Below are 72,089 nucleotides of genomic sequence, written 5' to 3' on the forward strand. Positions count from 1 at the left end.
GGCTCTAACACTACTTGTTGGTACTATTCCTTCAAAATGCTTTTGATGTTAGCCTCAACAACAGCAACCAGAAAGCTATAGCAAAAAATGGATGGGCTGAGAGACTGGTAAGGATGAGAGAGAAAGATTACAATCTAGTCAGTCCAATAACATCCTGACTCCAACTCTGCAAACAAAGGAATGTCTTTATCAAAAAGCAAAAACTACATCCTCATGAAATTTTCACACAAAAACCTTGCATTTCCTTTAGTTTTTAATGTCTCGGATTTGAAAATTCATACAGATAAGTGAACGTTATGCAAAGGAGAAATGCTGATGTCTTTGAAGTAGACTTGATGACAAATGTATAAACCTGCAAACTCAGAACACATGCACACAATGGAAAAGAAACCTGTCCCTGGGAGATTTTAGTTTTACAAATCTTTAGTTGCAGTCATTCTTTGAATCTTAACTGGAAAACGAGCTGCCTGTCTCTAAAATATTTTTAATGTTAAGGCAACCTGCCAAAATTTCACAAGTGCTGATTTGACTTTAAAGGAGAGGATATTTTGAATGAATCTTTGGACAGCTGTCCTCCTTTTTTTTTTTTTTTTAATATTTTATCTTTGCTTTGTCACCTGAAATGTCTCTACTTTGCGTTGATGATTTTCACTGCCTCTGTTTTAACACATTTCTTTCAAAATAGGTCTTGCATCTTGAGCTATAGACAAGAATATGACATAGCAAAGATGCACCAGCAATAAATACTAGAGGCTGATGCCACTCTTGAATAGCAAGATTTAAAAAATGTATTTAAATTATAGTGCATAGACCTAAAAGTATTTTATGTCTTACAATGCTCTGGCTCTGTATACATATGCAATGAAAATCCTTCCTTGGGTATTAAACAGAAAAGCCCAGCTGGGTCATAGGTCCAGCACTTGCAATAATTCAGTGCAAAGAAAGTGGGTTATTTTTTTGCTGGTTTATTTTTCTTAGTTTGTTTGTTTGTTTGTTCATTGTCTGGTTGTTTGTTTTAAGGGCAATTAGCTGTGATTTAAAACAAGTAGTCACATGATTTCTACCCTCTGTGGCAGTGAGTTTTGTCTGGACCATGCTACATTCAGCAAAATTCTCAGTGAATGCACTGACAAGATGTCTGCTAATTTCTCTCTTGTGAAAATGACAGGTGGCCTTCAAGGCAATTATGCAGCTTCTTTCTTGACAGATATTTATTTAGGCTTTCAATCTTTTTTCTCAAGTATTTTGGGTTTTTTTGCTTCTATTTCTTGTCTTTTTTATGCTTTTTTTCTGTTGAAGGTTTTTCATGCTCGATGTTCATCATTAGATTTCATTATTATTTAATATTGTTGCATTCAAAGTGGGTTTTAAAAAGCATAGGACAGTTCAGACTACAGATATTTGATATGTGTATGTGTGACATGAAAATAGGCCACCACAGGTGCCTAAAGTTTATGTTAAAATATTCATATATCTGCATGTTTGTGAATACAAAAACATGTTTTTCACAATTCATAATAAAGTGAATTAGTTCATTCTGTACATCACATTAAATTAACTCCTAGTCCACTATAGACAAAATAAAGCAGGTGGGGTTTTTTCTGGTTTAGTTTGAATTATTCAAATCCTCACATAATTTCTTGGGTTTCTACTCACAGTCAGTAAGCAGTGTTAGTGGAATCATTTACACTAAAGACAACCTGTTGATTGAAATGAGAATCCTTCCAAGGTTTTTTTCCTCTGACTGACTGCGGGTGAAAAATATTGAAAATCCTATGTTCCAGTACAGGCTGTAGTTAAGTATGAGTCTGAAATTTTTCTGTCTCTAAGAGAGACTAGATTTCTTTTAAAGGCATTGAACACTGGGTAGAACTGTCCAGAAATGTAAGTCTCTGATGTCCCCTCTTTAAATCAGTGCAATGTCCACTCAAGCTCAATCTCAAACTCAATCTTTAAAGTAAAATTACTTAAAATGCCTCGAAAAAGCAGAAAAATAATAAACAGACAGTAATTCAGCACTCTATTATACCACTCTATTTTCTTTTTCATTCTTTCAAGTATCTATCCAATTATTGAAAAGGAAGCAAAATAGTCTTATGTGATGTGGAAAAGACTGTTTAATTAAGATGTGGTATTGAGATAGATATGAGAGCCCTTCACTTAAATCAGCTTTATTGCTTCCACCTTGTTAACCTTTATCCTCGGTCACTGACCATTTTGTTACACAGTGGGACACAGATTTCACATTTATGGCTTTTCTAAAGTGTAATTGTCAGCTTCCACTATAAAATCTGACATTCATATCAACTTGGAAGTTTGATAATGAAGTGCTGCAAGTACCCAACATGAGGTCACAAATATAAAAATATATTCCACAACACTGAAGGGCCACCATGAGTGTTCCTTGCTGATTATCAGGAGAACAAATGGCCTTAGATTAATATGACAAAAAGCAAACATTGCAAACTTCCTAGACTGGAAAAATAAAAACTGTTTTAAAAAGCTAGTTATCTGGTACTCTATAATGGGAGTACCTCTTACAGCATTATTTTTGATTAAAACAAAAGAATGGAAATAAAAGGCTGGTTCTACCATTGTTCACAGAGAAGCATAAAGAGTAAGTGGGTTTTTCATGAAACTTTATAATAAAAGGGCTTTGCTCCTCAGTGAAAATGATCCAGCCAGAATCCATCATTTTTTAAATGTGAAACTAGGATTTTTTTTCCCATGTGCATCACTTTACAATTCTCTGCATTAAACTTCATATGCTATTTTCATTACTCAAGCAGTCTCCTATAGCAGTTTTGCAGTTCTTCACTATCTACCCTTATCCTTTCTATCTGGAATAATGTTGCATCAGATGCATGCTTTGTTGTCTCACCCACTTTTCCACAACATTTAGGAACGCATTGAGCAGCACAAACATGGAGTCAATAACACACCAAACTCCGCTGGTGATCTCCCTTTATTCAAACAGTTGCCTCCCTTCTAGCTCCTATCTTTGGAACAGTTATTCTCACATTACAGAGTTTTCTCTCTTACCCCATCATTGTCTATTTTCTTTCCAAGCACTTAAAAGCCACTGTAAAAAGCCATCTGAAATAGAGGTGTCAAGGAATGAAACAACTAAGGAATGAAAGTAGGACACAAGCACCTATCTCAGGTTTCAGGAAGGGAATCCACACACAAATTCCCCACACCCCTCACCCACCCACCACCCCTGTTATCCTCACCAAACATTTCACTGTTTGCCTTTTCAAAAAAAATTACCAAAGAAAAGATGATTTAACCACAGGGCACTCAGAAATGGAAGAAGTGACAAAATACATACAGTTGAAAAATTAGGAGAGCACATAATGTTTGCTCTCTGTTATTGTTTTGTCAATGATCTGTGTCATCTGGGAGTTCTGCATTCTTGGCTGTCTTACAATGCTTCTCCTTTAGTTAGGAAGTAATAAATTTCCTAACGCACAGGTTTCAAGTCCTCTGCAAAAGCTTCTGCTCTAATTTTTTCTCACAGACTCATTTTTACCTATTCCCATTATTTGACAAGCCAATATGCAGCTTATTTTTTGATATTATCTCCACTAGACCACCAGGGGTTAACCAAGTAATTGGACAAAAGAAGTGCAACGACAAGAATTCTATACTTATCAGATTCAACGGCACCAATCAAATGCCATGACAGAAGAGACAACGAGGTGTTTTGCTTTTTTTTTACTCTGAAATGTACACACTTCATTTCCCTCAAGCTATACAATTGCAAATTTGTCAATTTTGTCCTATCAAAAGGAAATATTTTTAGCTTTCAAGAAAACATTTTTATTTCCTAAGTCATCTTCTCACTCTCATTAAGCAATGAAATTGCAGTACAGGTAACATGAGGATAGAGTTAATAGGCCAACATTTAAACATCACAGTAGTAAGAGCTGTCCCCATATCTGAACTGAATGAGTTCAGGAGAAATTAAACTCTTTAAGTTCACCCTCAAAACTCTCATAGTTGGGTGCAGTATAGCCCTTCAGGACAGTAAGTTTGCAAACACGGTCACCACACTGAAACTGCTCCCCACCCATGTAAAAAGAGGCTGATGAATCCCCATTAAATACAAATGCCTAACTGAAATGCAGAGGTTAGTCATCAAGAGAAGTTAACCTATTTAAGTTTTTATAGCTAACCACTGTGACCTTCAAAGAGATATGGATCTGAAGTGAATTTTAATTTAATAATGAAGTAATAAATTCACAAGGTAGAGAATGGTGGTTTTGGTGGTTGGGGGTTTTTTCTTCTTTTTTTTTTTTCCCTCAGAGCAGCCAGGATTTTATCTTATTTTTAATTTCTAGATGGTATTATACAATTTTAGGGGTAGCATTGTTAAATATACTACCCTCCTGTTATTTGAGTCTTCAGGTGGGCTTTATTCCAGATATTCTGTTAAAAAAATAATTAAACAAACAAACAAACAAACAAAACCCCAAACAAACAAAACCAAAAACAAAGCACTTAAAACATTATTATCAGTTTTTCTTACTTTTAAATAAAAGTGTAATTTCCAGAGAAAGTAATAGTTTTTACACAATTTCAGTTACATTACAATAATGTAAGAAAAAAGCAAGAAAAAATGAAACAATAAAAATATTCTCACTAAACGATAACCAGGCATGTGCTTATTTTATAACTTTATGTTATGCTTGGCACTAATAAGCATTATTGTGGAGACTCCTGTTGTTCATCTGTCTACTCAGATACCCAAAATGCTTTTCCCATCTTTAGCACTGAAATTGGAGTAAAATGTCATCCTATCCAGACTAGCTCTCAGAAAATGTAGTATGCTGTAAGCCCCAAGACGGAATGACGAAAAAGATGTCTTTGACACAGTTTTGCTTCAAAAGTATGAAAGTGTGCCATTCTAGGGATAGTTTACTGTCCCATTCAGCTGTAACTTGACATGATTTATTAACAGTTTCCTTCTCTGATTTGCTGTCCATCAAGGATACCTTTGCAGGTTAGTTTATGCTTAACTAACACTTATAAAGTCTAAAATCAGAAGCCAAGTAATTCAAAGAGAATGTGAAAGCCAAGCAAAGGAACTTCAATTGCTCATAACTTTCTTGGCACATGAAGCTCTTCAGAATGAGAACTATTTCTGTAGGAAGAGCATTCCCTCACACAGACCTGCTCTCATGCAAACAAAAGCATTAGGCTTGCTTTGAAATTAAATAACGTTCTCAGGCTATACTTCCTTCCAGAGGCTTTTCTTGAAAAAAAAAAAGAAAAAATTGTGCTGCTTATCTTTCTTGTCTATCCTCTGTATCTCTGTATGGGAATCCATGCTGTGTTTAAAATTAGTTTGCAATTGATTCTTATATAGCCACAGGTGTCAACAAGAAACACTGAGATAATATAAGCTTTCATTTTATATATGCAAGAAAAGAATATAAGAAACACAGAAGAATAAACAATTTCATTCTGGACAAAAAAATCAGTGTGAACCAAGAGATATTATTGTACAAATATTATTGAAAAATTAAATAACTAAATTTTAGAATTAGGCTAATTAATAGTCAGAACCTATTCTTTTGACTAACATATGCATCTTTTAACACAGACTCACATATGTCTTTTAATAACCACAGAGATTTAAGTACACAATTTTTTCAAGTTCTTACACCTTTTATCTAAGAAGAAGTAAAAACACCAATATTCTCTTGTCTGATTTTTAACCACCAAGGGAAGAAAGGATATTTTGAACCATCACTGTAAAAACTTTACATTTTCAGTTCCAGAAGTGTAAGGAGAAGCCTCTTGGGGGTTGTTACTGAAGTGAAAAGAAAGGGGGACATTTTGGGCTGGTTCTTTTGGGGAAGAACAGAGGCATGTCACTGGTAGGAGGTCCCTTGGGACAACCAAGAACTGAGGAACCTAAGCTCTGCTCTCTCATTTGCCCCTACAGTGATCAGACAAAACTTCATTTTCAGTCTACCTCAACCTCATTTCCGCACAAAAGTCTGTGGAAAACATCTCTGTAAAAAACTTTTAAGCAGTGCACTCACGTCTGAGCCACATGACAGAGCAAAATGCCAGTAAGGACTGGTCAAGATTTATGTCCTTCTATGGCATCAGCACTGGTTTCCTGGTGATGTCATGGAACCACTGACTTGACAAGTTCATCACATAAACCTAAATAAAATGACCTTTTCTTTTGAAAGTGTAATTCCTGTATTCCTGCAATCATCAAAATTTCCACGTGAAAAGATTGAGTAGGCTGCTGCTCCCAATGAGCTTCTGAAACGAGCGTAGAGTTAACCAGTGGTGTAAAATGAGTAATACTTGTGCAACCAATATTCATTTAAAGGCATCAGATTAAATTTCCCTGGATCATAAAGCAAAGGATAAAAACAATCATAAATTTTTATCACATTATAAACATTTTGCAATAATTTCTAGTTTCTCGTATGTAAAATTATTTTAAAAAAAAATCAAGTGTGTGAAAAAATTGATGGTTTCTACCAAAATATCTAAGTCCTTAAAAATGTTTTTCTAAACCTGGAAGCTAGTTAGTCTAAAAATTTTTCTTGAAGTTTTTATATTTTGGACAACAAGTCTTGAAAGACTTTTTATGTGGAAAGACATGTTTTTTAAAATTTTTATTTTTATTTCAAATGCTTGAAATGGGCAGAGGAGGTAATAAGAGTTCAATAATATTTCAGTGCTTCTGATAAAATTGGAGAAAACTCTTTATTTTCTCACAAAATAAAGTTGCCATTCAATAAAAATGGGAAAATTTAGAAATATTTCAAGGACTTAAAGATTATAGTCTGCTTACTTATAGTTCGTTGATTGTGTTTCACTCATTCATATGAGTTGTTTTTATTATCAGAAGCTCAAATTAGGTGCATATTTGAGTGCAACTTGGGATATTATTACAGTACCAAATAAAATTCATAATCACCAATTTAACCTTCTATGTATCCTGTAAATATTCAGGATATGTTAACATTAAGATACATTTAAAAACTGCTAGCTACTGAAGATTACCTTTTCAATTGAATGCTGAGTGATTGGGTTGACTTCTCATTAGCTGAAAGAACTTTCCATGATCCCTAATCAACTTGTAGATTAAGCTAATGTGTACCACTATGACAGAGTAAATAAATGTGTTTGCTTGATATAATAGGTCTCTGATCTGTTCTGCATCATCTGAAGAAATGCAGCTTTGCCGAAAGGCTTTAAAAATGAGGATGTGTAACACACAAATCAAAAAGATAAAATTCATTTTAAAGAACAGCAAGAAAATAAAAAAAGAAAAAAAGAGAACTCCCTCACAGAGTGTATTCCCAGATCACCCAAAAGATTAGCCATAACTCAGGAGATATTCAAAACCGTTTCAAATTCCTCAGAGCAAATCTTGTTTACATTTAGAGGAACTGTCAACAAAGTATACAGATAACTACTTTCATTGCGTTTTCCTTGTTTAATTTGTTTTAAAACATTTGCATAGTACAACAAATTTACAGGGCACATCAGAAACATAAAGATAAAACTTGTTTCCCTCCCAGTCCTAATTACACTGTATGATTAGTGATCAAATATTTCACTATTTGCCACTGTTTGCTCACTTCTATGTAACTGGAGGCACCTTATAAGTTGGTGTCCTAATTTTCAGGATTCCAACAGACCAAGCAAGGGGTTGATCACATGAATAGAAGGATTTACTCCCATGAACTGTCCTCAGAGTGCCACCTATCATCTCTTTAATACTGTAACTGATGTTGAAAAGAAAATGATCCATTCAAGATCCAGCACATGGAACTTTCTTCTGTTTTCTGAGAATCCTCACCAAGGAGCAAATTTTTTTTAATATTACTATTTTTTTTTTTTCTCAGAAAGAACATCTGGCACATAAGGAAGCTCCTATTTTAAGCCAGAGTTTTCTGATTATATACAACTTGTTTATGCTATTTGTTAGGTTTTTTTATTGAAGTGTGGTACAGGGAAACTTCTCAACAGTCCAACTTAAAACAAAAGCTAGCTTGTTTTTGCATAATCTTTTTGATCCTTTAAGAGTGTATGGATCAATATATATTTGTCACTAGGCTGCACATCGTGGAGCTCCAGAATGTAGGTGTTCTAGAAAAAATGACAAAATTTTTTTAAGATACTCTTTTAGGTAAGCAGATAAATGAATTTTATCATCATTGTTTCAAGTAGAATAGCTCCAAATATTTAGCAGAGTTTAAACAGAATATCTCAACTAAAACCTGGAGTGCCCTTCATAAACTTCATCTTGACCTCTATTTAACACTGAACATTTTCATGTTAATTTAAAATATTTATTAATAGCTATTGTCTCATTCAGCTTGCTTCCTAGTAATTCTAAAAATCCACTGACAAGCAGCCAAATGATTCTAGGGTATTGAGGAGAAAAGTAAACAGGAGATTTGATTACCTTTTCAACAAAGACCTATCGAATGAAGCACACAAATAAAACAAAGAAGCATTGCAAAGTCAGTTTTATTTAACAGGCAATAATTATTAAGGGTTGGAATCTTTTTTGAACCCCAAGTTACAAAAAAATAAAATAAAATTTTTTTAATGGTGCAAATAACTAACCACACAGCCAAATAACAACATGGATTCTGCAACTATTGACACACACAGACAGGATTGCTTTCTGAAAGATAAACTTCAGCCAGACAAGCGTCATATCTTAGCCAAAACCAATTTTTTGAGTTGATTAGAAGAACACATGGGTCAAACAGAAATACTCTGGTAATATAACAGATTTCCAAATAAAAACTTCGTGGATAAAAAAAATGAATGTACCTTTAAAAATTTTTAGGTTCTCTTCAAGTTTGTGTCTGTTCGTTGTTTGTTGTTTTTTTTTTTTTCATTACAGTTACATCCTTAACCTTTTACAAAAAAACCCAAATGCCATTAGAGTAAATCTTGAAAACAGATATAAATTTTGTTCATGTCGTTGAAGATAAAGCTGTTTACCCCAGCACTTTTTTTTTTAGGCTTTTCTCTGTGTTCCTATTACACACTTGTAACTTCAGTGGACAAGTGACACTGCTGCATTACTTGGTACAGCTATTCAAATGATTTATACTCTTGTATTAATAAAACAGCTTTTTAGACTTCCTTACAGTATTTGTCAGATTCATCTACCATGCCTGCTATCAAGGTCTCATTCCATATTTACAATTCTTTGTAAAATTGCCTAATTTGTCAGTGTCATATTATTACTGCTGTAATTCTTCTAAGTTGAAATTCATCTTATTTCAAAAGTTTTTTCAAGGCTTGTGTACCACAGAAATACCACCTGAACTTTCAAAGTAATGCTTTGTGTTGATCATAGATGAAGGATTCCAACCTCTTAGGTTGTTTTTCAGTTCTTTGTAATTATTTATGTGTAGCCAATTGAGAAAACTTAGGGGGAAAAAAAATCTCTGCATCTTGTTTATTAAAATATTTCTCCACTATCTGAAATTATCTTTTTACTACTGTTAAATATATATTTCAAACCTGAATGTATTTATACAACTGGTTGCATAAAACTCACATTAATGGAAATGCCTGGAGACCTGATTTGCTAAAATAAACACCCTTTGAATTTGGAAGAGCCAAGCCAGCACTGAATCCATGATGAAAACATTTTCAGTAGAAGTTAAAAAGGGATTCTGAATAAATGACTAAATGCCCTCTTTTTCTACTGTTACAGAGTATTTGATGCTTGGTTAGGGTTTGGGGAGATTTTATTATTTTTAAATATACCTAAGTATTAAATGAAGCTTTCAGACCATGTAAGTGCAATGTTTTCATCCCATTTGTAAGAACTATAATGGACATAGCTTCGAAAATTTGTGTAAATATTTCTCCAGAGCTGGGATTAAATGTCTGTTTTGACAGTCTCTTGCTGTCTGGATTTTAGTTACAATGTTGTTTGGAGTGATACTGTAGCTGAGATTTCCACTGATTTACTGTGGGGTTCAGAAATTTAGTATTCAGGTATTCTGAGATAACTCAGAAAACATACACAGAGATTTCATTGTCAATTAACTGTCTTATGTTAATATGAGATAAATCATTCATGTCTATACTGATAGATTTGGTCTTCAGAGCCTAATCATCAGACTATTGAGAAGAGGGATATAAAGAATCCATTAGATGGACAAGAGGAAAGCAAATTGTTATTTAAAAAGAATATACTGCATTTCATTGTAGCATAATTGCTCTTATTCCAAAGTCCATCTCCCTCCCACTTTCTCTCCCCATTTGTGGAAGAATCTCTGTAAATGAGTGGAGAATGGAGTACTTTAGCTGCCCCAGGGAATAGATTTTGTCTGGGCAGAGAACTAGTGCTTCATTTTAAATGACATGTTGAGTTAAAAAGTGGACACCTGTGTTTCAGTTCTTATTTTAAAATTGGTAAGCTTTAGAAATGTCCCGTGTATTTTCCTGCATAATGTTATACAAAGCATTTTACCTTTTTACAAAGGCAACCTTAGAGGTAATGTGTTATGTATGCAGATGTGTTAAAGTGTTTAATATATTAGACAACATAAGGACATTCACTGTGCACTTACCTATTAGAATAAGTGTCTGATACATTATTAAAGAGAAATAAATACTTATATACATTAAGGAATTATCATCAGTAACTTTGAGAGGAATGTTCAGCTGCTCGGAACATACCCTGAATATACTGTAATATTCACTCATCCTTCTTGACTTAGATTGCTATATAATCCTTTTAGGAAAAAAATAAGTTAAAGAGAGGCAACTAAATAAGTAGCAGTTCAGATGACTATTACTTCACTTAGCATAAAACATACAATAACTAGTTCTCACTATCAAGCTAAACTACCATGAAACCCTTTAGAAGAAGGTGAAATTAATTACTTCACACTCAGTGGCAGAGCCAAAACCAGACTACTAACAAAAAAAACATAATTCTGTTGTGTTGCCTATTAAATATTACTTCAGGCACAACATACTTTTATCTATATTGCAATGATAAAAGAGATGGAAACGTTCATAGAATTGTTATATAGCGATCGACTCTCACACTTAACAAAATGAATAAGCTCTGGCAGCGCTGCAGAAGACAGTTCTACTCTACAGCATGCTGAAAAGGTAAAAGAAGAGAATAATTTCTGTCTTACATGCACACAATATAGACACACATGTATTGTCTCAGTGCCAAAAGGGAGATAGGACTTATCACTTCTTAGAAGCAAATGCTTAGTATATTGAAGTGTTGGACATGCTGTCAGGTCCAAAACCTCAAAGACAAAAATATCTCAGGGTTTCAGAGTTTCAGCTAATTGCCAGCACTTAAATTTTGTCAGCTGGAGGTATCAATGAATGCAATTTCTGTAAAAATAAGGAAGTAGGAAAAGTATGTTTTTCCCTAATTACCTCTAATATAAATCAGCTAAAACTTACATGACCCAAAGTAATTATTCTAAAACACTGTAGGATCTGTCAAGATGAATTTTTCTTTAATGAATGACTTTTTTTCTTATTATCCATATTAAAATATGAATTCTTGAAAATGGAAAAACATCATGTGTCTAGACAGGTGAATACTAGGAAATAGGTGCAGAGTGATACAAGTGATTTTTTAAAGCACTGAAGACACAAAAGAGACACTTAAGCAATGACAGAACATATAATTAGATATGGTCTTCCTAAAAAGTGTTACTGAAGAGATTCAATTATTATTTCTTAACAATATGTTTATTTTCTTATGAAATTTTAGAATCTATGGAATCTGGAAATTTTTCTAAAACTACATGATTCCTACATGCAAAGTATGTTACAGGAAATCAAGGTTTAAATACAACCTCAGCAGTGCAGTAAAAGAGATATGATATTGGAAAAGCAAAGCAAATTCTCAGGAGAGTTTATAACACTCATTATCAAGGAATAATGACGGAAAACATAAGCTTTTATAGGATGCAGCAGTCAAGAAGCATATTGTGAAACTATTTCTGTAGGATGGACTATTTAATACAGGCACTTTGACATTTATAACATGTTAAGAAAGCCATGGTTTTCTGAATTACTGTTTCTTTCATAGAATCATAGAAAAGTTGGGGTGGAAAGAATCTTTAAAGGTCATCTAGTCAATCCACGTCATCCAATCTGAACTTGAATGCTTCCAGGGATGGGACATCTACCACCTCTCTGGGCAAACTGTTTTAATGTGTTACCACCCTTAATCCAAAAAATTTCTTCATTGTTTCTAAACTAAATTGGACTCTCTTTTAGTTTAAAACCATTACCAATTGTTCTATCACAACTGGCCCTGCTAAAAAGTCTGTCCCGGTCTTTCTTATAGGCCCCTTTTAGGTACTGAAAGGCTGCTACAAGGTCTCCATGGAGTCTCCACTTCTCCAGGCTGAACAATTGTAACTGTCTCAGCCTCTCTTCACAGCAAAGGTGCCTCAGCCCCCTGATCATCTTTGTGGCCCTTCTCTGGACTTGCTTCAATAGGTTCATGTCCTTCTTGTGTTGGGGGACCCAAAACTGAATGCAGTACTCCAGGTGGGGTTTCATGAGAGTGGAGTGAAGCAGAGACAATTGCCTCCCTTGACCTGCTGGTTGTGCTTCTTTTGATGCAGTCCAGAATGCTTTTGGCTCTCTGGGAATCAAGAAGGTACTATTGGCTCATGTCCAGCCTCTCATCCAGCAGTACCCATTAGTCCATCTTGCAGGGCTGCTCTTGATCCTTTCGTACCCCTGGCTGTACTGAAGCCAGAGTTGCCCTGAGCCAGGTGCAGCACCTTGCACTTGGCTTTGTTGAACTTCATGGGGTTCACATGGGCCTGTTACTTGAGCTTGTCCAGGTCCCCCTGAGTGGCATCCTGTCCCTCAGGCTTGTCAACTGCACCCCTCAGCTTGGTGTTGTCCGAAAACTTGCTGAAGATGCCCTCAATCCCTTCTTCCATGTCATTAATGAAGATATGAAACAGTAAGTGATCCCAGTAGAAACCCCTAAGAGACACTACTTGTTACTGATGTCCATCAGGACATTGAGCAGTTGACAACTACCTTTAGGATTTGACCATCCAACCAATCCCTTATCCATTGAATAGTCCACCCAATATATCCATATCTTCATAACTTTTTTGGGGATTCTGAAGGGTACTATGAAGTCAGGATATGAAATATCACAGTACATAATTGACCCAGCTTGTATTCTGGATCTAATATTCAGCCATGATCTTAATAAATTCTTTAGTGTGCTTCATTGTCCAATTGCAAAGACAAGTAAGAAGTGCATAAGCACATAGACAGTTTATTTTGCCCAAAAGCTGCAGTTAAATTCCCAAACTTTCAAATTCTCTGTGAACCAAGTCCAAACTCAGAATCTTTCAGTGTTTGTTCTAGTTCTACAAGAAATAATTGCTTTACTTACACAGTATGAGTTTCACATTTCTTGAAGAGCCAACTTTTGGTAGTCAAAATGATTTTGGAGAAAAGGATAAAGGAACTTTATTTCATTTATGTCTGTATGTAATTTTGCTCTCTCCTTTCCAGAGTTCTCAAGGCTATTGTATACATCCCTGAGGGGGCTGGTCTTGAGGAAAAGTGACCCCTTTGTTGTATCTGTTTTTTCCAAACTATGTTTTACAACCTGTGGTGTCATCAACCAGTATATCAGGAGCATTACTGCACTTGACTTTCCTTATTTTCTACTGACAATATCCTCAGGGTTGATAAATGGTCCTGCTTTCATATAGAAGGCAATGTGTTTATTTAGATCCTATATATAAGTTTATGAAATCATGACATTCTGTGGCAGTGACTGGAGCAACAAGCAAAGGGAATTACATCAGTTAACCCTTAGGGCATGATTGCTGTTATCTGTCCTCTTGTCATTAACTCCTTGTGGACTGAAAATGTGCATTACTAATAATAACAAGATGCAGTTCAACAGTTTCCCACACAAAATTTACTGCCCTGTAAGTAAAAAAAAAAAAAATATTATTTGTATTTGGCCTGTATTTTTAATCAGTCTGAAATGGTGTCATGTTTCTGGAAGCAAGTGCAGAAGACAAACATTGCATATAGATAGTGTGAGGAGAGAGAATTGAAAGCACAGTGGAGTAATATAGTCTGTCTTGCTCACTTTTATGCTGCACATTTTTTCTTAAGCTTGATTAAGCCAGGACCACTATCTTAGTGATGTTTATTCAAGGAATCACAAGGTGAGTTTCAGGGAGTGTAAAAATGAATGCCTTGCAATAGTCTTTGAAACACTTTTCATTTAACTGCAGTTCTCAGTTCTAGCTCACACTGAAAATAACTAAATTGATAAGACACAAGAAGAAGAGGCTGAAGTACAGGGCAGTGGAGAGCATTGCTTCAAAGCTTTGAGAAAATGGATTCTAATCAGTCTAACTCCCCACATAGCCTTGTGCCAGAGCTGCTATATATCCTGCAGCCACACTTTCTGACTGCCTCTGCTGCTTGAGATTCAGGCAGTCACGCTTTGGCACACCTCTCTATTTCTGTTCTTTCACAGTTAAAATGTCCACTTCATACCAATGTCAGTCCTTTCAATGGTTACTGTAAAACCAGCTATAAAATACATGTATTGTGAGTTCTTTGGAACAGGAAATAGTTCTGTTTAATTCAGTTTCTAGATTTCGTTGACAAGAAATCACTAACCTATCTTGCATTACAATAGAAATGACAAGTTCTCCTAATAAATGTAAAGACATTTATTTTACAGATGCCAAACCTACATCTGCGTGTCCCAAACAGATGGGTTCACAAATCAGTTGGCTGCAGTTTCAGAGGAAGGCTGGAAATTTGTCCTGTAGAGAACTGGTGTAGAGCCCAGATCTGTCACAGGAGTGCCCCAAGGAGTTGCTCTGTAGGAACACCTACTTTGCCTGCTATGGCCAGTGGGCCAGAAACAACAATGAGCAAATGGTATGGGAACCATCATGGACTTCTCATCTCCTTCCGCTGCTACCAGGGATCATATGCTTTATGTTATTCCATAACCGAGGAAGTGGTGCTGATTACTGACTCAGTGCCAAATGTATGTTTACTAACTGTTCATCTCTGAGTACAACTGAATTAGGAAATACATTTTTATTTGTGGTGTCATTTTATTACGTGCAGTAATTTGGTTTCATATGATATGTCACCCAAGGGGTTATTTGTACATAAAAGGAGAGATGTTAAGCTCAATCTCTTTTATCGTGAGTTAATGAAATTAAACCACAGTAAATAAATTGATGTAATTTGCTGGCACACATTAATTTCCATATCTGGGTTGCTGAAGAGCAGATCGTGCTAACATGTGCAGTTAAAAAATGATTAAATACTACATTTTTGGATGGCCTAGGAGGAAGTACAAGTAATTAGGCAGAACCTTGAATTACTTTTGAAATATTTTGGGAAAGCTTCTACATTATACATGATGTGGTTGTGTATTCCTTACAAAATTCAATTCAATTATCTCTTCCAGATTTGTTGACACTTTGGAACCTACATCAATATTTCAGGTAATTCATATCAAAGAAAATATTATGGCATATTCCTTCAGCAGCCATCTGCATCACGTGAAAAGTTGATGCTCAATTTTTCTCCTGTAACACAAGTGGTAGCATCAGTAAATTTGCTGGGAAAAACTCCCTGTGGCCATAGATTTGTTCAACCAAACAAATGGCCCTGCTTGAGGCAGCCAGCAGATGCCGTCATCTACAACAGAGCAATTTTTTTGCTGCTCTAGCCCACATGATTGCAACTCCGAACATTTTAAATATACATAGACTAGATATACTGTAGCTGTATAATCCATTCACATAAGCACCAGCTGCAAGTCAGTTCCTTTCTTCTGTTCTTTTCTTTCACTCCTCCTGGCCTACATTTTTCCTTCCCTGCACTCAGAATATGTCTGTGCTACACTCTGGTCAATGGTTATTTATTTATTTATTTATTTATTTATTTATTTATTTATTCATTCATTCATTCATTCATTCATTCTTTCATTTATTTTGCTAGTGGTTTTTTGTCAATAAATAATTTACATAGCACATTGTCATAGTCTGGCAAAGGTCCACCCTGCCTGTCTGTTACCTCAAATTCTGTTGTTGTAAAACTCCATTCATGACTTCAGCCTAGTCCAAATAACACTCCTATCTCTTTATTCTTGGTATATATAGTCTGCCTTTCGATCCTCCCCTCAAATTCCAGGCAAATTCTTGCTATTTCCCTTGAGCAGAGCATCTGCCAGCTTTTCCGGCTGCTAGAGCAAGTAGTCATTACTATGGCATCTGGGTTTGGTCTAAATGGTGGTTAGTGATTTCTGTGTCCTTAAAGACTTCCTTGAAATCATATAATTTAAATTTCATATTTCTAAAAACCTTGGGTTTATGGTTATTCAATTGTGTTAAAATAAAATAAATTAAAATTACAGTACAGGGGCCATTTAAAGTCCCCTCAAATGATTTATCTCATGTATTTCTTTAACCCATAAAGGATTGCATTGTTGTCCTTGATGAGACTTACGCAAGTGGGTACAACATAGGATCCAGCTCTTAAGCCTGGACCTTGTTTTCTGTGCAACAACACTAGAAATACAGAGGCCAAATTTCAATATAATCAATATTTAGAAGTTTGGGTAGTTTTTTGCAGGTGTTGATGACTGGACAATCTTGAGATATATTGAAAATTTTCTGTTTCAAGGAAAGCCAGATGACTTTTTAAAATGAGCTGGGCGGGGCTGCTTCCTTTGTGCCAAGAAGGAGGCAAGGTAGTCTGTGATACGCTATGACATAATCAGAATTTGAAGGTAAGAAAAACAATTTTTTCTTTAGATATACACTAGAAATGGCAACATTTTAATGAATAACTTTCTTCTGAAGCTTTCTTCAGTATGTATATGATTAAGTATATTGTGGACCACTGTGATCAGGGAGATCAAGAAATAACAGGCTTCTTTGAGAACAGAAATTTCAGAGAAAGATACAGAATAATTGTAGGAGGATCTGCTTTTTTGTATAATTTTGTCAATTTATTGTAGGTCTAGTCAGTGGATGAATAATAAAGGGTAAAGATCAGAGATTTCAGATTTTTTTTTTCCATTAAACTGAAGATTACACTCCTCTGGAAATGTCCTTGAAGGTATAGTAATCCATTTCACTAAAACTGAGAAAGCCATAGAACATGTTCTCTCTCTCTCTTTCTCACCTCTTCTATAGCAGTGCAAAGATTCAAATCCACTTAAACCCACTAGTGTTGTGTACAGCGTACAATAAACACACAGGAGTGATATCTAAAATAAAGGTAAAAGTTATACTATGACACACAGATGAGAGAGCACCTGTGAAGAAATAGTTCAAATATAATCCGTTGGATGCTAATAATATTTTAGTTTGAAATCAAAAATCAATAAATAGAGAAGCAAAGAACAGCAGAGGTGAGACTTGCAGACTGAAGAACCTCTCTACATTTTATAGGAAATTTTCTTGGCTTGTAACCCAGACATTAGCCAGAAAGGCCAACAATAAAAGTCTATTTATGTCATACATAACATATATTTATTTGTTTCATTATTTTATTTAATCTGTCAGTTACAGAATATTCCTAATATCCTTAATACTGTTAATACAACAATGATCTGGGATCTTAATTAATATTAGTGCTTGTTCACCTGTAACTATCACAGCTATGACAGTAACAAAACAAAAAAAGAAACAAACCTTTTAACTGAAGAAAACATCTATTGTATTGTGAAAAGGACACACTTATTAATTAATCTCAGGTTAATGGAGTCTGACCTCTTTTGCAAAAGAAAGGTGGGATTTTGAATCAGGTGAGTAAATACTGTTAAGTGAAATGTACTGAAACCTGCTTGCACAGATCCCATGTGAGAATTACTATGGTCTTGAAATGTTTTTTTCACAGAGCTATTTCCAGGATTTTGGAAACACCATTCTTATTCCAAATCTGAAACACAGCACTGTAACAGTTACTGAGAAGAAATTAACTCTGCCTTAGCCAAAACTAGGACATCACTGAATCAGACAGTAGGGACACCTCTTCTGCTCTGTATAGTATAGATGCTTGATCTTTGGTTTTCAATACTTTTTTGCTAGCTTTGTCAATCTATCTAACTTGTCTCCTTGTTTATATTTTAGCTGGTTTCTGGACACAGAATTTATTGACTCCCCTAGGTTCAAGTTCAGATTCCTCAGATCTTTTGCTTTAAATATATTTTTTAAATACATTTCTAAAACATTTTAAAAATTTCAGCCTTGTTGCTTGATCTAACCCTTTCAGTCTAACACCATAGCAAATCCCCTGTCACCAATGTGACTCATGCAGCACATTCATACAATGAATACACCCTCATCCTAGTATTTCCCACTATGTCATTCTAGTCTAGTACCAAGCACTCTGTTTAAATATCTTTAAAATGGAATGAATAGGAATCTTCTTGAGCTTTGCATGGAGATTCAAGGTTGCTGATGCTCAATATAAAATGCTTTTGCCTTTCTAATTGAAGTGCCATTTTCTGAGAAACTTGCTTGTTACACTCCTGGAAACACTGTGTTCCCAAAAAACTTAGAGTATGTATTAAACGCATCCCCAATATGCACATGCTCCTAGTACTTTTTAATTTTCTAAATTCACATGACTCATTGCAGGAATTACATGCCTTCTCCTCTGGGCATTGTTTATCACTAAGTAAACATCATATATTTCATCTGGAGCCCCTGGTGGTCTAGTGGTAAAGGCGCGGCGCTATCACCGCCGAGGCCCAGGTTCGATTCCCGGTCAGGGCCACTCCCGGGCAGGTGGGGCTCGTTAGCCCTTAAAGGCAACCCACCTACGTCCTAAGGACCTCGCTGCCACCGTCCAAGCTCGCTTGGCCCCGGCAGATGAACCTTAGGATTAAAGGGTGGGCTCAGTTCCGCGCACACTGTGTCTCACCTAAAAAATCCAATGCGCAGGCTGGAAGGTGGAAAGACCTTCCCCGGATCTTCGCTCGCGAAGACTGGCCATTATTATTATTATATTTCATCTGGAAGCAGTTTTACCAAATGTGAAGATTTGCTACTTCTGACAGTGATAAACTGTTCATAGAAAACCAGAAGCAGTGTGTCTTAGAATTTAGTTTTAAGTGAATAGAATTTACGTCCCCATAGTGAAATGAACGAGCTTTTTGTTTTATTGCCTTTTGACAAAGCTGTACATATAAATAGGTATTTGCTGAGGCAGCAGAAATGTTACAGTTTGGTTCTGAGGTATATTATATTGCATTTAGTGCAACATACACAAGAGGTAATATTGCTTTTTCATATTCACTATATGCTGTAATTTTACTATTACTTTTGTCCCAACAAACTCTGAATGTTTAGGGTTAAGACTTACATCTACATATGCTGATATTCATAAGTTAGTTATACATCCTTCAACATACTGAAGATATTTGGACTCTATTGGGGTAATTTAGAATTCAAAAGCTGTGCATTTCAGATTATATATTTGCCTGCTTGCTTTCCATGTTCCCCATCTGAACATGTTCATGTATTCCACTTGTACAATCCTGTTGAAACAAAAAGTTTATATTTTTGTCTCTGAACCACAAAGGTTTTAAAGCAAATTGTTTTCCTTTAGATGCAACACAAATTGCATCAAAGGAACATTTTCTGAAGGAGGAATAATCCCAAACCTGTCTGCAAGCATTGGGTTCTGTAACATCTGTGGTAGGTTACTTATTTTGATAGGGTATTCTATGATCAGAAAGTTAAAAGAAGCTGAAAGACATACCTGTCTGTGCTGATTTCAGCTGGGGTAGAGTTATTTTCTTCACAGTGGCTAGTATGGGGATATGTTTTGGATTTGTGCTAAGTTGGGGGTGTATGGGAGGTTGGGAGGAGACACAGCCAGAGGACATTTGTCTCAAACTGACCAAAGGGATATTCCAGACTGTATGACAGCATGCCCAGGATATAAACCTGGGGGGAAGAAGAAGGAAGGGGAGATTTGGAGTGACTGCATTTGTCTTCCCAAGTAACCGTTCCATGTGATGGGCCCTGCTGTCCTGGAGATGGCTGAACACCCGCCTGCCCATGGGTAGCAGGGAATTAATTCCTTGGTTTGCTTTTGCTTGTGTGGGCAGCTTTTACTTTCCTTGTTAAACTGTCTTTATCTTAGCCCATGAGTTTTCTGGCTTTTACCCTTCAGATTCTCTCCCTGAACCTTCTGGTGGGGGAATGAGCAAGAAACTGCGTGGGGCTTGGTGTCTGGAAGGGATTAAACCATGACACTGTCCAATGACTTATCAGGCTCCAAATAAGGATGAATCAAAGCAAACAGCAGAATCTTAACAGAATCCTGCTTCCTTGTCAAAAGGGAATGTCAAAACTGATGGCAAAACAAATGAGTTACTATTTGTGTCACATTAAAAACGTAACGTATTCACATAATTTTTTGCTCTATGCAAATTACCTCATATTTGGATTCTGATTTGTTTCTTGCTTCTTCAGACTGAAAACCAAAATCTTGTTCTAAATTCTTAGGAAGTTATTTAAGGTCATTTAACATTTTAAAGAAGTTATCCATTTTATATATGTCATTTATTCAAATCTCAGGTGTCTTCAAGAATCCAAAGTTACCAAAATGTGAAAGCTATAAAATGCTATTTGTAATTTTTACTCTGAGGTTATACTTCTTGAACGTATACATATAAAAACAAGTGATGGACCCAAGCTGAATTGATTCCCTGAAAACATCATCAGCTATTTGAACCCATCTAGTTTCAGATATGGTTCAACTTCAGACTCCCTAATGTTTTGAACATTAAACCCTTGGCAGTGATGAGGGGGAGGGAGTGTAAAATCTAACACTAAGACTCAGATTTTTCAAAAAGTGATGCTTAATGTTACATGCATAATTCTTCAGTATTTGCATACGAAAGGAGTCTTTTTCTCAGAATTGAAAGTATAGTGTCCATTAATATCAGGGAACTAAGCTTGTCTGAAAATCCTCTGCTGCCTTATTGAGAAGCTAAAGTAAAGATTTACACTTTTAATGTTAGGCATGCATGTAAATGTAAAGCACCATATTTACAAAAATCATCACCACAACAGGCTATAATTGGCTATCAGCATCAGCTCAAGCATACAGGATTGAATGCTTGTTCTTAGTGACAGTTAATCTCCTTCCCAAATGAAAAATGAAGACTTTTTGAATACTGGCAGAGGCAGTTTGCTACCTCATCCTGCCTATAATCTTTTTGCAGAGCTACTTGCATGAAATGAAATTTTAAAATATTAATCTCGAAATAGAAAATAAATATGTTTACTCAATGACGAAACCAGCCTTAAATCCTCCAGTATAAGCTTTGATCCAAGAAGAAACTTTCAAACCTTTAATTGTTAGTTTTGGAAATCTTTTACTGAGACTAACTCTGTTTTAATTTCATTCATCATCACCATAAGACTGATGAATGACAAATCAGGCTCATTATTCAGAATTTGTTTATTTTCTTGTCACTTTCCTTTTGTTTTTTCTTTGATTCTCTTTTCTGTTTTTGCCTTCTCCCATTCCAACAGTTTAGGTAGATAATAGCTGCCACAGTAACATTTAAACAACCAGTGCACAGAGTCCGTGCACTTATTTGGAGATCTGTATGATGAAGAGCTGGGAATACGATCACCACCAAGCCCACCCCCCAGCTATTCACAGTCTAGAAAAATGAAATCAAAATTGATATGTTTGTACTGTTCAGTGTGTTGAAAATACTGCTACACCATCATATAATCTACAAAATTGGGCGAGGTGATAAGCTGTTGCTTTACATTCAGTTCAGTGTCTTCTTATAAGATTCCTAATACATTTAAAGAGCTACTGATCAAAGAAACATCTTCAAACACTGATACTTCATTATTGATTTTGTTATTAAAAAGTAATCTAAATGCAGGCTGCATGGTACCTTTGAAGAAAAGGAATTTTTCTTTCTAGGAAAGCAAGGAGAAATTAAAAACACAGTATATGTGCCATAGATACATATATAGATATATATAGAATACATAGATACATAGTTGGCTAGCAACTGAATAATATTTTGCTTGTAATGATGTTTCTTGGTAGCTGAGAATAGCACGATTTTTCATGGAAGGTCCTAGCCACCTAAAATAGTTCATTGTTTCTTTGATCTCACTTACTCTATGAGGATCAGTAAAACTTCTCTGACCTGAAGGTCAGTGTAGGAATAGCAATCTAAGGACTTCTATAAAGCTGGTAAACATTTTGTATCAGGTAGCCAGATTGTTCCAAAAGAAAAGTTATAATCATGGAGAAGTAAAAAGGTCAGATTTTCTGTAATTCTTCCTGACTAGCCAAATATGCTGATGCTAATGAATTTTTTTTTACCATGTAAAGGAAGCTATACAGCAAGTTTTTTAAATACATGAAATATATTTATCAAGTAAGAATTTTCTTCACATCCACCTGAAACAAGTTTATAACTGTAAACCAAGATTATTTATTGAGTGTATTTTATTGCTTTCACATCTCCCATTTTCATAAACTGCCATATTGTTTTCTCTAAAAGACTACTCAAGAGGTTATTAAAATTTCATTAACCAAAAAACCCAAACAAATAAACAAACAAAACAAATTTTAAAAAAACCACAAACAAACAAAAAACCCCACCATGATAGATCCTCCTTTTAAGCTGAAACCTGGTTTCATAAGACCTCTCCATTCTTACTCAGCAAATATTATAGATTTACAGGAATATTTGTTTATTTTCATATAATAGCTATAGGTGTTACTTTCCATCGTTTTTGTATGAATTTTTTTTCCTTTTATAGAATAATTTTCATTTGGGGTGTATTCCTTAATTTTGAGCAGAGAAACAAGCCTGAATTATTTTTTTTTAAAAGTCATAACAGCTGATCTGATTTGAACCATAAACATTGTTTCAGCAACCAGAGGAAAAAAATAATGAGAAAAATTAGTACACAATAGAAAATTTTCTGATCAATCAGTGGTAGTTAGAAGTTTTGGTGTGTCACAAAAACTTCAAATAAGTACCTATTTTAGATTAAACACATTTCTGAATGCTACCATTATCTATTCTCTTTCTTCACATAGCAGATGTGGGCAGTTATAGAACCCTTTTGTATGTAACAGGAGGCAACATAGCATTGATTTTCAGAGCAATTGTGAATTTGTGGAACCAACAATGGGAAAAATCATCATTTGACCTGTAAACAGGGTATACCAGTTGATCATGGAATTATTGTAAGTAATAAATACAGAATTCCACAATTTCATATTGAAAGATACACAACTAATGTTAGATCTATTTCTTCCAGTTTTGGTGATATATCTATCATTTCATTCCTGGGAGTTTTGCCATGATCTGAATGTGGTTCCCTAAAAGAATGGTTTTGCAAAATAAATGTTTCCCTGGTATCCATAATAATTTTCTAACCTCTTCAATCTCTTTACTACTGCTAGATATCAGGAATTTAAGAAAAAAACTAGATTCAGTAACTCAGCAGACAACTTTTATGTGTGCCTTACATAAATTCAGTGTGTAAAGAAATAGAGGAAACATTTCCAGTGATTTTGGGTGATCCCGCAAAACCCTATGTCACAGTAGTCCCCTCTTCCTTTGCAATACCCTATTTCACATTGTTTACATACACATATTCTAGGAATGGCTTCTCCATTTGAGACACTTCTAGAAATTTTAGAGGTTGCATTCCTTAGCTGCACTTCAACTAAATTGTATAAGCAGTAACCATATAAATCTCTGTTGTCACTTTGCATTTCATTTCCTTAATCCTCTCAGTGCCACTGGAATAGTTTCAGGATTCATGTTTCAAAATTGTGTGTCACTTGGCTTAATAAAGCAATGTCCACTTGAAATTCAGAGCATTGGATTGCACACTGCAACCCTGGTTAAAGGAAACTATACAACCAAATACTTTTTCATTGCTGCTCACATATTTCTTAACTTTTCACAGCCAAAACCCCATTTCGTCTTGTCCCCTGCAGTCACCACATTTCCAGAAGTGCCATCAGTGCACATGGCCCTGACAGAGCATTATCTGTACAACCTACAAAGATCCAGCTGTGAAGGGTATTCTGCTACAGGTAACATATGGCTCTGCAGGGGTCCCATCTGCCATGGCTTCAGCAACTGCAGACTGTCACATGAAAGGTTTCCAAGTGGCTCAGCAGCTCTGAGACAGCATTCCCCTTTCTTGTATCTGCTCATTCTGTTTTCTGTTTTCATAAAGCTTTGACTCAAAGTACTCTGTATTTTCTGTTATGATCCATTCAGCAACAGTAAAGCAGGCACTTAGAAAATTGTACCTTAAATGAAGATTAAATTGCTGAAAACTCTGTTTTAAAATTCTACTCATACCTTCTCTTTTATATTTAATACCTTTTATTTTTGAGAAAAACAAATTCAGGTGCCTATTAGTAAGGAAATGTAATGATCTTTTCACCTGAGAGATAAAAGGGCAGTCTCATCAGTCGAAGATATTTTGCAACTTTTGCCTGTACTCCTATGTGGGGATGAAGACTAGAAGAGGTGATTAGGTTTACATGGATGTCCTAGTTACAGTGAAAAATAGAAGTTTTCAGGTGGGAACCTGCGTTTTTCAATGTTGGCAGTTTTCTTTTGCTCAATTCATGGGTGCAAACTAAAGAGTCAGGGAATGGCACTGACATATCGATAGTACCACTGAAGGACAACTTGTTCTTCCTTTCAAAACATTGTTCATGTCTTCTTTTGAGTCTCTTTGTGTTGTTTCCCATATTTGTGTTATGTATTGCACATAAACATATTTGTCTTATGTATTGCACTTTCTTATCAGTAGCCAATCTCATAAAGGACATCTTGAATAATTTTGAAAAAACCCTCTTTGTCCTCTCTATCCTTTTCCTGTACTAATCAGAGTTTGCTTTTTTGGGAAGGTAAGCTGCATGGTTTTATATCCCCAGCTTCTATTATTGAAGAAGCTAAACTGGATAACATTGACCATCTGAAACAGACACTGGCCAGCATTCAAAGCCATCCTTCATTCCTTGTCAAAAGCAAGGACCTGCAAGGCAGACAAGGGATTCAGAGAACATTTCTGGCTCTGGCGATTCCTCAGAGCTTTCAGTTGTCTCTTTCTCTTTTTACATTTTTTCCTTATTTTTGTTGTATTGTTTGTTTCTTTGCTTGCATTTCATTGTTTAACACATTTACAAAACAATGTCTTCTTGTTTCCCACCATGCTGAGTTACAGCTTGATTTCCTGTGGAAATATTCTCTCAGGGGAGAGAATAATTCTGTATGCTGACAATAATTTTAGCCCTTTTTGGCTGCAATATTTTATTATTTGGAACTGAATTGATTTATGCTGAGATAGAAATTGTCCCAGTATCTTTCAAGATCCAAAGCTACACTTAGTACCTTTCAAAATTCTCTGTACATTTTAAAGACGTCACATCATAATGTGCAAGCCCTTTAAAGTTTACCATTGTCTCGGGCAAGAAAAAAAAATTAAATGATGTTTTAAATTGTCACTTAAAGCAGGAAATAAAAACTTTTATCTGTAAATGTAATCTGCTATCACTGTATATTTGCAGTCTAATAAAACTAAACACATCTTTTCTCTGAATGTTTGTTTTGCTTGTACAGAAATATATGGCTTTATTAAGTGGATATACTTAATAATACACCAGACTACATTTCCTTCTGATATGATGTACACTTCCTTGGATTTTTCACCTTTTAATTCAGATTGACTAACCCCCTTGGAAAGATTAGCACACCTAGTTAATAAGAAAGGTAAAAGTCTTCTGACACAGACTTCTTTTCTTCCTGCTTTGTTTGGCAACCCAGGTCAATAAAATACCTCTCCAAACCCGTTGGAGGTAAGCTTCTCCTCATCTATTAAATTTAAAGCACATCCAGTTACATATTGTTTCCCTATGCAGGCCTCAGACTGATAGGACTTAACTAGATCTCTGTTGGAGATAATTCACTCCTCCATGTGGGGAAACAACTGCAGATCTCTCTCCCCCTAGAGAGAGTGAGTAAGAGAGAGAGAAAGGGTGCAGGAGGTAGAACAGAAATACCCTCACATACAATCCTCTACACAAAGCAGTATGGAGTTGGGAGGTCTAGGGCTGTACAGGTCCAATGGCTTGAGAACATTCTAGGTGAGTCCAGACAAGGGAAAAAGAAACTCAGGAGAAAGAACTAGAAAATGTGTGGAAATGCTTTCCTCTGTCATACTAGGCATTGAGCATGCCAGGGAGGAATCTAAGATTTTTAGAAAAGTATGTTTATTCAGATGGTACAGATGTGGTCAATAAATCTCTTTGTCCTACACATCTCTGTAAGAAATTTTGATTTCTGTAGCCCCAGGATACAGGGACATATATGCAAACTAAACCATCAATATGCAAGGAATGCAGCTCTACTACATAAGCTTTACTACAGCCCTTGGCTACACCACCAGGTGCTGCCAGACTAATCCTTCCTACACAGTTACTTTTTCCCTTGGCTACGAATGTTATTGGACTATTGTTCATATCAGTTTCTGATCCAGGCACTTTTTCAGCTCACACACTGATGCTGAGAGAAGTGCCCTGCAAAGCATAACACGTAGCACACTCAGGCAGACTTACAGATCTTTTTAATGCTCATCTTTGAGGTATGTCTAACCTGTAAGTTAAAAGGCTCAGCTACATATATAATTGAAAGGAGTATTCACCAAAGAGTCGTGTACTCTGTGTTTCTACCATGCTGCAACAAATCTATATGAGGGAGTGAGCAAGCAGATAAATCTTAGATGTAGCTGTTGAGCAAATAAACATATTCTGCATATTGTGATTTAACAGGTGTCTTCCATAATATCATTATAGAGTCTGTGAATGATATTTTAATTACATTAAACTCCAGAAAAACTGTGTTAAGGCTTTTATAAATACTTTTGACTATTATTAATTCACAAAAATTAAAAAATAAGTTTTATATTAGGACACTTGTTTTTCCAATTGCCAGATTTCACAAGCACAGAGACACTATTTATGGTAGAAAATGGCATCTCCTTCACTTGGTACGGCTGAAGAGGAACTGCAAAGGCATGTGAGGAGAGCAGAGTCAGCCTAAAACAACACACAGAGAGAAAAACAGCAAGGGAACTAGACCGGTCTTTGATTTACAAATGCTTCTCAGCAATTAATTCATTTCAGGAACAGAAGGCAATCTCTTCTGGAGAAACAAATAAGCAAAAAGCAAAACAGAATAAAGAGCCAGAATGTAAACTAAACACTTGTCTGGCTCAGAGCCTCCAGTTTGATGTCTTGGGTTATAAATAATCAAGTGCACTTGTATTATCCATGTTGTAGAGCACTAGTATTCATGAATACTTAAAAAACCTCTGACAACTGGTAATGTTTCATCAACCATAAAGTACAAAAGGCGAATTAGTGTTGTTTTTCTCGTCACTCTTTGTGGGCAAAAAGATCAAAGAAGATATTTCCATATTGGCAAAGACCTTGTCAGTCTTTTTCTCTGCTTATACATAAAGATGTGTTTCTGCAATATGACAATGAAGGCTGGCAGATGTTAAAACGAAAGTCACCCGCTACATAAATTGAGCAACTTCAGGATATGAAGTCTCTTATGAGTATTTTATAAAAGGATTTATTCTTCTTTCATGTTTATTTAATTATTTTATACTGAGAACTGGACGAGTCAATTTTTCTGTGAATCTTCCTTCTGGCATGTTTGAATTGTCCTTTTTAACTGAAGAACAGGAAATCACTATCTCTGTCACAGAACACAACTTCCCAGAATTTTTATGTTTAACATAATTACATCAGCAATTTAATGATAATATCCAGTGAAGTAAAATTGTAATAGTATTGTAATATTATGTTATATTATATGCTCTATATACTATTATATTATATACTAAAATTTAAAATGTGCATTTTTCAACAGTATAGATTCTATTGTTGGGACAAAGATCTATGTGACACATTTCAGAGAAGCTCTTTGTCACTGAAACTGTAGAACAATGTCAGCAGTGTGAAAATTTTCCTTTTACCCTTAAATATGCATCTTTGGATAAAATCATATCTTAAACTTGCAATTCTGCGCATGATTGTACTGCATGTGCAAATTAACATACAATATCATTTCTATCCTAAACAAATTATGTATACACATTTCTTTAAATCAGATTTTCAGAATTATGTTTTAGTGATTATTCTGAAAACAAGGGGGAAATTTAAAATCATATCAACTGTGTATTTTCCACTAGTGTATAATCATTTTCTCTCCTGACAGCCTGCACACTTCCCTCAGACATTGTCTCAAAATATGCACATACCAATGCGTTCACTCCTGAAAGAGTCTAATGGAAAGAATGACCTTCACTTTTCTTTTGTAACAGTCCAGAGGTGAATGTAGCCCAGAAGTGATACCTGTCTCCCTCTCTGTTTTGCATCCATGGCTCAGCTAACAGAAATTTCCACAAAGCCATTTACACGGGATACTTGTGGACTGGATGTGACTAGCCTGGGGTGCTGTGGACATGCCCCCAGGTCTGCAGCTTGCCTGAGCCTGAGCAGACCACACGGTCCTGGCACAGAGAACTGGCAGCTCGTGCCACTCCCCAAAGCTGAAGGTTCTCTCTGCATGAAACACTACTGTGGCAGGAACTACGAGCAACCATTCCACCTTGTATTTAACATTCATCTGATGAGTTTAATCAATGCTATAGCCTCTCTTCGTGGGGCAAATTTGTCCTGAATAGCATTTATTTTCATCTCTCTTATGAAGAAAGGGCATTAAAATGAAAATTCAGTCTTTTAAGGTCTGTAATTCTAAAGAAATACAGTATATTGTGTTTCTGTATTTCTGTATTATACAGTATTACTGTATACCAGTGCTCAAAAGTGCAGTGCTAAAAATACAAATGGCAACAGAATTTTCTTTTCAGATTTCAGCCATATAAAGATTATTCACTGCCAGTGATATGAAGACTCTTCTGAGTAATTTGTAAGATAATTTTGTGACACGTAATGTATTCAGAAATGCTTTTTGCTTTGATTTTGGAAGGGTGAATTGAAGAATGGTCCCCATTTTCCCCCTACTGAAACAATCAGCAGGATTTGAGGTAGATGGAAAGCTGGGGAGAAGTCAGCAACATTGACGCTCATATTTTTGCCAAACAAAATTCCTGGAAGATAGTTAATGCAAAAACAGGCAGAGACTAACTCTGCCTCTCATTAAAGGCTGTTTTGACACAGCAGCATTCATAATGCTAAAACTTATTATACCAAAGTTTATCCGTTTTAGTGACCCATGTGTGATTATGCCAGAATGTATAATTAGCAGACTAATTTTATAGAATAGGATGTAATTTAAAAATCTCCTTTAAGTCTGTTGTGGTGTAAAAACATGATATTTTTGAAAATAAAATACTTAAAAATTCACATATAAATGGAAAAATCTAGTAAGATAAAACTGAGTTTGCAGTACAGCAATTGTAAAAGACATTAGGGTTCTCTGGTGAATCTAAAATATTTGGCAAAATTTATGGCAATGTTTAAGGTTACAGCACAATCCACAGGCTTGCAATGTAGCCTTCAGGAAGTCTGAAAGTTTTTGATGCAAAACTGTGAAATCTATCCATTTCCTAACCAATTCCCTTAGCTCCATAGTTTCCTGATGGGAGCAAATAACAGAAACTAGCACTTTTGTCCTTCTGCAATACAAGAAAGATTTCCCTGTGGGTTTTATGTGTTCCTGAAAATAATTCTAAATCATTTTCATATATTTTTTAAAACATATGGATCTCACATATAACCAGGGAGAAGGTCTATTCACTTGCTGTCTGTTCATTTTAAAAAGGAGAATGAAAATTGTTATTCACTCAAGTGGAATGAAAAATAACTTCTTTATAACCAGCACAACTGGCTATATAGAGTAGGTAACAACTTCAATAATTTCAACGTAGTCATTATAATGTTCTTTGTAATTTACCCTTTCTTTCATCAGAATATTCCACTTTCTGTCAATATATCTATATAGTTCTGGAGGGTATTACAGAGTCCTCAGATTTAGTTGTTTAAAATATTTGTAGTTTCTTGTATTTTCTTATTTATTCTACTAAAATGCTGCAGTTTTACTGGGAAGGCTTATCAAGCCTTGTACAATGTTTCACTTAACTAAAGATCAAATCCAATGTGGGTGGAGAAGAACCTTGTGTATATGTCACCTGAGTCATACTTATCACTTTGATTAAGGAATATTAAGTCAGGTACAAGAAAAAGAAATACATCCATGGTTTTGTAAGAACAGATAAATAAACAACTGGCACTTGTCTTCCTAGTTTGCTTTGACTTTCAACTGAAGGAAAGGCTTCTTGGTTTCCCAGATGTAAGTTGAATACTGCTGAAGGGCAAGCAAATGCCCCTTAAGTCTTGGGACATGCTTCAAAACAGTTCTTTAGTGTTTTCAGCTGCTTTAATTTTTGTTTACGCAAATGGAAACCATTGAAAAGTTTTATTTTCAAAACACATTTTCTCAGTAATTTTGTTAAAACTCAGTTCAAAGGAAGAGTCTACAGCTGGACATCCAGAAATGAGGCTCTACTTACAATGAGTTTGTAGTCCCTCAGCCAGGAAACTACTATCCATTTTCATTAATATCTTAGTCATCTCAGGGAAAAGGGAAAATTGTAACTTACACAATTTCTTTCTGTTAAAGTGAGTGCAGAGGAGGGCCACAAAAATGGCTGGAGCACCTCTCCTATGAAGACAGGTTGGGAGAGGGGTTTGATCAGCCTGGAGAAGAGAAGGCTATGGGAAGGCCTTAGAGTATCTTCCAGTACCTAAAGGGGTTTACAAGAAAGTTGGAGAAGGACTTTTTGCAAGGGCATGTAGTGAAAGGACAAGGGAGAATGGCTTTAAACTAAAAGAGGAAAGATTAAGATTAGATATTAGGTAGAAGTTCTTTACTGTGAGGGCAGTGAAGCACTGGAACAGGTTGCTCAAAGAAGTCATGGATGTAGCATTCCTGGAAGTGTTCAAGGCCAGGATGGATGGGACTTTGAACTACCTGGCCTAGAGGAAGCTAATCTTCCCTATGTCATGGGGGGTTGGAACTGGATGATGTTTAAGGTCCCTTACAACCCACACCATTCTAGGTTTCTATGATAATCTGCCCAGAAAAGAATAGAAATGTATTTTTTTCCCTAGTCAACTAAGTAGAGATTAACTCATTACTTTCACCTGCAGCTAACTCACTGCGGGAGGGAGAGAGAGGCATTTTTTAGGCTGTTGTTCATAGCTGGCACCAAGAGGTGGCTCTTCAGCGTCCTGATGAAATGAGCCAGTCTGCAAGGCGTTGGGTTGCTTCCTCTGTGGAGCTGATGGAGGGTGGAGGCAGTTCAGTCTTCTGGGGTCATTCATTTTCTTGCAGCATTGACATCTTAACCTTTTAGGCAAGATGCTCTGCTTCAGTGTGATCTCACTTGTTTGAGCAGGATGCATTGACACAAAACATGTGTTGGCAGAGTGCTGTAGGAAATAATAGGAGACAGTTTGCTGGAAACCTCACTTCAGAAATCCTCTCAGGCAGGTAACTACTCCTTGTACTGGTCTTATAGAGAAAGCCTTATCCAAGATGTACCAGAAGAACACTGGAGTTTTTTTCATCCAGATGTAAATGCCTCAGAATTGTTTCAGCATCATCTGGTCTTTTAATAGTTTCTAGGTGAAATCATACATATCCATTTTCGGAAAAATTACCCAAAAGCCCACAAATATCAGAAGACCCTTGATAGGGTCTTGAGATGTATGTATTACCACATTAATGTGTGTTACAAAATTATGAGCTTGGTTTACTTAGAGGAAATGTTTTAGAAATTTACAGTTTTCAAAATTATCATCTTAACTGGCTTATTTTTAGAGCTTCAAATTTAGAACTGTTGGACCTAAACTACAACTACTAGAATGAGAATGCATAAAGAAACATTTGAGCTTGCAAACTAAGTGATCCCTATGACAAGAAAAAAATTAATATATCTAGGTTTATTTTACTTTATCCACTTTAAATAAGGATAAATAAGAAATATCTCATTGTCTGAAATGTCTTTTTTATCCATGACTAAACGTTCCACAATCATAATTTTGCTGGTAATTTTTTACCATGAATTTCTGTAATTTTATTAAAATCATCTAATCAGACTATACATAGAATTACATCAGAATGTCATTATCATTTGTGAGAACTGATGCTGTAACTGAAGGTTAATTGTGGAATAACATCACCATTTGTGCAACTATTAGGACTTGAAAATCTTGACAAGATTCTGAAGTCCCACATTGCCACAGAAGAGATTCATTCAAGGGCATTCACAAAAGCAGACCTGAGATCAGGTCTGAAACAGTCTGAAATCAGATAAGGCACAGGGAATAAAATGGCAACTCTCACACGCTGGGAAAAGGATGCAGACGCAAGTATTAGAATTGGAAAGGAATGCTAAATCTGGGGAAGGTAGAGCAGTGGGAGAGCCTTCCTTATCCATCTATTGATTTCCTGATGTACCAAGTAGCACAGAAGAGAAAGGAGATGGAATTGAGCCTGAGAGAATAGTAGTGTTCACGCAGCAGTAATTAGAGGTGAATTATCAGGCTGTAGAGAGGGGAATACTTGCGGGTAGGAGTCCCAGGCTTATAGAAATTATTATTTGTGGGGCCAGTGAAGAGCAGTCTAGCTCCTGAAAGGCCCATTAAGCTTTGAGCTGTGAGAGAAATTGGCAGAGAGGCTTACAGATAGAGACGGACTCTCACCAGGTTAAGGTGAGCACAGAGCATGAAATCCACTTACACCATCGCTAATGGAGAACTCTAATTTCAGACAAGCTAGTCCCCACCTTTTTGAGCAGCAGGGAGCGACGGTGTTTTAAGACCTTATTGTCTGTCCCATTTCATTTCCTTCATCTTACAAATGGAGGAAACTACTTTCTTGTAAGCAGAGCTATATTCAATTGCTAGAGTCAAGGGATTGCAATGCTACTGCTGGGAGCATATCACTCCTACTTTTCAGGTGTGGGGAGGGAACCCACAAGTGAGGCAAACTAAGAATTGCTAATTTGAGAAAGACTTGAAAGAAAGCTTCCACTGCAATTTGGCTTTTAATATCCTAATCCTAGCATTTTTTGTTGGATTTTGTGACTTCTTAAAAACAAACAAACAAACAAACAAACTAAAATTGTGCATTGTATGGACTTTCTACATCTGATTAATACTATTCTTACCCCTATGCTAAATTTGAATGAGATCCAAAACAATTAACTAAGGAAAAAATTCAATTTAAGCTTTTACTTGGGTTTAATTAAGAAAGAACTTTGCACTGACTTCAAAGATTGCTGTGGTATCTCCAAGCATCACTTTGGAAAAGAAATACGAAAACTCCTATTGATGATCTGCAGCTGATTCAATTAAGTCAGTAAAGTTGAACCATGAAGGAGTTTCTTGTTATTGAAGCTGAGATCTTTTTTTCTCTATGAGTATTTTAATGTTCCCTCAAACTCATCAAACCTCTTAAACTGGGTCTATGCCATTAGAAATCAAATAATAGATTTCTGCAACATCTGAGACAGAGGTTGTTCAGATGTACATGTAAGGTCTGCATATCTTAATCACTAGTGTCATGCTTGTTCTAAAGTATATGTGCATAAACTGCCATATACCCATGAGAAAGTAATTGGGACTAAGATGAAGAAGTCAGAGGAAAGACTATTAATCAAATTACCAAAGGCAAAGAGGCTCTCTTTATCCTCTACAACAAAATACAATAAAAAGTATTTTGTTCTTCTTCTGATAAATCTTGAAATATTATCAGTGATTTTTCTGTCTCTTCTATAAGCAACCTGTTTAGTAATTCATGGTGGGTCAATCCTGGCTGGATGCCAAGTGCCTAGTGAAGCTGCTCTGTCACTCCCCTCCTGGTGTGAATGAGTGGTTTTGGCCTCTGAAGGAAAAACCATCAAAGGTATTAGCAAAAAGTAGGTTTTAATAAGAGTTTGTGAAAGTGCAGCTTTGATGGAGTTTGATGCCAAGGTTCACTCTCTTACTTACTACATAGATGAAGCATTCATAGGTAGATCAGATTAGAATCTGATATTCTGGTTTAACTAATTTTACCAATTTTAACTAGTTAAACCAATTAAAGCTCCATCAGCATTTGAATACAGATTCATGTTATCAAATGGAATTGATACTACCTGAGGGAGGTAAAAATTCTCAAGATTTTAGAAATGGTAACTCAGAATGTGCAACCACTGAATCAGGTGAGGTCTCTCAACCTTGAGGAGTTTCCTTGGGCAGCATCCAGGCTCAAGGTAATAGCCTGCAACAGCAGCCCTGCTGCTCCAAGGAGGAACGACAGAACTGACTCCCTGTCAGGGTTCCATTCATACCATAGTCACATCACATCTGTGGTCAAATGTGGTCACACTGGTTCTCATGGGCTGGGAGGTCTGACCTGCACCACATGCCTACATGGTGGTGCTGAGGAACCTGCCGTACTATAGTCTTCACCACAGGCTGCAGAGGAATCTCTGCTCCAGTGACTGGAGCATCTCTCCTCTTCCTTCTTCACTGACCTTGGTGTTTTCAGAGTTTTTGTCCCACTTATTCTTCCTCTACATCTGCAGTTGTCGTTGTGCAGGGGTTTTTTCCCCTATATAAAATACATTATCCCAGAAGTGCTACCACTGGGACTGATTGTCTTGGCCAGCAGTGGGTCCTTCTAGGAGTTGGCTGGTGTTGGTGCTGTCAGACATAAAGGAAGCTTCTGGCATCTTCTCACAGAAGCCACCCCTGAAGCCACTACACTACCAAAACGTTGCCACATAAACCCAGCATATAGGTGAGGCTGGGAAGAAGGTGCTGTTGTTATGGTTTATAGGTAGTACATTTTAAAGGTATAGGACTCTTCCTATTTGCCTGAACATAACACTGGAAGACAACTCCTCTTCTGTTTTTAGTTCAGATACAGAATATTATTAAGCAAGTTATTGTGCTTCTTGTCACGGTTTAACTCCAACCAGCAACCAGCTAAGCCTATCTCAGCCCAAACCAACATATTCTCTCTTATAAAAACATATTGTTTTCTAAGCTTAAAATAGAACTTAGGTCCTTGAAAACAGACCTTAGTGAACTGGGGACAAAGACAGTATAAAATGACTTTCTACAAATAGAGATGTCATTAAGAAATGGAAGTACATTTAACACATGGAATAGAAATCAAAATGGGATTGAAATCTGTAGAATGTCCGTATCCTGCCACTGCATTATACTGCCTGAAAAGTATCTTCCTTTTTGGTTTTAGATTTCGCTATTATGATATTGCACCATTTAAAATTTTGCATTCCTGTGTTTTGTTCACAGTCATTATTGCAGTGGACCCTACAAGTAGTAATTTTTCTTAACACCTGTAACCCATATTTCATATTGTTTTAAAACATGAGTAGTAAAATTTTGCTGAAAGCATGCAGTGGGTTGACCATGGCTGGATACAAAGTGCCCACCAAGGTGCTCTATCACTCCCCTTCTCAGTAGGACAGGGAGGGGAGAAATTAAGATGGAAAAAAAAATCTTTATCTCAAGATAAAGTCAGTTTAATAAAGAAAAACAAAGGCCACAAGCAGAAGCAAAGGAAAACAAAAGATTTACTCTCTACTTCCCATCAGCAGGGGATGTCAAGATGGACTTCAGCTCATGCAGCGGCTGCTCTAGAAGACACCTGTCATAATAATGAATAACACACGCACACACACCCACCCTCATGCTTTCTTCTCTCTTAACTTTTATGTGTAAGAAATCATTATATGCTATGGAACACTCCTTTGGCTAGTTTGGGTCACCTGTCCTGGTTATGTTCCTCCATCCCCTGCCAAGATTTTGCCCAACCCTGAGCCTACTGCTGTGCATGAGAGGAATGCTGGAGAGACAGCCCTGAAGCTGTGCAAGGACTGCTCAGCAGTAGTTAAAACACTGGCGTGCTATTTACATCTTTCTAGCTACAAATACACTGCAGAACAATGTGAGGGCTGATATGGGGAAAATAAACTCCATCGCAGCCAGACAAAATACACAATATTGAAGAGAATTGTGGTCATAAGACAGAGTTGCTTTGAGTTAAAATTACTCTTGTCAACCTTTCAACAAAAAGTTGCTTGAATAAAAATATCTGTAGACATGTGATGTGAAAGGTATACTTCTGAAGAATAAAGGATCTTTAAAAGTGTTTATTAAACATCATGTTTCTTGGGAAAAAGAATTGAATTTTTTAGACAAATAATTAGGGAGAGGGGGTTTATAAAGAGAAAACATGAAGCATATCATCTTACTAAAATGTGTACAAACAAGATTGAAACCTACAGCAAACAGTGGTATGCAGATGCTATGTGAAGGAATTTCTTCACATGAATGGTATGAAGGCTTGATTCTTGACCCAGAACTTTTAAGGTCATTAAAATCATGGCAAATGAAAGAGGAGGGGGGAGGCACAACAGTTCTCTATTCCCAATAATGTCCTAGAATTAGAACTATAAATGGATATAAACCTACAATTTAAAAAGGAAGCAACATGAGTTTCCTTCTTGCATTGTTCTTCAACAAGAAAACCAACCACTTAGCAGCAGCACTACAGCTCTAAGCTCAGCATTAAAGCTTTTAAAGTGTCAGTTTTTTCAGTATTAATCTAATGATAAGAAAGAAAGGCAATTGCAAAAGTCATTCTTTATTGCACCATTTAGCTCCCTGAAACTTTATCAAAATCAGGAGGGACCCTTTTTGCTCTGATTGCCTGACCCAGAATCTTTAATCCCCTTTCATTAAAACCATGCCGCTTTGTTTCCTCCTGAATTGCCTTCTGAGCTTTGGAAATCACCAGGCACAGGAAGAGAGCAGAGCTGAAGACTATACCAGAGCATAGCTCTGACACCTGAATAGCAGTGTTCTGCACTGAGGCAGCAGTCATTTCAATCTGAGATGTAAAACTGACATCCTAATAATGAATGATAACATCAAAAGTATCACCATACTTGATCAAAACATCTGCTTAGACTTCAAATCAAGTAAGCAGTTTTCTACAGTATTTTTACAGCCCTTATAATAGCATGTCACTGTGATTCAAAACTGATAGAAGAGGGACCTGTATCGAAGGCTTTGTCTCTACATTCTCCCCTTCAAAGAGTTTTCACTGGGTGCTCTTTTTCTGTTTGGTTTAAACAACAGTAAGCTTTCAAAATAATGTTTGGGAAATATTTGGAATGATAAGGGTATTTTAAAACTTCAAACCCATCCTAATGACACAATTTACTTAATATACCTGTTTCCTTTCTTCCTTTCCCCACCTACAAATAAATGGGTGATTGACACTTTATGAAACATCTGCAACAAAAGAGGATTGTTGCAAGGCTGTATTTTTCTAGGTAAGGGTTAAATGCATCAATATAGCTCTAGCAAGTAGAAGAGAAGACAAATTTAAAACTGAGCATAAGAAATTAACAATGATGATACAATAAATGAGAAATAAGGGTTTCCCTGTTTAACCAGCTATTACTTTCCCACAGAGTAGGACCCTCTCAAAGACTGACAGAGGAGGCAGATATATTTCCCTGCAGGACTGTCCCTGAAGGAGCAGAGGTGGCAGCAGACAGAGCACCCTTCACCCAGCTGCCTGAGACACCAACAGTCTCGAGAGGCCAGGTCCTTGCCACTGCATATAAGGGCATATTTGCACAAGCAGCATAGACTTGAAGGACCTTGCTCTCTCATCAGTAATAATAGGTAGTTCCACTCAGACATGCTGGCAGAAAGCCAACTCAAAGTGTACATTTTGTGAGTGCTGCTGGCCATTGTGCTGGCGAACTGGTAGGCTAGAACATATTTATATCATAGCCTGACCACTGGATGGTAAGCTAATTACACTCTACAGTTTGATAGTCCTCCAGTTCCATTTCCCATAGAAACACGTTGATTCAGTGTATCCTAGAAATCAGGAGCATCTGAAGATTTGCCATCTGGAAGTGTTGAGAGCACAAAATGTCTGAGGCTTTCACTGCTGACACGGAAGAGGGTGTGTTATGTCCATTGCCAGCAGGTTACCAACATTTGCATTCTATTTCAGAGCCAAAAGTGCTCAGAGCCATAATACTGCTATTGCTCAAAAGATTATTGGAAGCTGGGTAACACTGTTTGAATCAATGGAGAAATAAAGGAAAGAAGAGATGGTGCCAGTCTGTGTGCCAGTCTGTGCTGTGTAGAGCATCCAGGGTCTTTATGATTTCCTCCTAAGCTGAACCTTTTATGGTTTTTATTTTTGTTGTTCTGTGATTGTAGTCCATTGTTTTGCAGCATGCCTGATGTTTCTTCTCACTCCAGTCTCTGCTCAAGATAATTTGAAATCTCCACAACTGGCAGAGGGCAAGGCTGCTGCCCCAGCACCAAGTCCAGCTTTCCAAACTGTGAAGCCTGTTTGAGTTGGCAGGAAAATAAAGGGGCTTCTATTGGCTGTGATTGCTCTCTGCTAAAGACAGTGCAAAAGAAAATGCCTCAATTTACCAGTAAAACCATATTCAGCAGAGTAAGGGATCCTATCTTATTTTTCACCAGTGTTTCTCTTATGAAAACTTTATCTTAAACCCAGAAAATGTCACATAGACCTTTAGAGTGAACCAAAGGCTCCTGTTTGAGGTAAACAGTCCAATCACAGTGATGCTCTACTCATAATAAGGGATAATATTGTTGCTTCAGAGCTAGCTTAAGTCAGTCATGCACAGAATCTATCACTGTTTCTTATCCACCAAACTCATGGTATGTTTTGATGCATAGATTTCAAATGCCCAGATTTACTACACAATTACTTCTGTCTAGAAACACATAAAACCAGTTTGAATAACCATGACTTTAGTATATACACTTTCTTAATGGTTTTCCTTTTTTTCCTTTCCTGCTGCCTTTGCACAGATGGAACAATGGATGCTTCAGCAGTCTAAGCATGCATCGAGTAAAAGCTGTGAGGAAGATTGCCTCACACCTCTTACCTGTCATGCAAAATTCAAAGTAAATTAAATTGTGCAAGTCAAGTGTGCAGCTAAAGTAGGCTCTTTAACTCCAAAGAGACTGCAAAACAAGACATTTAAGAAGAAAACTGTAAAATATAATATGTCTGAGAATAATGACACTACTAAGAAAACATAGCAGCAGTCTTCTCAACATAGTATTTAATATATTTTATATCCATTATTTTATTTGTGATTTTGCAGTATAACCAACTCTTTTTATAATGCTGAATTTAAAGAAAATACTGTCTGCATTGGTTAAAATGAGTGACAATAAAAGCTATCCTGAAGTGAATGGATTAGAGATGGCAAGATATTAAGAATAATGAAGTATATGACATAAAAATAATTTGTGGGAAAAAAAGAATGAGTGCTCCTTTATCTGTCATATAAACTAAAGGTTCTCTTCAATGTATAAACACATTTTTTCACAGTTTAAAAGAATTATGTAAACTTCTGTTGAACCTTTAATAAGAAAAACAAATATTCATATACAATCTGAGAAATAAAAGACAATACTATCTCAGATCATCTTTGATGTTTTCTCACCTCCACATTACCATTAACAAAATTCTGCCTCTGAAAAATTATGTGTGCTATGTTCCATGACCTATAAGAGGGAAATTGTTTGCTGTGTTCTTCAGAAAGGCATAAATATGATCAGATTTAGGAGACAGGTTGGGAAGGTCTATTCCTGCAAGACCTTCATGTTGCCAGCCCTGTTAGTTTTTGTTATCCCTGTTCTCAGTACAAAGTTACAGCTGTAAACAGATGGACTTCAGAAAGTTGAAAATACTAAGTGTACTGTATAAAAGTTATAAATTAATAATTTTTAATTTATCCTCAGGTGAATATAATGTAAAACCTTCACAAACTAGACTCTTATCACAGTTGCTTTTGGAATTATTTGGCATGGCTGTCAACAGTGTAATTGCACCCTGTGAGTAGTGTATGGTGTTTCCACAGACATTGGCTATGATTTTTGCATACTTTTATCTATGCAGCTGTTGTTTCCTTGGTTTCATTAATACAATGTAGTTTTCCCACTGTTTCTTTCCTTAAACGAGTAGTCTTCTATTATGCTTCCTGTTTAGCTTTGACAGTATTTCTTTGATAAATGTTTCAGAAGACACTGTTAGTGCTTAATTGACACCAGTTAATTTTTGTTTGTTGGCACCATACCCTTATAGAAAGGCATCCCAGATTGATTTTCAATTTTAATGCAAGGTTCATAAAACCTTTATTTTCTTTTGCTGTCACTAGTGTATACTAGTAGGTAATTCAGAATCTAATTGTTATGAAACCAAGAAAGTAGAGCAGTTCTCAGAAGATTAACTAAAATCAATTAGCAGAGGGAATGAAGTCACCATTGGTTTTTCATGCCCGTCCCCATAAACACAGCCATTCCCCTGCTAGGACATGGAGGGATTATTTTAATGGAAAAAAATAGCTGGCTTCTGAGCTTTCACTGCCAACAGTAGAGTCAGATAATTTTGAAAGCCACAAAGGATTTTGTCATTTAAACATTTCTCTCTAAGGGAGCACAGAGAAATAACTAAAGTATTTAATATTTTAAAATTAAATTATTCTAATATTGATAGGTTTGTTTCTTTCATTTTATACGCCACAGAATTTGTTTGTTCATCATTTTGGAAAAGGTGTATACAGATGAGCATTTTGATCCAAATACATTGCTTTCCATATAAGCAGAGTGCAAAGTGATTGTAAAGTCAGTGTTATGTGATGTTCTGCTGAGCTGGTAGCAATGAAAACCCATATTGCATTTGGTTAGTGTTTTGCAGTAAAATAAATGACTACTTAAGAGTTTATGGTAAATAAGTAATCAAATCCATACATTTCTGTAGGACTTTTACTTGAGAATGACCTTAGGCTATGCCTGGTTTTGGCTTCCTCCAGTCATGTCTTCATTTTCTTTTTCCCTTTCTGGTACTCTTTATCTAAGGTACTGTTTTTATTTATATCTTCTGAATAATAAAAAGAAAAGCCTAGCAAAATATCAGCTTGCCTCATATTGTAACATTCACATTTTATTTACTTTATATGTTTTGAACAGATTGAATTCTTGTTTTCACTATGGATTTAAGGTCACATGTAGTTTTTAAGAGCAAGGGGAGGGCCCAGACATGAGAAGGCCTTTTTGGTAATTTTCAGTGCATTATCAGCTCACACAGCATACTGTTTGTCCATATGGTAGTATAAATAGCCTTTCTTGGACAGATATGACATATGTTAAGATAGTGATTAAATTAATGTTTCATATTTATTTCCATTTCCCCACAGGTTTCCGTGAACTCAGAAGAGACTAAGAATGTCTTTCCACCCATTACTTCATGTAAATTTTCAGATAAAAACTCCTTTTTTTTTTCCTTCTTCGTTTCATGTATATTTGCTTGGAACAAAATATTTTTATTACACTGATTCAGGTATAACATTTAAGGGTAGGTTCTCATTCTACTTCTTTTTACTAAGAATGGACACTGGGCAAATGTGTACAAGAAGCATAGAAATATTTCTCTGAGATTCAAATATCCCTATTTCATTTACAGTGAGACTGCCTTGCAATCTTTCCCATACACCTTCCATATTCTTTTTGTGAAGATTAATTTGGCTACTGCTTTGACATAATTCATAATTGGATACAGGAATCTGAATTGCTACCTATATTATTTCCCAGGAGTAAAAAATAACTATGGTCAGCTGAACAGAAAGCCATTTTGAATATTTTTAAAGAATTGTCTGTGATTTATCAATATTGGGTAAACAGATTTACAGAGTTAAAAGTCATATTAAGGAACAACTTGTGAAGGTATGTATTTATGAATACAGTCTTATTTAAACCCTGAGCAGACATTTAGCACATAAACTGCTAATTGTATTTTTTCTATGACTTTAATTCTTATTACTTTCATCCAGTCTTGCAGGCTATAAGAGAAAGGTGATAACAGCACTACTGCTGTAAAACAAAGGAATAGAAATTTTAGCTTAACTTAGTTCATTTCCTGTTATAGAAAATTTAACATACAAAATTAAAAAGAAATATCTTTGATATCGCAGAGTTTGTTTTGTTTTCTTTCTTGTGTTTCTTCTGTCTGATTTTTCCCTGTCAAGGAAAAGTACTTCTCTCCTTCTCTCTCCTTCATTCACACACTAATCCTCTTCTAACTTCAACTTCTACTGTAAGTTGGAAATCAAAGCTGCTTTGTCATGTTTAAAATGTATTATTAATGCGTGCAGGAAAAATGTCCAGAGGATATCATCATTTTGATATCTATTTTACTGTCCTCTACCAGGAAATGAATCAAAAATGTCTCAATCATCTTGAAGAGGTTATCAGGTGGGAAGAGAATTTTATTACTGTTGTTGGAACTCTTGGTATGATGTCACTAAGTGAAGAAATATATCTATTTAAATTAAATAACTCACAGATGTATACCATAATCTTAAGCTTCCTGGATTTGTGTTGTCAAACCAAAAATATTAAAGATGCTGATATACATACCTCAAGGTTAAAGCTGCAGGAAAGGACATGCTGTTACTGTAATGTGATAGAATGAAAATTGCTGGTCTCTTTAGCAGCTCTATAGAAAATAGTGCATCCCAGATTCAGAGGTGGAACAGGAGCAAAACTGGAATATAGTTGTCAAAAATAAGGCTGCATTTAGCCTTACTTATAAAATCTGATATTGAATTACTGACATAAATTACTCCCCTTCCCTTTGTATCTTAACAAGCATTCAAGTCTTATTGATTTAAAAAATAAAAGAGAACAAATGATTGATCTTTTATATGATTACTCCCTATAACAAAATATATCTGTCACTAATAGATCTAGGCATAGTTCACAATTTTTACTTAGCCAAAGGCATTATTGGAACAGAATATTTGGAGGAAGTGTAAAAGCACCTAAGCTAAACTGCTACAACCAGAGTTATGATATGAGTACTTAAATCAACCAAATATTTATTGTTTAATTGACTAATGAGCATTTTTTCCAATAACAAAAAGTATTCATGTTCATTCCTCTTACTGTTCATCTACTTCATCTTCCTACAAAAGAAACATAAGATAAGCAGTGATTATCCGGAGCCTAAAATACATAAGCAGGAGCAGGAAATAGGAACTTCTCTCCTTGCTTTAACATTTCCAACAAATGTTGCCCAGCAACTACAACATTGTCTTTGCATGCACCCATTTACTCACAGTTTTCTTCAGAAGTACTTTGGAGGTAGTCATTTGAGTGAAACATTTTGTAGGACAGAAGCCCAACCTCCCTGTGCAGAGATGTTCCTTCTTGGAGAGCCAATACCTCCATCTTTCATGACAGATTTCCTGTGCCTCTCCATGGGATCTCTGTCCACAGTCTACACTAAAGCTTCCAGCTTTAGTGCTCAGTCTCAGCATCTCCCATAGTACTCAGCAGTGTAACACTGAAAAATTACAAAAATAACCTTTTAAAAATTTATATTTATATATTGTGATTTGTAAGGGAGAAGTCCTATTTAGTTTACACAACTATTGAGGCATGTGTTTCTTTAGATTCCACTCATCTTTTAAAATATATTTTTATTGAGGATACATAATCGTATAATCATATGAAGAGTTATTTTATGAAGAAATATTTCATCCAGATATTTACAGCAGATTGTGACTACAGAACTAATCAGATAAGATGAGACAGTTTATAAGGAGGGTAGGATAAAGTACAATATCAGTTTATATCACTCTGGGCTGTATAAGAATGCAGTGGAGAGTTTTGCATAATTTTGTTTGAAAAAGATAACAATGAACCTCTTCTAAACAGTACATCAACCATTTGCATTTGGTTATACAGGAAAAGGATCAACATCGTCACATGGGATTTGTAGAGGTCAGGAAAAAGTATCTTTTTTTTGAAAGGGCTGCTAGCAGTTAAGTTTAGTCACATCTTTTATAATTTTTACGTTTTTTCCAAGGCAGGATAAAAAGGAGAAAAAATTGAATCTGAATCTCACTTTCTACTTACTTTGAGAACCAAAGATGAGGTCAAAGGTTTTCTGGATCATCAGCTTGAAAGACCAATTGAGCACATAAGTCTTCGTCAATACGGATCAAACTTACAAAGTTAATGTTTTTTACCAGAGTGTCTCAAAGTCCACAATTTAATTCATGAGACTCAAAACTAAAGTCATGAACCCTTGGTCTGAGCTAAATATCCTGTGCTTTGAATAAGAGAGATGAGCATTGCAGTCTCCTCTTGTCTAAGACAGGAAACTAACTGAGGAGCACTGCTCAGATGTCTCAGAATCAGAGGGAAAAAACACAGAAGAGACACAATATTAAGTTAATACTTGCTTTCAAGATAACTTCAAACACATCTGTTCCATTTCTGAAAAATATTAATCTAATCTACTGCCTACAAATTTTCACCAGTTAAAGCCCCTTAGCCATCAAAAACTTTATTATAGTACTTCCCAGTGCTTCAGATTTCTCTTTCTCCCCCTAGGTGTCTTACTGGAATCTTCCTTTCTGCAATTTAAGGCCACTATTTCCTGGTCTGTTCAGTAGGGACAGGAAAGAAGATTATTCATCTTTGGCAGAAGGCAGCACATATTTGACGACTGTTACCGTGTCTCCCCTAAATTTTCTTTTTTGTAAGCTTAATAACCCCAGTGTGTACTCTCCTTCTCCTAAAGTCATAAGTTTCAGATGTTTGATTGATCTTTCTGCTGTCCAAATGGTCCACTTCATTCTTGAATTGTGGTACACAAAATGAACACAGTACATCACCTAAGGCATCACCCCTACTGAAAACAGTAATTACTGTGTGTGTCTTGCAGTCTGTATGCCTGTTTATATGTCCCACTCTGATGCTTTTTCACAACAGCATAACATAGTTGACTGCAATGTGCTTGTCCTCCACAGAGATTTATTATTTGATAAATTGCTCTGTAACATGTGCATACATACATAAAGTTTTACTGAATTTTCCAGAGGGTCTTTCAATTTTTCAGTAGAAAACATAGAGTATATAGTTTATTGACTTATCAAAAGCAAATTAAAGTTTTAATAACTCCTACATGGCAACATTACTATTCTTTTTATGCTGGAGATTTTGTGATAGTCTTGTGTATTTTCCTCTAATTAATTACACATTTTGTTTTGTGACTATATTTTGGCTTTTCCTGCAGAAGTAAAACAAAACCAAGAGTTCTTCTAAATTCAAGTCATATACTTTTCTGAAACAAATGGCCTTCCTTTCCTTCTCTGGCTTCTCCAGGTTGCACTCGACTCTCATACAGTTCATCAAGAACAGAAAAGCAACCTACCACCTTTCCACACAGCAAAAGAAAGAAAACTCACTTTCAGGACCCTGTACAGCTTAGGCAGCTTGCATTTTCACTCTTGCTTCTCTGAATATACCTTTCTCTTGTGGACCTAAGAGAGAAGATCCTGTCCTCAGCTGAGACATTCAGGATAATTCAGAGTTTTCTAGTGTAGCTGCTTAAACTTCACTTTACTAAAGAAGTGGTGTAATTAACTTTATGCCTCACAGGGATCTCTGGGGCTTAGTGCACTACCTGTCACAGATGCAGCAAACTATCCTGGTCAGTAACTATTTCAACATTCATTTGTATGCTGAAGAACATGCTTGTTCTTTTAGAAACATATGAAGAACTGCTGCAAATCTTCATCAGATATTATTTCTCCTGCAAATTGTGCAGGTGACCAGACTGAGGGGAAGTATAAATTTAATGGTTACCTTTACCTTTGTCCAGGATGGACAGCACTTGCATCAGTGTGGGCTGTAAGTTTCTTTGTTCGAACAGAACACAAGAATGACATCCAAATCAAAGTATATAGAACTGCGTTTTTTCTCCTTACCTCCAAGCAGAAAACAGGTAGGTAGTTCTTAATTTAAATCATACTTATTAATCCACAGCTTTCCTTAGATTCTACACATATTAATTCATCTTAGTATTAGGCCCCTCACTCTCCCAGCTGCAAAAAGTCACACAGAGCAAGGTGAATATGATTTTGGCTGCTAAAGTTTTTCCTCCTAAAAAGGAAAGCTCTGTTCCGTATAGATCACTGAAGCAATGCAGCACCTCAGCCCTGACTGCTAGTGGGTATGGTGGTTAATATCTTTCTCATTTTCTCTTGGCAATGCTGTATGCTTTGACAAAAATGGGCATCTGTAGGTGCTGAGTAATCACCGTGTTTCACTCATTTTTTGGGAAAAATAAACCAGTAAGATATATAAAAATATTTCAGAAGAATGTAATTACTAAAACCTTGTATTTTTTAGTTCAAATAACCACGGGATGGGGACATAGGGATAATTACATAGTGCTGTTCACACAAATTGTCACTTAAGTAGCTACTGCTATATGGACGTGTCTGCTCCCCATCTTCCATTCAGCCCTTAGCAAACTTCTGGCTAAACATATGACTGAAGATAAAGATGACTATCATAGTGTTTAAAAGCTTTCTTTTAAAAACTGTTCAATGGTAAATTGCCACAGGATTGTCAGGACTCACAGCTGCGTTTTGAGAGATGAAGATGAGTTCCCAGCTCATTCAGAAACAGGCTGGGCAGCCTCATTTGACAGGGAGTTAGAGGGCTTCTGTTCCAAAAGGAAAGTGATTTCCATCTGTGGGGCTTTTTTCAAGGGAATGGCTAGGAGAGGTGATTCAGTGATGTTAGTTCATAATCAGTTCAACGTCCCATTTATTTTTATTGGTATTGATATGGTACTTAGGGAAGTGTATCAAGAGCTCAAATCTATATTCAGTGCTGCAGAGTTGTTAGCCCCAAGATGCAATCTAACTCTTGTTCTTTGTTTTCCTTTATTTCATTGCAACAGTCAAGTTTAGAATAATGTGAGAGGTTAAGCAGGTGTTCAAATAAGAGCTAAACATTTGTTTGCTTACTATTGCATGCTGAAGGTGCAGTATAAATAATAAATCAGTTAGGGATCTCAAGCAGTCAAAAATCAGAACAGCATGTCCCAAGGAAATAATGATATTCAAGCCATATTTCAGCAAAATATTTGAACACACATACTTTCCAAAATCCATGTTTAATCTGATAGTTCAAGGCAGTCTGCAATGTGGTAAGAGCCCTAGAAACAGTGACTTTAGCCCTAGAAACATGACTTTACATGAGCCAACCATCAGGAGACGGGGAAGTGGACATGGTTTATGACACCATGGCAACTGCAAAACTTGTGGATGCTCTGTGTAAGGGTACTGTTGATCCTGGGGACTGCCCTATTCAGGCACAGCATAGAAGCACAAGGGTGTGGAGCAGCCAGTGCTTCTGCATCTGCTTCTACTGCGTCTGCATCCCCTCCTCGACCTCACAGGACTGTGGGAATAGACAGGAGAAGAAGGTACCCACACTGTCCTCCTACCAGAACAATAGTATGAGTTTGAATTACAATCTCAGCATCACTGTCAGCATATTTTTTCTTTTGGCAATTAACGTCTCCAAATTGCACCTTAATAAAATTAGTAAGTTAATTAATTTTCATTGAGTCACTGGACTCTAAGCTTATCCCTGTTAGCATAAATAAAGATTAATCAGCCATGAAAAGATACTTTCAATCCACATGGCTTGTAAATGCAATAAATTTTTAATGTGAAGATGAAAGAACTATACATAATGCTGACAATTCACTCTCTGGACCTTCTTTACTCCCTGCTTTAGTAATCATCTAAACCTCACTTTAAATCTATGCCTGAAAGTTTAGGCAGCTGATGCTTTTGAAGGCTTTTTTTACTAACTTCCTGAACAAAATTTATTAATTTATTTTTCCCTCAAAACTAACAACTAATATAGTTTTCTGCTTCACTCTTCATTAAAATCCAATTTCACTGTGCTTTACAGAGGTCTGACTTTTTTCTATTGATCGTTAAATTAAATGAAAAATACTTCATTTCATAACACAGTATGGAAAATATTAGTCTGGAATGATGTACAGCATTTTATCAGTTGTAGTTATTTACTTTTGTGTCTTCTATTACTTCTAGGTTTGTGTGGAGATTTGCCATTTTGTTTTACTATTCTTGCAAGATTTCAAAGAGTGAGCTGTATATCAAGGTAATCAACTGACACTCCACTGAGAATATTCTGTGTAATAGAAAGCAACTCTGGTCACACTTTAAGCAGAAAAAGAATAGGAGTGGTCTGAATAGTATTTTTACATCACAGATTAATGGCATGTGGATGAGCAGTAAAATATAAATAACAGCAGAAGAAAATGTGTTTCTTGCATTTGCAATACGAAACCTGTTCTCATATGAAACCCCTTTTTCTTCAAATCTCAAAAACCTCCAAATCAGCATTTTTATTCAAGGTCGTCTGATTTCCTCTTTGTTTACAAACTAGAGACCTATTTTATGCTATTCTCATACAGAATGATAATCAAGTATCTTTTATATAGGCACGGTTTATTTATTTAAACAAACATGGATGCTTGTAAATTTAATTTAACAGTTAATATGGCAAATAGCTACTTAGCAACTAAGAAGAAAAAAATTAGTTGCTCCCAATGACAAATTGCAACAGAATTGGTGCTGAGACTTACGTTACTGGCTTTTTATGCAGTTGGTGGATAGTTCCTCACCCTAAGATTTAATGTTGTTAGCATTTTTTCTAGGCACTGCAGGTGTAATTCAGCCCTTCTAACTCCAGCTATGTAAGCAGTATACAGTTTAGATTATGTCTGAAATTTTCTTTTTAGTCAATGCACAACAACAGATATGTTCAAATATCTGTAATATTTTAAATATTTATTTAACATGAATAGGGTTAAACCTATGGAAGTAGTTCTCTGCATTAATTTGGCATAGATAAAATTAGTTCAGATGAATCCTAACCTGTGTCTCTCAGTCATCCTCTAAGAAGGTCCACTGCATCAGATCTGGCATTAAAAACTGTTCAGTCATTCCCTCAAACCCCACTAATTATATACTCAAATAAGATTTTAATAACATGACAAGTTCAACATAATGAGCAGATCAAGACCACAAATGGAAAGCCACTTTCCACTTAAGGAAAAACTATGAATTCAAATGGGAAATGTCAGAAACACTAGTAATAGAAATATTTCATACAAGATATGGCATAAAATAGAAAGCATCAGCTCTAATGGGATTTATCTTGCAATATCTGCATTAATTTAAAGTGACTTGAGACTGTAGGAGATAGATGGACTTTGCTAATAATAACAGTTGTGGTAGCTCTGCACGTGCTTTTTGGTTGCATAAGAATTGATTTTTTCAAAAAAAAATTAATTCTATTCCTGGAAATTGGGTTGGAAATTATTTATATTACAATATTAGATTCAAAGTTAATGAACCTGAAGAAGTATAACCTGGTTTTCAGAATTTCTTCCACCAGACATGGATAATTTGTCTTAAGAAATGTTTAAGCATTTAAATGACAAATGTTTGAAGGTAATTGTTAAATTATTTAATTTCATTTTGGAATTAATGTTGGATCTCAGACTTTTGGAGAAATACAGAAGAGAATATACACCTATTGCTACTCATTTGGTTATTCCCATACTCTGTATCCATCAAACTAACTAATCTACTTGGACAAGGTAGAAGTTTCTTGAATACTTGTTTTATCTACAATGTCTGCAATTACTTTGATTTTCATAAATAAGCACCTTCAAAAAGAATGAAAACTTGGCAAACACAAAACCAGAGGCTGGTCAAGCCTGTGATCTTTTAAATGCTGCTTAGGCCTTATACATCTTGTAGGTAACATAGTCCTTCTGTCACTTCTTTCATTCTGTAACTTGATTTTTTATAATTTTTTATTCTTCTCCTCTGGAGAAAAATCCTTTTGTTTTATTTTTGTGTCATCCCAAAGAGTGAGAATTTAGAAGCAGGTGAAGGATAGCCAGGGAAAATTCTTATGACTATAAAAAAACCTGACAAAATCTTTTATAAATGAGTGTACAGAGGAGTTTTGTTGTATGTTGGAAAAACAACATTTCTGTTTCATGGCTGATCTGTTGCCAGTGTAATACAAATAGATTGTACCAGTGTATTTTCCAGCAGAAAGTTATGTTTTGTCATAAAATACACCAACAACACAGTTCCTTTGATGTCTCTGTGGTCTGTCTCCTGAATATACTGTCATGGGCAGCATGCAATACTATTAAAACTGAACTGAACTTTGATCATTAATCAGTCTCTCCAAAATAAATCAGGATTCTGGGATAGATAGAAGGAAGTTATAATATCACCATCTATTATATTGTATTAATTTTAAGTAAAAGATAAAGCTTATATTTCCCTTTCTCTGTTGATTTGATGTTGTTCAAAATTACCAGATTCTCTTAAAGAAACTTAATTTCTCATTAATATTTTTAACAAACTAAACAACTAAATGCAAACTCATGCTGCATACTTATTAACCTTTCAGTTTGAACAGATTGAAAAACAAGTCTGACTCCTCTTGATTTGATACAAACTAGCTAATCTGTTGGTAAATATAAGACCACCTTTAAAGGATAAAAGAAATTCACAGCAAAAAGTTATGCAGCCTTATATTAGTCTATGAAAATCTCACTCTTTTATTAAAGCTATGAGCAGTACGTTGGAATAAAGAAAAATAGTTTATTATAGTCCAACATTGATACTTCCCTTTACCAGCGGGCCAGGAAGAACCAGCCATACAAGGCACGTTAGAGGTATGACCTGCCAAACATCCTCTTGTGACATAAAAAGAGGGAAGCACTGCAGTGGACTTCACAGAAAGACAGTAAAATACATTACCCAAACATTTCTTATGCCCTCCAAACTTTGGTACAAAGTCTGAAAAGCAATCCCCATTTGTGATAGATCTTTGTAAGAAACCTTTCACAAAGGTTCACATGCAGAGTCACCATCCAGGACAGCCAGAATATTTGTTGTTTCTTCATATGCCAAGGTTTCTCCAAGATTAGGTACCTTGCATGTTGTCCGCTATGTCACTGTGGTTGGGTTTCCTGTTTCTTAATGCAACATTCTTTGTGCATCACTTATTTTCTCTATCACATGCTAAATGTTTTAATATCATGATGATGTATGCAAGGCAAGAAGATGGTAGAGGGGAAAGGATGGCACATCCTTCTTTTTCATATTTATTACTGGTGCTTCATCCAGAACACATTTAATGAAGCTCCAGCTAAAATTTAAGTCTCATCCTTTCAAGCACAATTTGCAAGCAAAGAAATATAAAGGAAAAGGTTACACAGTACTGGTTGTTAAAAAATTTATAATGGATTGAGTTTTTAATAAACAAATAAATGTGTGCATAAATTACGTTTCTTAGAGTATGATATTCTGATTGTTCAAGCACAACAAGAGAAACTACTCGTATGTTCGTTATTGCAGTGTGGAGGAACAATCTGTATGCACTGACATACATTTTCCAGTATTTACAGTACCATCCTCAATTTTTGTTGGCACAAAAAAATAAATTGTGTGCATTATCACTTACAGAAGTGTCTGTACAGTAATATATTTTGAATGTTTTATTTTAGGGAAAACCAGAAGTCAGGATACAATATGGTGATTTTACAATGTCTTTGAATAAGGATTGTTTTAAAAATGTGTAGATTTAAGGCTTGAGTGCACATGGCATTTAAGGGGCACTACCACAAGTTTTGGTTTGGAATTTTTTTTATGGCTGCCAGTATATCGAGGATTTACAAAATTATCATCTATGCACTAGGTCACCAGACGCCTTTTAAAATATTTTACTGGGTTTTAATCCAGCCACTAAAACCAGACACATATTTCCTGCCCAAACTGTGATACCCAGCATGATGCCTGAAGCCAGAGATTTTAACTCACACTGCAACTTGTCCTTCAAATAAGTTTTTGGTCCCATTGCTCATCATACTGAGCTCCCTGCTTAATGTGAATTCAGAAGAAGAGGTGCTGAGCAAGAGAGGGCAAGGGTCTGCCAGCCCAGTCATGGAAGGAATCAATCCATGTAGACTTCCTGTGGAGAGGCCTGGATTCATTTTGCCTCCCAACTGAGAGGTTTACTGTGGGATAATTCCCCAGAGGCATTTACAATTGCTGTTTCTGGAGACTTCCAAAACTAGACTACAGTAAAGAATGAGAAAATATTTTGTGGAAACTATGCTCGAAAGATGGAAAGAATGAGCTAAGCAGGTTTTTGCCTATGTGATCCTCCAAAATTACTTGCAAATTCAAATGATTTACATTCAGATTTTCAAGTTTTGGAAAGAGAAAATGTTTTTCAGATCTTCCTAGTCCTAAATTTCTAAACCATTCTGTTTGCATTTGTCAGATTGCATAGGTCCACCAAAGTCTTCCTACCTGAAAACACATTTTTGATACGGTATGAGGGGCCAAAAAGCAGAAATGAACAAATTAAAAATGTTTACTTTTTAATGAACTATTTTACAAATAATTTAACTTTAAAACAGCTTTATATTGCAAAATGTAAAATATCTGAATGAAAATTGACATATCAAAAAGCGATATTTTTGAACAACAGAAGTAAAAAATGCATCAATTATGTTTTTCTCTTTCACTAATTTTTTGTATTATGATTTACAAATGTAAAATGTATTTATCACTTAGACTGAAAGATTTCTGTAGTAGACTTTGGGTGGTAGGTGCTTTCTTAAGAGCTTAGCTGATTTTCCAATAACTGTAGTTTTGTCTTACCATGGTCAGAGAGTCTACAGAAAATATTAACCTACTTTATTTTTTATACATTAGACAGAATATATAGATAATGTATGCAACATATATATAACAATTTTAAAATATTCAATATTTATAATAAAAGTGTTTGGGATTAATTATACATGCAGTAAAGCAACAATTCTTCTAATTCTTCTCTTGATTGTCTGAAAAATTGATCTGAATACATAGACAACGGTTGCCTGATCAAATACTTTCAAAAAAATCAGCCTAGTATTACTAATCAGAGCTTTCAGTGAAGTGCATTGTATTATAACACCATGAAGCTGTCACCATACCCCAGGGAGTAACACTAAGCACTGTTCAGACACGACTTGCTCCACTGGAATTCTTCAGTTTCCAACAGTAAATAAACTTAAGCTCATGTGCATAGCTTGAACCAGCTGGCAGCTCTTGGAATTAGATAGGCATGAGCTTCATATAAGATTGGACACCCCCCCAGATGCTGCCACAATTAAAAACATAATAGTTTTCCTTATATTGGACACCCACATAATTTCTGGCTGTCAAGAGATTGGCATATTTTGACAATTTAACTAAAATAGATCCTTTCAGCAAAAAATTTAAAAGCTGCAACTTTTCTTGACATGGAAGATCTTTTTTCATCTAAACATGTAGCACTAAAAAAAATTAAGAAAAAAAAAAAACCCCAAAAAAAACCCCTAAAACAAAACCAAATAAACAAACTCACAAACACTAAGAGGAAAAAAAAATAACAAAACCTGGATCCTGTATGTGCTGTGAGAACTTTAATAGAAATTATTAAATTTACTCAGAAACTCTCAGTGTTGAGAAGTTCTTTTCCCTAGATACACAGACACGTGAAGGCATTAAAATACCCACCATCTGCTTTAGTTTTGCTTTGTTTAGTATGCAGAGTAGTGACACAGAAAACTCATAAGACTCCCAGATTTTATTTTTCATTATGGGTACAATTTGTCTGAATAAAAGTAGTAGTCCAAAATAGGTGAGACACCATGTCCACACTAGATACCTGCTTTTAGTCATCATTCATCTTCTCAAGGGCAAGCAACTTTCTCTCCTGCTTACACAGAAGGAAGCATGCAAAGGTGTCAGATGGAGAAATTACATCCCTGCAAACCTTTTCAGGTCATTGCACCAGTGAGAAAGAAAAGTGTTTCCAGAGCAGATAGGCCACACCATCCTTCAATCTCCTTCTTGTATAGCTTTATACATGTAGACCAACTCCTTCATTACAACTCTCACTATGTACTTCTTCAGAAAGACCTTCAAGGTTCGAATTCATATATCAGCAAGACCTTTGCAAAACACAAGACAGCAGGACTACCCTGCAAAGAAATAGGAGGCCCCATGAGAAAGAGATGAAAACAATTGTAACTGCCTGTGCCACCATGAAGAGGGCAAACAAGTCATTTGTGCCCACTTCTCCCAGGAAACAAGATTTGTTCATCAGCTAACTCCAGAAGAGACAGTTCTAACAAAGTCATACATCAGATTTTCCAGCAATCAGTATGACACCAACCAGGCTGACTATTGTTTGTGTCTGTGCTGTCAGATGTCCACCATCGGGATCTCTCCTGAATGGAGGTGTAATTGCCAAAAGATAGGCATCCCTTTGGTACTGACAGGAGCCAAGGGGCTGATAGGAGACAAAGCAGAGGCAAGGGTAATGGACTATCTTAATGTCTCTTAGACAAGGCATCAATTCCTTTTGCCTGCATAGCCAAGCATGAATCATGAGTGTAACAATTACAGTTTTGTGGAGACCTTAAGGATAACTCAGTAATAATAACAATTATCGTTTTAACAAATACATCATGAAGATGAGCACGAGATTGAGAGGCTACTCTCAGTCATCAAGACCTTACAGTTTTGGGAGTCTTAACCCCCTCCATTGCAGTGGAGATGCAGATGGGCTCTCTACCATGTCAAACAGCAAGTCAAAATGTTGAACAGGAAGGATGGAAGCTGATCACAGCCCGTACTAGGAGAAAGGCTCCTGCTCCTTCTGAAGCTTGGTAGATGACAGGAAGGTTTAGTACCCTTTAAACTGAGGAGAAGCTCTGTATAGCAACATGGATGGACCCTTGGCCATGCAAGATCTCCCAGGAAAGGTGGTGTGTGATTGTTGTGCCCCTTGAAGAGGCAGAGGCACCTTCTGCCAATCTGACCACTAGTCTAAAGAGGTTTATTCTCTACCAGGGACTTGAACTGGACGTAATGGAAAGACTGTCAAGGCTCATTCACACACTGGATTATGTCCTGCTGTTATTGCACGTGCACACTGCAGTGGGTTGACCCCATCTGGATGCCAGGCATCCACCAAAGCCATTCTATCTCTCCCCTTCTCAGATGGACAGGGGAGAGAAAAAATAGAGCAAGAGGTTCATGAATTGAGATAAGGACAGGGAAAGATCACCCACCAGTTACTACTACAAGCAAAACAGACTGAACTTGGGGATATTAATTAAATTAATTACCAACAAAATCAGAGCAGGAAAAATAAAGTAAAATAAAGTAAAATAAATCTTAAAACCACCTTCCCCCTACTTCTCTCTCTTTCCTGGACTTTACCTCCTCCCCTCAGTGGCACAGGGAGATAGTGAGTGCGGGTTACAGTCAGTTCATCACACATTGTTCCTGTTGCTGCTCAGAAAGAGTCCTGAGAGATTGGTCATTTTTCAAGGATCACTTCCTCCAGGCTCAAGAACAGTGGGGATCATGGACAAGAAACTGAGCCAAAGGAACAGGAGACCTTCATTGTTAAAAAAGGAACTCCAGAACTCCTGTTAAAAGTCAGACATAAGCAGGAGAGACAAAGGAGTTGGAAGTAGGTACAGACCACTTGGAATGAATAGAGGGATGTAGTCAAAGTATGCAGAAGTCAACAAGAAAGGATAAGGTCTGTTTGAAATTAAATCTGCCTGCTGTCATCTGTCTTGCATCATTTCTAATATCAGAACCTTAATGAAAAAAGGTATTTCCTTTTAAAACAGAGATTGACATAGAAGCTTGAATTTATTTTAGAAGTCTATTTTTAGTTATATGATAGCAAAGACAAGGCTAAATATTCAAGAGACACTATTGTAGATCATCAGTTGAAGAGAGGTTACAAGACATTGTATTATCTGCTGTAAATAAACAGGATTTAATGCTGCAACACTGACATTTGTTAAAGATTAAATAATTCTGTCCTTGTGTTTCACTTTAAAGTGAACATTACATAAATGTTCATCAGCTTTTAAAACCAACAAAATAAGTGAGGACTTGGCCAAGCTAGACTAATAAGTTCCTGTAGGTGAAACAGACCATTAAGACTTCCATTATTTTCTTTCAGTATATGTTTGATTTCAGATAAAATACCATTTTACCAGAATAAACAAGAAAAAAAAATCAGATGCATGCTGGTATGAATTTTACAACCTGTTTCTAATCACCATTCTAGGCTTTTTAAGACTTTTAAAAATAATCTCCCCCTTTTAAAGTGTATTTTAATTGTTGAATAATTGAACTCTTAGATAAAACTATTAATCAAATTCTGACTCAGCATCTCTGTTTTATGAACTCGAAAAACCTAGCTCTATGATAGTCTCAGAGTCAGTAAACTTGATTATCTCTTCATGAGTTGATTTTCTACAACTCAGAAGTGTCAGTCATTCCAGAGACTCATTTAATATGTCTGTCCACACATTCACTGTCTTCTTTTAATGTTCACAACATCTGCAGTCAGCAAAGAAAAATAAAAGGAAATTACTTTTGATTTGCATTCTTTTATGATAAGATATTCCAGACACATATTGTCACTATTCCTGTTACAGATAGAATTTCAAAGTATCCTTTTATCAACATTTCTTTTTGTTCAGTTTATTTCACTGTTATATCAAATTTTAATTCTTTTGGAATTTGGTTTTTTGTGCGGTTTTTTTTTTGGGGGGGGGATTATTTGTTTGTTGGTTCAATACTTTGGTTTGGTTTTTTGGTTTTTCTTACAGAGGTAGAGTCCTCTGTGTTTTTGAAAGTGTAATAACAGAGAAAATTTAAGGGAAGATGAGAACCTTGAAGAACTATTGTTCCTTGAAGAACTAACACTGAGAAGGGTAGGAACTATGTGAGGAGGCACTTATCATCTAAGTCAAGGAATCAGATAATTTTTAGCTTAGGTGATAAGTATAAATTGGTGGTAAAGTGAGAGTAGAGGTAGATAACACACTTTTGCTTCAGGTCTTTCTACTCCAGCATATAGAGAGAAAGGAAGACCTATGTCAGCAGCAGCAGCACTCAATTCAGCATTCAAGACCACTGTGGTGAGGCAGGTCCCAGGTCAAGACAAGAAACCAAGCCAGAAGATCAGGATCAGGGTTAGCATAGCAGAAGTGTGAGACTGGGCACAGATTTAGCTGCAGCAAAAGCAAGTTGGGCACCAGGGGGAGGAGGCTCTTAATCCTACCAGACTCACATCAGTCTAAGCAGCAAAAGGAGCTGACTCTGGACACAGACATCTTACTCCTCCTATGGTGAATTACACTCAGGGCCCTGACATGTAATGCTCAAACCATTTTTTTGACCTCAGGAATCAAACTTCCTTCCAGATTATGGGAATTGACAATATAAGCAAAAACTCAAAAAGTGAGTATAAGGAATAAATAGAGAAAAATTAGTAAGATAACAAGGATACAATGCTAGCTTGCAAGGAAAGCAGTGCTCTCACAGAGTGACTCTTTGCATAAAACCATAATGCAGTATGGGGAGCTTTTGTTTTGTTTTTTAAAAGGATCTTCCCTCAAGCAGTAAAGACTCATAAAACATTCAGAAGTATTCATTTGAAGTTTTACTTTAGTGAAATGATAAATCCATGGCACATTTTAACTTCTTGGTGAGTTTGCATGGAAGCTAAGTGAAAATCATATTCCTGCTGAAATCCTTCATTTGAAACCTGTCCCCAGAATCTAAAGGGTGGTTAGCCCATCCCAAAATATACATCTTGCAGTGTCATGCCCTACTGTAGTATAGTCTGTGGACTAACAAAATCCTGATGCTTCTTCAGTAAGGAAAAAATCTTTAAGCTATAATTAGATTGCTGTACAAGTAAGAATAGTGATAGTCACATAGTGACATATTAGATGAATCCATTGTTTGAGAAAGGAGTTTGCATAATTGGTTTCCAAAACCTTTTGAAAGTTTTACAAACCAAGTTATATGGCATTTGTCATGTATTTTGGTTTTCTTGTAATGCATGAAAACATTTTAAATTGTCACTTGGTTATCATGATTTGTCCATTCAGTTTTGAAGTATTCATTGTCATTTATGTCTTTTCAAGTTCATTCTACATGTCTGTAAATCATAATCCTTTATTATTTTTGGCAATGAGTTGGAATTTCACTAGTGCTTCAAAAATTGTATGTCTACAATTCCAACCTCTTTATATCAGTGCCAAATTTGGAAAATTAATTCTTCTTCTTTACACCAGCTGTCTGTGTCAGAAGACAGTTTAACAAATGGAACTGTGGTGAGGAGAGAAGAGAAAACAGAAAAATAGAGAACTGGGATTGAAATGAATTTATCAGTCTTATAAAGGTGCACTTTTATGATGTCTACTGCGTGCCAGGAATCATTAAAGACAATTCCAATTAAAAGGTCTTAAACTCAGGCAGAAAGCAGAAGTATCCTCTGCTGTTTATTGCCTAAGACTAACTCTAAGAGGAAACTGAGGTTTAGGACCACATTTTCTCAAAGTATATTTTCTGCTAGATTGAGCTGAATATGCAGGATGTCAAGCGACACCCATGAAAAATTACATCTCTAATGCAAAGATAGAAAGATGCCTCCAAGGAGTTCAAAAAGACTAGTCTAAACACTTAGTACTTGATCTGCACTGACATATTATGTAACAGCAAATCAGATAACGCTCTTTACAGTGGAGCTCAAACAGAACTCAATGATCCTTCCTCCTGACAAACAATAAAATACACCCTGTCGTATTTATCTTTACTGATTTTTCCATTTCACTTTATACTTTTGTATAGAATCAATCAAATTCACATAACCTCTCAAGAACTCTTTTTCCGTGTTCAACTTGACTGTTGAAATCCAGAAACATAGATGATGAGAGTAGAGTCTTTGTAAGGACAGTATACTTTGCATGCAAACTTGTGGTTGGTTCAGGCAAGGCACAAAACCAGTTAAATGGAAGAAATTATCATTTCATATCAGAACTATTAAATTCCTACAGATCTGAAATTATACTTTCTTGTTTATAAAACAGTAACCTTAGCTATAGCTCATATGTAAAATCCTGTTTGTCTTTCACTGCCAAGAGCACCCTTTGTTATTCTGAGAACATAAGTTGATTAGACATTAGACAGAATCAAAATTTTAAAAATGTAAATTCTAGCTTTTATGCCAACTTTTTGTTCCCCCTTCTTTTTTTTTTCACTTCACCCCCAGCTCCTGCATGCTTAGATGTTTAATGATATGCTTAATGAATATCCTTAAGATATGTCTAATGAACAAGCTTCTAGGGTCAGGAATAAATTTTCTCCATGAGTAAACTAGGATTTTTATACCTCCTATTTATATTTCTTCTTCTAACTGTTCACTGTGGAAAGCTTCCAACCAACACAGTAATCTATGATGGTATATTGTTTAGGCCCATTCTTTATTATTCTAAACCCATTAGCAGTAAAGATTTTTTCAGTCTACTAGGCACATTAACTGTTATTCCCAGTTATAGTAATTAGATAGATAATTCCACTCCTCATCACTTTAGGATTGCCTGATCTTTTCAAAGTGAAGTCTGAACAAGTGCATAACTGTTTCACTTAATGTTCCCCAAGGAACATTTGGAGAATAAGCACAGGAGGATCATAGGGTAATCCCTGCAGATTTTCAACCTTTATTCCTTTCTGCATTAAAATAATTTTTTAAATTATCTTAAATATTTTCACATTGTTTTGGCTGACATACTTTCTTCAGTATTTTTATTAATTTTAATGAAAGGGTTACATTTTTCAAACTTGAACACTCATGGCTAGATTAATAAATGGGTTGGTTTGTTGGGGTTTTTTAAGTCTTACTGTTTGATGCATTTTCCTTCTGAGAATTTTAAATAGCCTTTTGGATGTGGATTAGACAAATACTTATGAGTAAGAACACATTGCTGCCTCTCATTTGCCACAGATAATCCACAGAATTGTAACAAAAGTTGGGGAAGCAATAGGAGGCCAAACCTCGTGACGAAGTTAACAGTAGAAAATGTGTGGGAAAAAGTGAAGGTAACTGCCAAAAAAATCAAGACTTGAATATTTCCTGAATGAGAATCCAGGATATAGTCCTCTTTAGAAACTCAAAGAAGATCCTTGGGTTTTAAGACTTGGAAACTGGTTTATAATTATTTTATCCCACTGCAGAGGTCAAGAATTGTAAATGTGGGTAAACAGTCACATTTTTCCAAACCTTGGAAAAAATATTGGAATCAATTTTTAGTATTAATGCATTTATATGCATAATAGACTTTTAGAGATTGTAAAATTGTAACCCCTTTAGACATAGATTTTGCTTAATGGATTTGGAGGAATGAGTTAATGTATAATATGACAGGGTCAGTATTGGAACACTACTTTATAATCAATGTAACATTTTAAAAAATATTTACATGGATTTAGTAATGTAAACAGCCCTGAAAGTTACAAAATCTTTACAGAATGTAATACAAATTTCCTCAAAGTTCATCCTCATTACTCTCTGCCATTCAGAGCTTCCTTTCGCTTTTCCTCAAGTCATAACTGAATTCAACCAGAGTATTTTATAGAAGAACCATAAATGCAGGTTTCCTTAGGTGTTATCAGGCTGTTTGGAAGACTATTTCATGGTTAGTAGTGTAACAAAAGACCATTTGACAACTTAAGTTCACTTCTAAACTCTTTGTTGTTGTAATTACTCTAGTCATACTGCATTACATATTCCTCTTGTGAGAATCTGCCTCATAAACCACCCTGATGAAACCAAGTAAATATGATATATTATTCAGAGAAATAAAAAGACCCTCGAGCCCATAGACACTTCTCTTCGGTCTTTGCAGTCCTTTCTAAAATAGAATTGGATACTTCTGATAAGCTAACAAGATGGAAGTAACACAGTTAATGACTACTGATGAATGAAATGAGACTGATTGTGATTACATGTTCCTACAGCTGTGTATAAGTTAGGTTGTGCTACTTTCTTTTCTACTTTTCTACAGGAAAAAGACTGTATTGTCTACAGCTGCTAATTTACTGCTAGAAGTTTTGTACATTTTCCATTTAAATGGTTTGAATACTGATGTTGCCGCCACCGTTTTAGATCTTCCTTCTCCTTATACAGTTCTACTCATCTGTCTGCCTATCACTAATATTTTTCCATTTTAATTAAGTACTTAAGTTTCTATAGCTACAGTGTTTGCTCTTTCTATGTCACTTACTTATAGCCTTGGCAATTTTAATAGCTCTCCATTTCTCTAGTGTGCCCACCATTTTCAACAGGCTTCACTTTACTCACTCTCTTAGACAAAAAACAGGACTTGGGATGTGGCATGTTTTCTGTGTTAAAGGAAGGAGACTAGGTTTTCCTATGGCTTTTGTTTTCCCAAGATATATATAAACTCTGACTAAAGGTGAATAAAGTTCACAGCTACAATCTCATTCCTCTCTTCTGCTTCACTTTCTTTTAGATATGTGTCATAATTACAATGCTAACTGTTATTAGTTAAAACCATAATCTTGTATGCTTTGTATTTTCAAGAATTGTCTTAATTCCAAATAGGTTTTATTATAACACTGTGGAACAAAAATCTGTTTCTATCTCAACTCTTGAAATGTACCTTCTGTTCAAGCTTCATAAACAGTGCATCTTGACAGAAATCACTTTGGAACATATGGAATTCATGTTTCTAAAAAAGTCTGAGAATGGAACAGGGAAACCAGCAGTTCCCCAGGGTTAAATAAACAAGGTTACATCTTGAAAATAAGTCCTTTTCCCCACCCCAGTGATTTGTGGGCTCTATAGAAATGTGTGAGATGTCATCCAATTCCTCTATCCTATACTAGTCAGTTTACTTGTTTCCATTTATAGTGTAGGTTTTGGGTTTTTTTCTGTCATCAGTTTCAGTGAACTCAATATCACAATGTTTATTATAATCTCATTGAGAGGGAGAATCAAAAAGTCTCTAAAAACATGAAGAAGGAAAAAGAGGACTTCAGTGTGCTCTGAATTTGTAAAATTTTCCCTCCATACATCCCTGCTAATTCCCTTTGCTATTACTGGAAATCTACTGGCTTTGCAGATAATTGGTACTTTGATGGTCCTTTGGTTTGATCCAATCTCCTAAGTTTTCTATCCTCAAAACTATCAAAGATCAGTCTAAAAGGATCCAGTGTAGGCATACAAAGACATTTTGCATAAAAACGCTTTCTAATGTTAAACAAGTGTACTGTTATAGTAGATGGTAAGTTGTTCAGGACTGGTGTGTTTAATTTAATCCAAATTGACAAGAGCCACCATTACAAACTTCTTTTGTATTTTGAAGTGTGCACTTGTTAAATTAATCTTGTCTTCAAAAAAAATGAATTTTCAACTCAAGTGAATACTTCTAAGGTTTTCCATGTTGGCAAAGGGCAAACACATATAATGTTTATCACAATCATGTAGGAAAATCTTATCTACTTTCCATTATTTTTTTCTATTTGATAAAGTAGCTACTGAGAATTTGAGGATCTTAAAATTTATCACTTCTATGAAATTTTACTATCAATTCTTCAGCTCTTGCACAAGTCCATAAATGTTAATTTCTTCTACCACAGATGAGTCATTACTGTGTTTCTGAGTTCAATCTTTCTTCAAAATTTAAACCTTTCCAGAAGTTTATCTGCTACTGCATGAAAGCCAGACACGTCTGAGAAAATGGAAAGTGTGTATACTATCTGGTTTTCATGCTTCGTCTACTACTTACTTTAACTCATCTTTCCTCTGTTTTCTTCTGTTCAGTGTGTTATGAGGATAGCGAAAAAACAAAGTAACATCCATAAGCTTCGTATTTGTTCCCTTTGACTATCATGCTTTGTTAACACAATTAATATCTGCACAAATATCTACTCAGCACAACAGTAGGGGAAAGAGATGCATTTCTGTGTTCACCAGTAAAAGTTAATGACACTCATTAGTTAATTCTTTTTTGGTTCAGTTATGCAGATGAATGCCAATTAACTTGCTCATCTTCAATAACTTTATAGTATTATGTATGCCCAGAATTAATGTTTTTGGAATATGTAAACATCTTTAACAGAAAAGCAAAACTAATTTCCAATATACTGTAGGAGGCATTGACCTTTTAATGTTCCCTTTTCACAAAACTAATGTACAGAAGGATTTTCTGATTGGTTAACACAATGCTTTGTGAAAGATATTAAATTTCCAGTGACAAGTCTAATATGAACATCATAACAGAAAATATGCGGCAAGGGAGTAAAGAAATTGTCCCTGAAAGTGAAACTTAACTTTCTCAGGAGAAGTATACAATTTTATTACTAGTGATGTCCAAATGGCCCATTTACTTAGATTGCTTTCTCTGTTTACAGAATAGTTAATTCCTTGTTGTTGAGTAGGGCTGTTACATGCTTGCCAGCACAATTAGTATCTATATAGCAGATTATTTCTTTTTTAATCTGCTAATAGATTTGCCTCTGTAAATTGGGGTGTTTTGGAAAAAGATATTTTGAGTTTGTCAGTCTAGTCTTCTACTATTGTCTTCTTGAATACTTTCCTTTCTTAAACAAAACGGCTTATTCCCTGAATATAGAAGTTGATGTCTCTCTGCAGGGCCTCCCAGCCTTTGAAGGAGTCAACATCCCCTCCCATTTTTGTGTCAACTGAAAACTTGCTTAGTAGCACTTCCAGTTCTGCACCCAAGTCCTTTATGAAGATGAAGAGCTCAGGGCCTAAGATGAGCCCTGTGGAACCCCACTAGTGACAGGTCACCAGTCTGATGTCACCCCATTATTCACTATTACCCTCTATGCTCAACCCATGAGCATAGAATTGCTCACCCACCACATGATGTGTTTATCCAGCTGTGTGCTGGACATTTTGTCCAAGGATCCTGTGAGTGACAGTATTGAAAGCTTTACTGAAATCCAAAAAGATGGCGTCAACTGTCCTCCCTTGATCAGCTAGGTGGGTTACCTTGTCGTAAAAGGAAATCAGGCTTGATAAGTAGGACTTTCCTCTCATGAAGCCGTACAGGCTGTGACCAATGACAGCATTGTCTTTCGGTGTTTTTCAGTAATTCCCAGATAATCTTCTTCATTACTTTACCAGGCACTGAAGTGAGACTGACAGGTCTGTAGTTTCTGGAATCCTGCTTCTTGCCCTTCTTGAAAATCGGGACAATGTTGTCAGCTTCCAGTCAGCTGGGACCTCTCTGAATTCCCAAGACCACTCAAAAATCATCAACAGAGGTTTTGCAATGACATCAACCAGCTCTTTGAAGATTCTGGGATGAATCCCATCAGACCCCATAGATTATTAGTGATTCATCTGGAGCAGCATATGCCACACAATTTCAAGGTCAGCTGGGAGCTGATCATTCTCACAGTCATGGTCCTCCAGCTCAGGGCACTGACACTCCCCTCCATCATCCACATTGAAGACAGAGGCAAAGAAAGTGTTAAGCACCTCTGCCTTGTCTCTGTCCCTGTTTGTGAGGTGACCATCCTCATCCTGCAGTGGGCCAATGATATTTCTATACTGCCTATCGCCATTAATATGTTTGAAAAAAATCTCTTTATATTGTTCCCCATGTTTCTGGCCAGCTTCAGCTACAGCTGAGCTTTGGTTGCACAAACTTCCTCCTGACAGTGGCAAGCAGCATCTCTGAATTCTTACCATGTCACTTGACCCTGCTTCCACTGAGCATACACCTTCCTTTTTTTGCCTTATCTCCAAGAGAAGATTCCTGTTCATCCAAGCTGGCCTCACCTGCCTGACTTCTGACATTTGGGAATTGCATGCTCCTGTGCCCTTAGGAGGTGATGTTTAAAAAGTGACCAGCACTGATGGACCCCAGAACCAGCAAAAACATTTTCCCAGGGTATCTTAATTACTAATTCCCTGAGCAGCCTGAAGTCTGTTGTCCTTATATTCATAGCTGAGGGTTTCCTGTCACTTTTCCTCCTGTCAACAGAGATTTTAAACTCGATAACTTCACGGTTGCAGAGACCAAGACAGACACCAGTCTCTACGTCACACAAGAATCCTCTCTGTCGACAAGCAGTAGATCAAGGAGAGTGTTCCTTAGCACCAGCATTGGCTTCCTTAGCACCTGTTCATCAGCGCAGTCATCCAGGTTTTTTTAGGAATCTTCAGGCCTTGGTTATACCAGCTGTGTAATGGTCCCAGTTAATTTCCAGCAAGTTGAAATCCCCCGTAAGGACAAGGGCAGTTGACTTGGAAGTGTCTCTTAGTTCCTCAAAGAATAATTCATCAGTGTCCTGCTGGAAGGTCTATGGTATGATGACGCCTGCGTTGTTTGCCCCTTGATTCTTACCCAGAGGCTCTCAGCTGTGCCATTCCCAACTGTGAGCTCCATACATTCTAACCTTTCTATTACATGCAGTGCCACCCCTCAGCCTCTTCTGCCCTGTCGATCCCTCCTGAAGAGCCTGTAACCATCCAACAGGGTAGTCCAGTCACAGGTCTCATCCCACCAGGGACATCAAATCTCTGGGAGAGGGCTAAAGCTTTGAGCTCCGTCTTGTTTGTACACACATTGGTGTAGAAACATTTCAGGTGTAGTACATTGCAGTTGACACTTCATGAAGCAGATTAAGAGATCCCATTAGAGCTTGTTTCCTCAAGTCTTGACACACCAACCCATCACTCATCACTGGCAAGCCTGATTTTGTCACTTTCCCCCTTCCAATCAATGTCTTGAACTCAGACAGGCTTGATGCTGTGATCACCTTCCTGATGAGCCTGTTCCAGTGCTCAACCACTCTCTGGGTGAAAAACTTTTTCCTGATATCTAACCTAAGCAAGTTTTAGTCTAGTGAAGCTATAATAGTAATATTATTTTTCTCAGAAGTAATTTTCATCTGACAACATAATCTTGACTTCTTATTTTCCTCTTTAAAATTAGTTTAGGAGGAAATAAGTAGTAAGTTGATTTTTTTTTTTTAAATAATGCATTATGAAGAGCACGTTAAACAGTATACTTAAATCAGATGTGCTCCAGTAACCTAATGAAGTCTAACCTCTAGCATTTCTAATAATCCCAGGATCATTAGCAGTTATATTTCTGAATAAAAAAATACTAGTTGAACACCATTTTAAGTGACTGGAATGAAAGGAAATGTACCTGTCTTGCAAAAGATCTGAGAAATTCCAGTCTAACTGTTTTAGCTTAATTTCCCAGAAGGAAACAAAAAATAATCTGTTTGTAAAAGTCCTCAGGAAGCAAATAATTGTCTTCAAGGGCTTGACAAAAATAAACTGAGTCAATAGCAACTTTTACCATACAAACATGCAATTGCTCTAGGTAAGAGTAACATTAACCTTGACTTCTATAATGTTTTGATATTGCCTCATGTAGCGTTCTTGTGAGCTAACTAAGCAGTTACATCCCAGGGAATAATCGTACAAGGGAGTCCTCCGTTGAGTTGCTCTGCTGTGGTCAAACAATTATCAATGGATCTTTGACTAGAAGGAGATATAAAGTTGATTTCTATGAGAACTATTTTGAACTATGAGTCTGATGGTACCTATTTTCCATCTAAGCCTTGTGATGAACATAGTCTCCTTTATGATATAATGAGGTAAAAGTGAGCTGGACTGGAGTTTGTGGCTTGAGCTCTCTGTGAGGTTTGTACATGTTGTGACTACTGTAAGCTTTCTCCATCTGCTGTAACAGGGGAATAAAACACAGCACCTCATCTGCTGAGGAGACAAGACTGTTGCATTCTTTCTAAAAGTTCACAGGAAGGCTAGGACAGATGGGGAGTTTGACTTGTATTGAAGGAGTGGAGCAAGTCTTCCAGAGTTAAAATACAGTATAATCTTGATAAACATGAAGAAAGGGTCTGAAAAAAATAATTAGTCAATATAGGAAAGCACTGTATGTGAATAGGGACAATGAATGACTTAAATACAAGTGAGTCCAGAGGAGGACCATGATAATAATTAGGGTGTTTGGGCCTAGAAAGCTTGGGGTTATTTATCTTAGAGAAAAGAAGGCTCCAGAGAGGCTTTATAGTGGTCTCCCAGTGCTTAAAGAAGGCTTACAGGACAGATGGAGGAGCTCATATCAGCTCTGTTAAATGTAAGATATGTTTTATTATGAAAGCAGATGAGCACCAGAATTGACTATGTTATAAAGATCAGTAATCTCCTATTTGGAGATTTTCAGCTATAGATTAAACTGGCATCTTCTAGAAATGCTTTTGTTATCTCTTTTAGGGTTTTGCCTTGGACTGTGAATAATGACCTCTGAAAACCCCTTTCAATTCTGCAGCCTTTGATTTCCTATTGATATATCCAAAAGAATTTCACAAAGTGAACCTTCTAAAGAAGGAGTTGCTAAAAAAACACCTTGTTTTTATAGGTTTATTAAATGACTGGCTTGGCTGCGCAGCATATGTACAGTGTTTTATGTGGATATCATCAATATAAGGTTAATTTTCAGAGCACTCTGTTCCACATTACCAAGTTTTCCTTCACAAGCATTTTCTATTGTTTGGCCTATGGAAACTATAACATAAAATTTGCTTTTACAGTTTTTTTGGTTCCAATTGGACTGCAATTGGATTGCAATTACATTCCCTCAAGAAACAGAGAAAATGAAGAAACTACACGTGAAAAGTTCTGCTATAATCAAAACTGATCTAGGTTGTCTTATTGTCTATCATCAATATGTAAGTTATTAGTTACCCACAGAGTGTCATTACATTAAGGCTTATTTTTTTTCTTAAGTCAGTGTTTGGAACAAATCTTTCTCTTCCTGATGTTCTTGACCTTTAGATGATGGTAATATTTAGAAAAAAGACAACTGAGACCAAAGTGGGACATAATACATGCTCTGTGAATTTATGTGTCTTCAGAACACAAAACTGAACTTGCACATGCTTACTGGAGGAATTGCTGTGATTAATTAGGCAGTCTGGTGTCGGATTCCATCTACCATTATTTGATACCAAATGTTTTTACAGTTCTATTTTCCCTTTCAGTTTGCTTACACAGGTTCAAGTAACAACACAAACAGTGTTTATATATGTAGGGTCTCTGAGCTCAATCTGTTCACTTGACATAAATAAGTTTAAAACCATACATGGATTTAATATTTCTGCAACTGTCTGTTATAAATATTTTAACACCTATGTAATTATGGTAGTGTTGATATTTACTTGTTTGCTTATATTTGCTTGGTTCTCCTCAGACTACAACACTTCTTTTGTTTGATAACAGATCAAACAGAGAATTTAATTCCTTACACTTGTGAAGTCTAGGAAAAAAATAATATCTGTCTACTTACCACCTCCTTATACCTACTTCTTCATCCAGAACCAATTAAATATTCTGACAACAACTATGTTATATATTCTAAACATTGGACCTTCTAATAAGAAGGATGTTGAGCTTTGTTTCAGAGCAGTTGTTATTCCCAGAAGTGTACAAATTAAATTATATTCTTTTAAAGTCATTACATAACTGCAGTTTTTAGGTATATCTTTGCTAACCATGTAAGGAAAATGAGATACATTTTATCCATTAATGTTAATCAAATTTTAAAAAGTCTGAATATACAGATGAAATATACAGAAAATTTATGTAGAAATACAGTGCTTTTTGAAATCTAGAGCTCACAGAGTTTTAAACTTAACCTCAGTTGACAGCTATGACTTTTAACAAAATAGCTCTCCTTTGTATTTTTCCAGGAGATGTAACCTGGAAAGAATTCCCCAGCTACTGAATCCTGAATTACAGCAGAAATGAAGTCTGCCTATAGCACTGTTTAGTCAGATACCTACTACAGTACTCACTGGTTTGCTTTATAAAGATATTTTTAACTTTGTTTTATTTTTATTAAGTAAGATTATTAAATGTCTAAAGACAAAGAAACACCAGCTTACACTGTGATCTTATTGTAGGCCCAGTTCATTTGTAAAAGACAAGCATCATCCCAGCATTACAGACTAAAAGACAGTAGCTCAGAATGACAGAAGAAAATTAAAAGGTCTTTGGATATACTGCAAAATTTTTATGAGATCCCAGCTGCATAATTCTAGCTTGTCAGTAAGAATATACAACTTTAAGAGAGCAAATTCAGTTTTGTACCTAATGGTTTCAGTATTATGTATAAGATTTGATTGTGAGCAACCAAGATACAATTTAGATTAAACAGAAATTGTTTCTGTTAGCTAAAATAATTCATTTCCTCTAAATGCAGAGCAAAGACAACCACTGTTACAGCATATTGTTAGCAACAATTCTAGAAACAAAACTTTTAACCACTTTTTCAAGAAAGACTGTTAGAATATGGCAGTTGTTAAAAAAAAAAAAAAAGTAAAACACAAAAGGAATGAGTAAATTGTATGAAAAAAGATGATATTAAATACAAACTCTCCAGATATCACTGTTGAAACAAGGAGCTGATGTAGCTGTAACAGTAACTGAGGTTTTCATTTCCCAAAGAATGCCCTGGGCTAACCTGTATCAGGAATGGTTATGCTAGAAACTCTTGTACTCTGTGTAGGCCTGCAACTACGTAAGCCTGTGTATGTCTGCAACTCAGAATGGCAAATATTGATGCTTAAACAAAGTGATCAGCATCTCTAACTTCATACCTCCATAACCAGAGAAATATTCAGTAGTTCCCATGTCCCCAGCATGCAGTGAATTTCTGTATATTGAGTTAGTGCTTCCAGTGATACCTTTGGACATGATTCAAAGAACCACCATCTATGCTATTACAAAGGTACTGCTTGTGACAACTACTGCCTCTTGACATCTGCTGTTTATTTTCATGTTTTGTGGGAAAAAAGTCTCCTCTGCCTCTTCCTAATTTAAGATGAAGTACAAAAGAAATAATAGTTTTTGGTACCTCTGTTGGGTTATTCCATTTTAACAGGTGAAACTGCATAGAACAGAACTACACCTGCCACAAATTAATAAATACTATAGATGTGTCTCCATATATAGGCAAACACATCAATATCAACTAGTTAGATTAGAGATTGGTGTGATGAGTTTAGAAGACTAATTAAACCAGATTTAAACAACACTACATTCATTAACAAGATGCTTTGTGCTAATGCCTAGTTCTTACCCAGTAAGATCTTAATATTTAACTTAATTAGTTGTGACTATATAGTTCCATGTCCTTTTTTACCCCTCTCTCCTTGCTCATGTCTGGTGTTTTTCCTGGTGGCTTTCCCCCTCCCAGAAGGATGCTTCTCATCTCCTTTCTGGTTTTGTCAGCTGTCCTTCCTGTGTGATCAGCAAAATGTCCTGCTCATTTGCAGGCCCTTGTGCTTATTTTGTACTTTATTCTTGATACTGAAAATTGTGCTATTTGTAGTAGCGCAAAGTTTTCCTACGTCATCTAAGTGCAGCTATACAAGTCTTTGCCTTCTTTGGAGGTCACACTGCTCACAAAATGCTTGTACATTTTGCCTAAGTATCTTAGCACAGTATTACAAAATATGTTGGTTACAGTATCCTCGTATGCTTATATTTGGTTTCAAGACAAGCTAATATTGATTCTGCCTAGATTAATACACTTCTCAGGTGTAGCTATTCCATTAAAGGCCTCTGTTTTGACTACGCAGCAGTAAAAATAGGTTGTTTATTGGACAGAGATGTATTTCCTGCTTATAAGAAAACATTATTCTGTGTGGGCATCTGCATTTATATTGTTTGTGAACAGCTGCAGAGCTCCTTTAACAGCCTAGAACTGACACCTTTTATCCATAATAAATGAACTGAATAATAGTAAAATGCAGAAATCAATATTGGAATGCCAGACCCTAGTCCTTAATGCCACTGAGTTCATAAAATTCCAGTTCATGAAGGCTGATGATACTGAGTAAAATAATCACCCGCCAGTATTTGGTGAACAAAATACTTTGTGTCTTCTCAGGCAGCAGTAACAGGATAGGTGGCACAAAAATAATCGTAGGCTCTATCCCACGTGCAGCACTTAGATCAGATATAGGCCTACTAAATCTGTAATATAATCCTTCTAATTTAGAGGATTTTATATACCCAGAGGGTTTCTGTATCCAACAGGTCTGGCCAATGCCATTTTGGTTTTGGTGAAGTATTCAGAGAGATCTTTTTAAGAAGACTATATGTGACTAATCTCAACTCTATTGGAAATATTAGGATGCTGGTTTTGGCAGGGAGAATTTCTTTGAAAAACATCGTATGCAGCTTGTTAACTTTTCTGAAGTACTCACCTGATGATGTGAGAGTACAATACACTTTTAGATTCAGTTTCTGGCTCACCTATGAAACACTTCTCCTACCTTTTCTGGGATTGTTTTTCTTGGTTCATTTGGCCATATTTATTCAAGGGAAATTCTCCCTAAGTTTACAAATTTTGTGGTTCACTTCACAGTTGATGGAATCCATCTAGGCAAAAAAGACTCACATTTCCCATCACCAAGAAGCACTTTGTTTTTTTTGACGAAAAGTTTCATTGCATGGTCATGGAGGTTATAATACAGAACCAAGTTTATTGTTTCATTATGAGACTTAAGATTCTCGAGGAATCTGGATCAGTGGTTTGTAAATAGATGATGGCCTCCACATTCCTCCTGAAAGCAATCTCCATGGGGAAGTAGATGATATTTATGTTCCCATAATAACATCACAGAAGTCATGAAAATACCCGAGACCTGATAACTCATTTTGGATGCATTCAGAATACATAACTTGAATATTCATCTCTAAGACTCTGTCTCCAAAAGATTAAAGTCCTGACATGGCATGACAAATTGCCTCAACCTTACTTATAAAGTCAACATAATCCCATCAGACAGAGTTTCTTTATGCAAAATTGTTTACTAATAGCCCAGAAAAAGACAAACTTTCATTCACTACAATGGCTTTTATCCCTCATTTTTTTCTGCACAGTCTTAGAACACACACAGGTGCACATTTCTGGGAAGCACAAAAAAAAA

Source organism: Myiozetetes cayanensis, unplaced genomic scaffold, assembly GCF_022539395.1.
Source record: "Myiozetetes cayanensis isolate MyiCay16 unplaced genomic scaffold, myiCay2020 scf6-25, whole genome shotgun sequence".
Classification (NCBI taxonomy): Eukaryota; Metazoa; Chordata; class Aves; order Passeriformes; family Tyrannidae; genus Myiozetetes; species Myiozetetes cayanensis.